General features: G+C 47.1%; 1 protein-coding gene across 1 annotated transcript; it reads left to right on the plus strand.

Moving 5' to 3' along the window:
- Positions 1 to 9,787: 9,787 nt before the first annotated feature.
- On the plus strand, positions 9,788 to 52,640 carry PNPLA4 (patatin like phospholipase domain containing 4). The gene is made up of 7 exons (XM_068962948.1): positions 9,788 to 9,809; positions 12,009 to 12,201; positions 15,289 to 15,383; positions 17,086 to 17,221; positions 36,344 to 36,409; positions 50,183 to 50,335; positions 52,509 to 52,640. The coding sequence occupies exons 2-7, from the start codon at positions 12,022 to 12,024 to the stop codon at positions 52,638 to 52,640; spliced, it is 762 nt and encodes a 253-aa protein (XP_068819049.1). The 5' UTR covers positions 9,788 to 9,809; positions 12,009 to 12,021.
- The last annotated feature ends 19,237 nt before the right edge of the window (positions 52,641 to 71,877 follow it).

The following is a 71,877-nucleotide window of genomic DNA, read 5'->3' on the forward strand; positions in this document are numbered from 1 at the left end:
TGTCTATTGCGATCTAGGACTGTTGATCAGACGTGGGGATTTCTTCTTCCCCCAGGAAAAAATGGAATCCGTCTATAAGACTCAATATGGCTGTATAATGCCGTCACAGTGGCTCTGCTACCAGTCTCCTGAGAATGCAAGTCCTAACAGAAGATTCAGAAATTCTAGCTGCCTTCTCCATGGCAGCCTGGGTCCTTTCAGAATTTCACTTTGACCTGCCTTTCAGGCTTCTGGCCCATTTTGCTTGTTTAATTTGTAGCTTTCCATATAGGGCATGCATCTATATAGTTTTTAATATTATGTCACTTTCCATCTTTCACATTCTGTGCAGATGTTGTAAAAGATGTTTTTGAAAGTTTATGGTTGTTAAGGATTTAAAATAACATATGAAAAACGTTACGGGACACTGACTAAGTGTGGACTATACTCTTTCTCAATTGCTCCAAAGTGAGGGATGACGGGGAGACATTTGGGATCACTTCCCACTCTACATAATGTTCTTGGGAGAAGGGCATTGTCAGTATTTTCACTGATGTGACAAGAAAACAATTATTTAGCATCTACTTCTTTGTCAAAAGCAAACAATTATTTAGCATCTACTTCTTTGCCCCTAAGTACAGGATGAGATGATGGGTAGCACACCTATAGAATCACAGCTTCCTACAGGGAAACTTCACAGGGAAAAATTTGCATCCATGTGAGTCTGAGTGAACTCCGGGAGTTGGTGATGGACAGGGAGGCCTGGCGTGCTGCAACTCATGGGGTCGCAGAGTCGGACACAACTGAGCGACTGAACTGAACTGATACCGATTTCATCAGCAATAGTCTTGCACCATTTCTAATATCCCAAATTGCCCAGATAATGCAAAAAAGAAAAAGAAAACTATTGTTGACTTAATGCTGAACATTTATACCAAATAGCATGCACTGCTCATCTACACATATCTAAAACCGCAACTAACTTTTCAATGCACCAAACATCACTTAAGTCTTGTTTTGAGCAAATACTCACCTGATGAATACGTATTGTGAATCTTTACATATCTAAAGGACTGTCTGCCCGTTTTCCATAGAGATTGCATTCTTGCTCAGTGACTAGGTTGTGTCCGACACTTTTGAAACCCCATGGACTGCAGCCCACCAGGCTCCCCTGTCCATGGGATTTCCCAGACAAGAATACTGAAGTGGGGTACCATTTCCTCTTTCAGGGGATCTTCCTGACCCAGGGATCGAACCCAAGTCTCTTGTGTCTCCTGCACTGGCAGGCAGGTTCTTTACCGCTGAAACACCTGGGAAGTCCATATCAGATGCTAATATCTCAGACTATAATGACAGGGTTGGGCTTTTGTCTTCTGGGTTTTTCGGTCACACCATGTTTCAATTGCCCTTGTCTGCCCTTCACTATTCTGGGTACCTCTGATGAGTGTAAGAATTTTTACTTTCTTGCAGCACAGCGCTGAGTTCATTTCCTCTAATTTAGACCATTCTTTTCTCCAGCTCGATTCTCCATGGAGCTGCTCCATGGAGATGCATGAAGGGCCAATACTGAGTGAGACCGGGGTCAAATGTGTGTTTTATGATTCATGAGCCAACATGTTCACAGGAAAGGAGGTTCCATCTCAGAGATGGCTGCTGTTGCTGTTCAGCTGCTCAGGAGTGTCCAGCTCTCTGTGACCCCATGGACTGCAGCCCACCAGGCTCCTCTGTCCATGGGATTCTCCAGGCAAGAGTACTGGAGTGGGTTGCCATGCCCTCCTCCAGGGGATCTTCCCAACCCAAGCATGGAACCTACGTCTCCCGCATTGCAGGTGGATTCTTTACCACGGCAGCCCCGGGGAAGCTGTTATATAGAGATGACAGCTGCATCTTGGCTTCTTGAACTCAACAAATACTCCTACTGCAGAGGCAATCGTGGCCGAGACTGCCAGACCTCTTCCCCCGGAAGGCCTAACCAACTACGTCCATCTGGACTTGGCAATGCTTTCCCTCACTGCACACCCATCCTCTGGGGTACTCGCTCACCCCATCACGGGCCCATGTCACTGTGTCATGACTGGCTGCTCACACGGACTCTTCAAGGACATGCATGTGAAGGAAACAGAACCAGGAGTTCCCTTCCTGAACCTGAGAGGTGGGCAGTGAAAGAACTTTTCCCCCCGCCGTGCTGAGAGGCAGCCAGCAGCCTCCTGGGGGATGTTCTGACTGCAGGTGGAAACCCGGACGAGAAAAGAAACCAGAAATGGCACAAGGGTGGCTTTGCGGTACCGACTGGAGGCCTGATCCTGCCACCTCTACGCCTGGTCCAACCGCTAAACCTTCTGATACTTTTCTTTCCATTGGAGGAGGATTGCTTTCCAGCATTGTGAGTTACCGCTGTACAACGTGAATCAGCCGTGAGTGACTGCGTGAGACAGTGAAAACGCTCAGTCGTGTCTGACTCTGCGACCCCATGGACTGGAGCCCACCAGGCTCCTCCATCCTTGGGATTTTCCAGGCAAGAGTACTGGAGTGGGGTGCCATTTCCTTCTCCAAAAGTGAAAGTTGCTCAGTCGTGTCCGACTCTTTGCGAACCCCATGGACTATACAACCCATGGGATTCTCCAGGCCAGAATCCTGGAGTTGGGTAGCCTTTTCCCTTCTCCAGGGGACCTTACTAACCCAGGGATCGATCCGAAGTCTCCCGCATTGCAGGAGGATTCTTTACCAGCTGAGCCGCCAAGGAATCAGCCGTATGCATGCACATGACCGCTCCGTTGAGCCTCCGTCCCCTCCCCGCATGCCGCCCCTCCGGGTCATCACAGAGCCCCGAGCTGAGCTCCCCATGCTACCCGGCAGCTCCCCACAAGCTGTCCGTGTCACTCACGTCAGTATAGATAGGTCAGTGCTGATCTCTCAGTGCATTCACCCTCTCCTTCTCCACTGGGTCCACATATCTGTTCCTTGCGTTGGCATCTCTATGTCTACCCTGCAAACAGGTTCATTGGTACCATTTTTCTAGTTAAACTGTCTTGAAGTTTGAAGAAACTTGAAACGTGAAGATACTAGAAGCAGAATTTTCTGTCTCAGCCAGTCAGATATACCAACTAAAGATTGTATCAAACACACAACCTAAAGATTCATAACTCTTCTAAACAGGTATTATGTGTTAACTACCCTCTAGAGGCTGGCAGCAACCAGTCCGGATGAGACAGGCCCTGCTCCCAATCAACTCTGAACACAGAAGGTGGAGGCAAGCACATCTCTAACCAAAATAAGAGGTGATAAATGCTGTCACAATGCCCCAGGCCTGGTAGCAAACAGAAGAGTGGGGTTAATATTGACAGCAGTTGTTTGAACTTAATCCAAAAGGGCACCCTGAGACAGAAGGGTTTGTTTAGGCCTTGAAGGATAAGTAGAACGTAACAGAACAGACAAATGTGAAAGTACATTCCAGCAAGAAAAGACAGCAAGCTAAAAATGGACAGTTTATCCATCTAAATGTTTTCTTAAATTTTCGAATGCCTACTCCAGTCTTTGTCTTATATTAGACACTAAGTAAAGTTTATTTAAAGAGTGATGAAAGGCAAAAAGCCAACGGATTAGATATATGGTATATCTGGAGGTAGGACCTTGGCCAATGACGTGACCTGCTTTTATAACACTGTTCCTAATGCAAATTTTGTTCTCATTACAATCACCAAATTACGACACAACTTCCAAGAAAAGCAGTCATCAGAAAGAGTTGCCGCCGTAACTGATAAATGCAGGAAGGGTTGCTTTAATTAACTGCTACTCTTGCCTATTTTTTCTTTTCCAGAGGCAAGCACGTTTCCTACACGTTATAAATAAATTCACGCATCCCATTTAGTCAACCCTTTTACTATTTGGGGGGGCTTCCCTGATGGCTCAGACAGTAAAGAAATCACTTGTAATGCAGGAGACGGGGTTCGATCCCTGGGTTGGGAAGATCCCCTGGAGCAGGAAACAGCAACCCACTTCAGTATTCTTGCCTGGAGAATCCCATGGACAGAGGAGCCTGGTGGGCTACAGTGCATGGGGTCGCAATGAGTTCAGATGTGACCGAGTGACTAACACTTGGGTTACTTTACCATTTTTTAGTAAAATTATAAATAACTAAATGTGAAGCCCATATACAAATTCTGACCAAGGAAAGGACTGAAGGGATAACAAGGTTGTGATACTCATAATGGCCAAACAGCGCAATCCTGGACACATAATGAGAAACACATACATTTAAATATCTCATTATTGAGATTATTTCTCATTTTTGAGCCAGTGTAGGGAAGTAGGGTCTGTGTACAGGCTTTGGAATTAGGGAGACTGGGGCTGATAATCTCTGCCTGTGTGTGGATGTGGGAAAACCATTTTCACTCTCAATTCTCCTTATCGTCCCACTTGTCATCACTGTTGTGAAAGTTACAAGAGATTTTGGGTACAAAGGACTGACACAGAACGGGCAGTCAACAGGTATAACAATTATTAATAACAGAATTCCAGCAGGAGAAGTACAGGCTAAAACAAAATAGACCAGAATTCTTATTTTCTCCATTTGAAAGGAGGTGATTAGATAAGTGGATGTTTTGGCAATTAATATTTGGTATTTATTTTGATAACAGCATCAGTAATGATCAGACCCTGCAATCCAAAGTAAAACAGAGTGGCATTGTGGTGAATCTGATGAAGCATAAGTCACCAAAGATGACATTCTGTCTGTTACTCAGGAACCTCACTTCCCTGACACTGATAATTTCCCCAATAATTCCCTCCACTGGAAGATCCTCCACATTCAGCATAACAAGAAGGCCTATCTGCAAACATCCGTACAAACTGTGGCTCACAAACAGTCAGGTCAAGGGCAGCGTTGTTTAGCAACAACAACAATAAAAAAAAAAGTTAAAAAAAAAAAACAGGGCAGAGAATACAGAAACCTTGGATGGAGCAAGTCGGCCCCAGGAAGTTGTTACATTCAGGTACGCCTAGTTTTACTGTATTATACAGATACTATGTTTTGTTTATAAATCAAAGCTTTGCAGAAACCTTGGATCCTCCATGTGCAGCATAACAAGAAGGCCTAGGACTCTGTGCTGCATTTGGTATCCCTCTCCCACCATCACCCCCAATCACCAACACCTAGCAACCAAACATCTAAACTCCTTTGATATAAAGACATATGTTTTAAGTATGAAAATTTGGGAAGTTTATCTGGTCCATCTCACACTTATACAGAGTATCAACCGCAAGCAGTATAAACAATAACAGAAACACCTGGGGAAAAACCTCTCCATTTTGATTTCTCAGTTCAGTGTATATTATATTCGGAACCCTTCACCTGTGAAATTAAAACAAAGTTTATACATAAAGGTTACATTTTAAAAATGCTTCTCTAATGGAAAAAAGGTTGATATTTAGTTTCTAGGCCATGTTAGGATCTGTACTATACATTTTCAGATGTATCCAATGACAAGTAATTGACACTTCTTAATGACCCCTAGTTTTAAACTACACACATATATATACACACACACATTAAATACATATATTTGCATATATGCATGCATGCTTGCGTGCTACCGTCGCTCCAGTTGTATCCCACTCGCGACCCTATGGACCTTAGCCCATAAGGCTCCTCTGCATGGAGATTCTCCAGACGAGAATCCTGGAGTGGGATGCCGTGCCCTCCTCCAGGGGATCCTCCTGACCCAGGGATCAAACCTGCATCTTGCATGTCCTGCATCAGCAGGCAAATTCTTTACCATTCTTTACCACTAGCACCACCTGGGAAGCCTACATATGTATCAAAACTATATTACATATGGAATTCATATACAGTTAAAGACAAACACTTCCATTTAGAATAGAGTCACTGAGTTTTGCTTCAAGTGGTCAGTTCTTCTAGCATATGTCTAACAGACAGAAAACAGGTGCAAGGGAAAAGGCACTTATATTATGAAGAACCATTCTGCTTGCAAGATTTAGAAATTCAGTTTCAGCTCATTTAAGAAAACACAAAGAAAAGGGTGGGTGTGGTATGGGAGGATCACAGTTGCCTCCCCAGGCCCAACAAACGCCATCACACCTCCTGGGCCAGCTTTTCTATCTCCGTCTCCCACCGTGGCGCTGTGCTGTGCTTAGTCGCTCAGTCATGCCTGACTCTGTGACCCCATGGACTGTAGCCCGCCAGGTTCCTCTGCCCATGGGATTCTCCAGGCCACAATCCTGGAGCGGGTAGCCTTTCCCTTCTCCAGGGGATCTTCCCCAACCCAGGGATCAAACCCAGGTCTCCCGCACTGAAGGAGGATTCTTTACCAATGAACCACCAGGGAAGCCCTGGCTCTGCGGTAACTCCCTCTGTGAAGTGAAGTCACTCAGTCGTGTCCGACTCTTTGTGACCCCATGGACTGTAGCCTACCAGGCTCCTCCGTCCATGGGATTTTCCAGGCAAGAGTGCTGGAGTGGATTGCCCTTTGCTTCTCCAGGGAAACGTCCCGACCCAGGGATCAAACCCAGGTCTCCCACACTGCAGGCAGACGCTTTACCATCTGAGCCACCAGGGAAGCCGGCCTTTATTCCCTCCCTGTGGCGTCATTCACCCACAGCTGCCTGCCCCTCCTCCTGAGCGACGACAACCCGTGGGAAGGAACGCAGCCTCCTTCTCTGTGGGTGCCCAGCGCCTGCTCTACTCCAGGACTGCAGAAGTGTCTTCCTCAGAACGCTACGGTGGTCTCGACACACGGATGCTTTCACCAGGCCATGGCAACCTGCGGCACCACCTTGATGCCTCTGGGGCAAGGGTGCCGCTGTGTGGGCCAATGCTCTGGCCACAACCCCCTGAAATTGAAGCCTGTGCACTTCTTCTTTTAATTCTATCAGGCTCAGCATGCAGAGTTCTGGGAGGAGGTGACAGGGGTGAGGAGCTGCCACATGGAGGGACCATAAGGGTGTCACACGGAATGATGGCATGCCCCACAGATCTGTTCACCTGTGCTAGGATGCCAAGGCTGAAACACAAATCCCACCATGTGGACAGCAGACTGGAACAGGGGACTCTGGCCCTGTCCTTGGGGCAGAGGGGTGGCAAGCATCCCCTGCCTGCATATTTCTCCTTCTTGATGAAAACACATAATCAAATTTTGTAGAAGGAAGCTGACGACAGGCTTCCCTGCTAGCTCAGTTGGTAAAGAATCCGCCTGCAAAGCGGGAGACCCCAGTTCGATTCCTGGGTGGGGAAGATCCACTGGAGAAGGGATAGGCTACCCACGCCAGTATCCTTGGGCTTCCCTGGTGGCTCAGCTGGTAAAGAATCTGCCTGCAATATGGGAGACCTGGGTTCGATCCCTGGGTGGGGAAGATCCCCTGGAGAAGGGAAAGGCTACCCACTCCAGTATTCTGGCCTGGAGAATCCCATGGACTGTACAGTCCATGGGGTCGCAAAAAGTCGGACACAACTGAGCGACTTTCACTCAAGTTGAGGACTGGGAAAGCCTTGGGCACTTTCCTTCTGTGCCAGCTGCTCCCGTGGGTGCCTCCCAGAGCTAGGGGCCCCAGTTCAGCGTGGACAGGCACAGCATCTTGGTATGCCTGTGTACTAGCACATAATCACGCCTCTACAATTACACATTGACTGTCTGCCTCCCTGCCCACTAGGCTCTAGGTGAGGAAGAATGAATTCCTGTTAACTGGTTGTGCCCAGTACCGGCACTATGTCTGTTAAACAACGGGTCCTTAATAAATGTCTGATACTGCTGCTGCTACTGCTAAGTCGCTTAAGTCGTGTCCGACTCTGTGCGACCCCATAGACGATAAAAGGCTAGCAAATAAGCCAGTTCAAAACTAAGTTACTGGGGAAAACAGAGAGGCAAAAAACAGGCAAAAGATTTACTGAAAAAAAAAAAAGATCTTAAAGGGCAATTAAAGTCTATTTACTCACATCACAAGAGTAATTTACTTAAATCCAACAATCACAACAAATATTTATTAATCATGCACTATGTGACAAGCAGTATGCACGGAGCTGAGATTATGAAAACAAACATGCTTAAATCTGATGTTCTTCCTTAAGGAAAGGTAACTGAACCTTTTAATTAGTTGCATGAAAATGAACCTTTTAATTAGTTGCATGTAGGTATGACAAGGGCTAAAAAGGAGAAGGATGTTTTTTTATTTTTTAGAGTTTAAATTGTTAAGAGTTATATTATGGAGCTTGTGAACACTTTTCCGTGACCCTTAAATGTGGTGGGATCGCACTCACCAGCAGGTGTGGTAATAACCGCTGATCTCATTTTCCCTTTTAACAAAGGATCTCCGAGTCGTGGTGTTCAGCCTTGCTGCCCCAGGGACACATTTCTCATCTGTCTTCTGAATCAACTTGCTTGTTGTTGTGGCTCAGCCGTGTCCGACTCTGTGACGCCGCAGACTGCAGTATGCCAGGCTTCCCTGTCCTTCCCTATCTCCTGGAGCTTGCTCAAACTCATGTCCAGTGCTTTGATGATGTCATCCAACCATCTCGGCGTCTGTCGCCCTCTTCTCAACCTGCTGGCTGTACCCAAATGCACGAAACAGTTAGTTGGCCACCATGACCACCAAATTCTGCCTCTGTGGCACCACAGATTTTGGCTCTGCGGACCTTCTTTCTTCTTACATTTGTGATGCCAGCACATCGCTTTAAGCCAGACCACCCCAGGCGTTAGGCCAGGCCTTTGCCAACTTTACCATTGCAGCGCAACTTCTGGGGATTCTGCTGAAACGCAGACTCTGCTTCAGGAGATGTGAGGCCTGGGTTTCCTCCTCTCCAGTTCCCTGGAGGATGCTCTCTTGGAAAGGCCACACCCTACCAGAGAGTTAGAAGGCAGTGGAAGGATGAAAGATTGAACAGTGCGTCCTTCTACATTTCCTGATATACCCACTCCCCCTTCCAGTCACTAAATCCTAATGGAGTCAAGAATTCAGCATAAGCCAGTTGTGCTACCCATAGTTGTTAGGGTGTCTTCATGATCTGCTGTTCAAAAGAAAGAAAAACAAACTCGCCTCCTTACTCATCACATCCCGCGCTCTTGCCTACAGAAAGTGTCCTGGGGCAGAGTCCAGGGCCCTGGAATCTCAAATGGGGCAGTAAAAAAGTGAGCTCCCGCCCACTCCCTCTCCCGCTTAGAGACACTCTTGGCATTTTTCAGATTCTCTTCTGTAGCTTCGGTGGGAATAAAACTGTCCTCCAACAAGGGGATCTGGGCCACCTTCCACCACAAAGCCCACCAATTCCTCCAGGCTTGACTGTTAGGATTAGACAGGGAAGACATTCTTCAGGGACAGAAGGAGCCGCCGGTCCTTTTGACTGGGTGGAAATGCCAGCCGAGTGCGGGCCGCCACGCTTAGATCTATCGAGGGCCAGTGGCGCCTGCTGACGAAAACAAGAGACTGGTCAGCTGCAGGCCGGCTCTGCAGCACCAACTTCCACGAGTTAACGCCAGCTCGCATTTTGCCACCCCGTTTTGCAGAGAAGTCACCTGGGAAGCTCAGAAAGGTTAACACAACCCGCGTCCACACAGCCTAAGGCGGCCTGAAGAACCGAACGCTGCCCAAAGCCGTAGTTCGGCCTCTCCAATAATGCTGATGGACAACAAATCACAGGCTGGCTTGCAAAAACCGAGGGACGGCCCGCCGCAAGGTGGCCCCTAGAGCCCGCCCTAACACGGACAGCCGGCCCCGCCTCGAGGCGGAGGAGACGGGAAACCACTTCCGGGAAACAGCCGGCCACAGAGCCAAGCACTTCCGGTGCAAGGCACAGGCGGGTCGTTCGGTCAGCGGACTCTCAGGTAAGGGCCGACCCTGGCTATCCGGAGATGGTACGAGCCCAGAATGTCGCCTCCCTTACCCGCGCGAGAGGAAACACCAGGGTGAAGCGGGCCGAGCGCGCGCCGCCATGTTAGGTTCGGCATCTTCAACGGAGCAGGCGGGGCCGAGCGGACGCCGGCGTCAGCGTGATGACGTCGTAGACCGGGCGCCTGCCTTCTATCCGCGGAACCTTCCTGGGCGGGCCCAAGGCGCGCGTCGTCCCGCCCTGATCGGCGGGGCCAAGTTGAATGACGGCCCGGCCCCGCCCCGCCTTCCGGTTCCGGTTGAGGGCGGGAGGATGCGCTCTGCGCGGAAGTGTCTCAGACCTGCGTTGGTAGAGGGGGGGCGGAGCGGCGAGCCGCAGGTTCTGACCAGCCCACCTGTCTCCAGGGGCTAGTGGCACGTGTCTCCAGGGGCTAGTGTGTCTGGGTAAGAGGCGTCATTCCCGCCGCACCCAGACCTCGCGGGTGGGAGGCTGGGCACTGGGCCAGCAACCGCTGGGCTGGATCCTTGGAGGCTGAGCACCCAAACCCTTTTTCCCGCTCCATTCTTAAGAAATTAAACCCAACCAGGGCTCGGCTTCAGTAGCTCAAGACACAAGCATCAGGGCCTTCAGTTCAGTTCAGTCACTCAGTTGTGTCCGACTCTGCGACCCCATGGACTGCAGCATGCCAGGCCACCGTGTCCATCACCAACTCACCAACTCCCGGAGCTTGCTCAAACTCATTCCATCAAGTCAGTGATGCCATCCAACCATCTCATCCTCTGTCGTCCCCTTCTCCTCCTGCCCTCAATGTTTTCCAGCATCAGGGTCTTTTCCAATGTGTCAGTTCTTCACATCAGGTGGCCAAAGTATTGGAGCTTCAGCTTCAGCATCAGTCCTTCCAATGAATATTCAGGACTGATTTCCTTTAGGATGGATCAGGGCCTTAGGTTCCTAAATTCCAGGCCCAGGCCAAGTACCTAATTTGAAGGTACCAAAATCCTGGGTGACCCCCCCTTTCCCCTTCACTCAGAGAGCATCCGAGTGAAGAGCATTGCAAGGGTGAATGTTTTATACACACGGTAAAATCGTGCCCCCAGAGGTTTCGAGGAAAAAAAATATTTTTCAGTTAAATTTGTTGCAAATATCAGGTGGTGCAGGTGATATTTCTTTGGGCCTTCAATTGCCTTTGGCAGTCGCAGTCTCAGTTTGTCTTGAGAAACTTCCCTATGAGATACATTAAATTGTTGAATAATTCAGTATTGCATTATGGAATAATTGTCAGTATCAGTTTGAAAACAAAGGCAAAACAAAAAACAAAGGAATGCTCACAAGGGAACCGGGTAGGGAGCCAAGCTGTCTATTTTTAATTTACTGATGCCATTTGCAAAGAGCAAATGTCTTTAATCTGGAATTTGCTATAGTCTGTAGTGATGTTACTAATGTTAACAGTCACCCAGGCCCCCAAATGTTTCAAAAGGTTAAGAAAAAAGGCCAAATGCCTTGCCAGTTGAAATTAATCCATTTGCTTTTTGCCAAGTAATTAGAAAGTAGGCTGCATAGTCTATGTACTGAACAAATATAAACATGTTAATTTTTTAAATTAACATAAGTATATTGGGTCAAGGTGAACGAGGAAAAAGAAAATGTTTCCTTGAAAGATTTGGTTGTTCAGTTACATTTTGATTGAAAATATGCTTAGACCAGAAAATTATATGTATGTAGACACACATACATTTTCTTTGTGACCCCACGGACTATATATACTGTCCATGTAATTCTCCAGGCTAGAATACTGCAGTGGGTAGCCTTTCCCTTCTTCCAGGAGATCTTCTCAACCCAGGAATCGAACCCAGGTCTCCTGCATTGCGGACTCATTCTTTACTAGCTGAGCTAAAAGGAAGCCCAAGAATACTGGAGTGGGTAGCCTATCCCTTCTCCAGGGGATCTTCCCAACCCAGGAATCAAACTGGGGTTTCCCACATTGCAGGCGGATTCTTTACCAACTGAGCTATCTGTGAAGCCCATTTACATATATATTCGCGCGTGCACGTGTGTGTGTGTGTGTGTGTGTATGTATGTATAATTAAACATGCATAATTGTATTTATATCATCACTTCTAAGAAATGATGACTAGCATCCATGTGGAACAAACTAGACCACCTTACAGGCATTTCTTGGGTTTTGTTTCCCCAGTTTCGCAGCTAGAATGAAGCCCATCAACTTGTCCTTTGCAGCGTGTGGGTTTCTGGGCATTTACCACTTGGGGGCAGCATCGGCACTTTGCAAACACGGCGGAAAGCTGCTGAAGGATGTCAAGGCCTTTGCTGGGGCTTCCGCGGGATCCTTGGTTGCTTCCGTTCTCCTCACAGCGCCGCAGAAAATAGAGGTAATTTAGTAACTAGGCTGTGTTGCTCACCAGTAAATTAAGAACAAACAGGGAAGATGATTGTTTAACTCTATTAAGTTAACTGCATAGAAGTCATCCTTTGCCTGGGAAACAGAAAAGGTTAAGACTTCTTTTAAAATGTCGCCCTTAAAGACCTGTGCTCTCCATTTGGAAAAGAAGATTATTTGGGGGGGTGATAATAAGACAAGGAAATAAAATGCCTTATTTTGCTCATGAGTGTTTCTTTAGTCTTAAGATTCCAGCTTTGTTTCTTTCCAGCAAAGATTTATTTCCCCGTTAACTGATCATGAAAACACAGAGCCTGTTCTCAAGGCCTGGAACATGTAGCTGATAAAAGTCTTTGCTTGCTTCTACTTACAGACAGGCGTGTAAAGTAAAACATGACCCTGTAATTTAAATGGAATGATAATGGAATTTAATGAATGGCTTTTTCATTCCCATAGTAAGAAGCCCTAAATTTCAAGTAGTGTATCTAGAAGTAATAATAATAAGCTTTCATTAAGTATTTCATTTAATGCAGTCTATATTTTTAAGCCCTCCATGGTGGCTCAATAGTAAAGAACCTGCCTGCCATGCAGAAGACTCGGGTCCAATCCCTGGGTCCAGAAGATCCTCTGGAGAAAGAAATGGCAACCCACTCCAGTATTCTTGTCTGGAAAATCCCATGGACAGAAGAGCCTGGCGGGCTATAGTCCATGGGGTCGAAAAAGACTTAGACACAGCTTAGCGACCAAACAACAACAACGACAGTGTATTTTAAAATCTGTCTTCTGCTTCTAGACAGTCGTGATGCTCTCTCTGACTTTGAGAACTGGCCTCAGCGGGTGGAAAATATTCTATTTGTTAATTACGTGCATCCTCTTAACCACTTGGAACAGTCATCATATAATGATTAACGCTTCCATGCCCAGGGATGAATTCAAGGTCACACTTAAGTGTTCAGAACCACAACATTTTAAACACAAGAGACTTTATTGGGAAGAGGCGCCCGGGTGGAGAGCAGGAGGGTGAGGGAACCAGGAGGACTACTCTGCCACGTGGCTCGCAGTCTGGGGTTTTAGGGTGATGGGATTAGTCTCCTGGTTATCTCTGGACCATCAGTCTGACTCACGGCCCTTCCTCTTTGTTTGCTCAGCCAAGGTGGATGCCCGCAAGAAGGATTCTGGGAGGTGGAAGGACACGTGGTGTCCTCCTTTTGACCTTTCCTGAACTCCTCTGGTTGGTGCTGGCTTGTTGGTTGCACGTTCCTCACCAGGAACCTCCCGTCATAAAATAACTCACATAAACAGCTACTCTCGGGCCGAGTTAGGATGGGCAGTTTCGGGCAGTGTCTCCCCTGACTCAGGGGCTCTGTGTATCTCGTGAATCCCAGTGCCTAGCCCAAAGCCTGATGTCAGTAGGTTGCTGGATGGATGAACTAAAAAAATCAAAGATGGGTCTGGGTTCAAATCCTGGCTATGACACGCATTCTTGATGACATAGTAGGAAAGATGCTTAGCCCTACAAACTTCAGTTTTCCTGTCTGTCCTGTCTGGTGATTATATCCACCTTGCATTCTTTGTTTTCTTTAACCTTTACTCATTTTTAATTGAAGGATAATTAGAATATTGTGTTGGTTTCTGCCATACATCCGCATGGATCAGACAGATATACGTATATCCCCTTCCTTTTAAAACTCACTCCTACGTCCCATCCCAAATTCTCTCTTTCTTATTTCTTTTTAGTGAAGTATAGCTGATTTAAAGTTGTTATTCATATCTGATGTGCAACAAAGTGACTTAGTTACATACACACACACACATATATATATACACATTAATTTGTAATATTCTTTTCTGTTTTGGTTTGTCATAGGATATTTTTTTCCATTGGAGTATAGTTGCTTTCCAGGCTTCCGTGTCGGCTCAGATGGTAAAGAACTTGGGAGACCTGGGTTCGATCCCTGGGTCGGGAAGATCCCCTGGAGGAGGGCAGAGCAACCCACTCCAGTATTCTGGCCTAGAGAATCCCGTGGACAGAGGAGCCTGGCGGGCTGCAGTCCACGGGGTCACCAAGAGTCGGACACGACTGAGCGACTAAGCAGAGCACATAGTTGCTTTCCAATGTTCTGTTAGTTTTTGCTTTACAGCATGAATCAGTTATAAGTGTAACATATCCCCTCCCTCCGGAACCCCGCTCCCACCTCCCTCCCCATCCCACCCCTCTAGGTTGTCACAGAGCCCCAGCTGGAGTTCCTTGAGTCACCCAGCGATTCCCGCTGGCTGTCTATTTTACTCATGTTAACCCCCCTTGCATTCTTACGTGAGCATGTGCCAATAGAGGATTCAGCATTGGCTTGCCTCTTAGACCCCACTTAAGGGGCGGGGGGCTTTTATTGGACGCCTTTGCCCCGGACTAACCTCCAGAGACTGTGATCTGCTCTTTGCAGACGAAGGTCATCACACCTCCTTTCTCTGTTGTACGTGTTGGTGTTGATTGGCAGCGCTGTTGCAGAGCTGCAGTTGAAACGTTTCTGAGGCCACAGAATTGTCGTGGGAGAGGAGTTGCCTTAGAGAGGTCTGTAGAAAAAAAGTGCTCAATTAGCATTGGAATCCAGCCTTCAAGGATTTTCCAAAGGTGATTAAAAAAAAAAGATTGTAATTGGGAGAACACATAGCTTGCCTGGAGACTAGGAGTGGCGGGTAAGGGCCAGGCCCAGAAGGGATTCTAGCCTGTGAAGCACCGGACATTTGGGGTTAGCTTTGTAGGGTCCAGGTATTTTGTTTGGCAGCCTTCCCTGGAGGCTCAGATGGTAAAGAATTTGCCTGCAATGCAGGGTTTAATCCCTGGGTTGGGAAGATCTCCTGGAGGAGGGCATGGCTACCCACTCCAGTATTCTTGCCTAGAGAATCCCATGGACAGAGGAGCCTGGAGGGCTACGGTCCATGGAGTTGCAAAGAGTCAGACATGACTCAGCAACTATCACTTACTTAGATAATTACCTTGTGTGGTGGGCACAGAGGTCTGGAACTAGAATTGCTTTTTTTCTGACAAAACATAGAGTCAAGTATTACTTTTCTTTTTCAGGAATGCAACAAGTTTACCTATGATTTTGCTGAAGAAATCCGAAGGCAGTCTTTTGGGGCACTGACACCTGGCTATGATTTCATGGCCCGATTGAGGTGTGTATATATATATCAATCAGTTCAGTTCAGTCGCTCAGTCATGTCTGACTCTCCGACTCCATGGACCACAGCATACCAGGCCTCTCTGTCCATCACCAACTCCCGGAGCTGGCTCAAACTCATTCCATCAAGTCAGTGATGCCATCCAGCCATCTCATCCTCTGTCGTGCCCTTCTCCTCCCACCTTCAATCTTTCCCAGCATCAGGGTCTTTTCCAGTGAGTCAGTTCTTTGCATCAGGTGGCCAGAGTATTGGAGTTTCAGCTTTAGCATCAGTCCTTCCAATGAATATTCAGGAGTGATTTCCTTTAGGATGGACTGGTTGGATCTCCTTGCAGTCCAAAGGACTTTCAAGAGTCTTCTCCAACACCACAGTTCAACACCACCAAAGCATGAATTCTTTGGTGCTCAGCTTTCTTTATAGTCCAACTCTCACATCCAAACATGACTACTGGAAAGAAAAACCATAGCTTTGACTAGAGGGACCTTTGTTGGCAAAGTAATATCTCTGTATTTTAATATGCTGTCTAGATTGGTTATAGCTTTTCTTCCAAGGAGCAAGTTTCTTTTAATTTCATGGCTGCAGTCACCATCTGCAGTGATTTTGGAGCCCCCCAAAATAGTTTGTGACTATTTCCTCACCTATTTGCCGAGAAGCGTTGGGACCAAATGCCATGATCTCAGTTTTGAATGTTGAGTTTTAAGCCAGCTTTTTCACTCTCCTCTTTCACTTTCATCAAGAGGTTCTTTGGTTCTTCACTTTCTGTCATAAGGGTGGTGTCATCTGCGTATCTGAAGTTATTGATATTTCTCTCAGCAATCTTGATTCCAGGTGGGAAAATATATATATATTCCCAGGTGGCACAGTGGCAAAGAATCCATCTGCCAATGCAGGATACACAGGAGACTCGGGTTCAATTCGGAAAGATTCCCCTGGAGAAGGCCATGGCAACCCACTCCAGTATCTGTGCCTGGGGAATCCCATGGACAGAGGAGCCTGGCGGGCTACAGTCCATGGGGTCCCAAAGAGTCGGACATGACTGAGCAACAGAGCATGTATATAGTACGTTTCTCCGCAGAGCGTGTGTAACCAGGATGCTGTGGATGAACCATAGTGAGCTCAGTCAGCGTTGTCGCTCCTCGGATGTTTACGAGGCGACCAGTCATCAAAGAGGAACTGTGCGGTGGGCGTTCAGGCCCCTCGAGATGGAAGTTCTCTTGCTCTCTGTACAGCCCCCGGCTGGACCAGTCCTGGCTACCCGGGCACCCAGTCCCGTCTCCTCGCGTGTCTCTGCCCCCGTGATCCTCCTCATCTTTAGGCCAGAGGGGCTCCACCTGCCAGTTTCATGAAGCAGAATGGCTGTCCTCCATGATGGTCGTTAACCTGCAAGCTTATGAGCTGCTCCCTGCTGTAACCAAGGAGCCCACCTGACCCCAGTGCCCCGCGTAAATGGTGACCTCCTCCTCCCGCCGATCTTGGCTGCCTTGTCCTGTCCACAGCACGCGGGCGGGGCTTTGCTCCACTGCTTGTATTTTATGACTTTTTTTTGGCTTTGGACGTGTGAGATTCTGCAGCTGCTAAGCCTCTGGCGTCCCTCTCACTGTCTGGACTCTCTCATGGGTTTCCTGTGGGGGCAGCTACGAGGCTCGCAGGCCCGAGGGGGTGCAGTCCTGCAGGCCGCTCCCTTTCTCTCCTCCAGGAGCGGAGTGGAGTCAATTCTCCCTGCCAATGCGCACGAGCTGGCCCACGGCCGCCTGCACGTCTCCATCACCAACAGCAGGACCGGGCGGAACTGCCTGGCCTCCAGCTTTTCCTCCAGGGAGGACCTCGTCCAGGTAAAGGCGGCCGTGTCCCACGGTGCAGGAGGCCAGCCAGCGCTGGTGTGCGTGTTGATCACAGTGAGCGTGCGGGGCCTTTAAATCAGGAGTCCCCAACGTTTCGGGTGCCAGGGGTGGGTTTCATGGAACACTTTTTTTTGCTTTCCCTTAAACACTTTTTATTTTATATTGAGGTATACTTAATAAATAAACAATGTTGGGATAGTTGCAGGTAGACGGCAAAGGAACTCAGCCACACATATACATGTATCCTCGTGGCTCAGCTGGTAAAGAATCCACCCGCATTGCTGGAGACCTGGGTTCGATCCCTGGGTTGGGAAGATCCCCTGGTGGAGGGCATGACGACCCACTCCAGTATTGTTGCCTGGAGAATCCCACAGATAGAGGAGCCTGGTGGGCTACAGTCCATGGGGTCACAGAGAGTCACACAGAACTGAGCTACTAAGCACAGCACATTCTCCCCCAAACTCCTCTCCCATCCAGGCTGCCACATGACACTGAGCAGAGTTCCCTGTGCTGGACAGCAGGTCCTTGCTGGTTCTCCATGTTAAATACAGCAGTGTGTCCATGTCCATCCCAGACTCCCTGACTATCCCTTCCTCCATCCTTCCCCGCTGGGAACCATAAGGTTATCACAGAGGATTGAGCAGAGTTCCCTGTGCTGTCCAGCAGGTCCTTGCTGGTTCTCCATGTTAAATACAGCAGTGTGTCCATGTCCATCCCAGACTCCCTGACTGTCCCTTCCCCATCCTTCCCCCCTGGGAACCGTAAGGTTATCACAGAGGATTGAGCACAGTTCCCTGTGCTGTCCAGCAGGTCCTTGCTGGTTCTCCATGTTAAACACAGCGGTGTGTCCATGTCCATCCCAGACTCTGCAACTATCCATCCCCCCATCCCTCCCCCTGGGAACCATAAGGTTATTACAGAGGATTGAGCAGAGTTCCCTGTGCTGGACAGCAGGTCCTTGCTGGTTCTCCATGTTAAATACAGCCGTGTGTCCATGTCCATCCCAGACTCCCTGACTGTCCCTTCCCCATCCTTCCCCCTGGGAACCATAAGGTCATTACAGAGTATTGAGCCGAGTTCCCTGCTGTCCAGCAGGTCCTTGCTGGTTCTCCATGTTAAACACAGCGGTGTGTCCATGTCTATCCCAGACTCTGCAACTATCCATCCCCCCATCCTTCACCCCCACCGCCTTAGCCAACCCTAAGTTTGTCCTCTAGAAGTCTGTGAGTCTCTTTCTGTTCGGTAAGTTCTTTTGTATTACTGAGGACAGTTTTTCCATGGACTGGGGAAAAGTGCGGGAGGATTTTTGGGAATGATTCATTTATTCATTACTCGTTACATTTATCGCCCACTCTATTTCTATTATTATTGCATCAGTTCTGCCTCAGGCCCTCAGGCATTAGACCCCGGAGGTTGCGAACCCCTGCTCTAAATCCAGCTTTGCATCTCGGGCCTCATAGATAATGGGTGCTGCATCAGTCCTGCGTCTGGTGGACGGATATCAGTGTTCCCGAGGCCACAGCACAGCAGGCGGCTCCCAGAGGCCTGGGGACGCGCCCGGTGTCTTCTCTTACGATGTTCACACGTGGTCACATTTACCCTGTGCATGAACTTGAGCACCAATAACTGTTCTTTACACTGTCGTACGTTAATGCTCTGCAGTTCATGTAAGACTTTGTGCGTGGACTACCGTATTCAATCCTTCCACACACCTTCTGTATATCAGGCAGGACAGGCGAGATTTACGCCTCTTCTGTTGCTTTTTTAACAGAAGAAAGGGGCAGAAAGATTTTATGTGACACGCCCCAGGGTGTACCGATTGCCACTGGGAATCCAGGTCTCTTAACATTTTCAACCGAATGTTCCCTTTCGTTTCTTCTGTTTGGCATTGACGCCTTTCTGTCCACACACATGTGGAAGCTGGTTGAGAATTCATGATCTCTGGGAGTTGTTTCAGCTGACTTGCAAAGAGCAATGCATTGGTAAGGGGATACATGAAATATTTTAAATTGGCAAGGACACACTAGGGCTTCCCTAGGAGCTCAGATGGCTCAGTTGGTGAAGAATCCACCTGCCATGCAGGAGACCTGGGTTCAATCCCTGGGTCGGGAAAACCCCCTGGAGAAGGAAATGGCAACCCTCTCCAGTGTTCTTGCCTGGAGGATCTCATGGACAGAGGAGCCTGCTGGACTACAGTCCATGGGGTTGCAGAGTCAGAGTGAACGAGTGACTAACGTGCAAGGATGCACGGCTCTTAGAAACACCAGCTGATTTTTATTTTCCTTCTGTGGGTGTTGTGGGGCTTCCCTCATGGTACACATGGTAAAGAATCTGCCTGCAACGCGGGAGACTTGGGCTTGATCCCTGGGTCAGGTAGATCCCCTCAAGAAGGGCATGGCTACCCACTCCAGTATTCTTGAGTGGAGAATCCCCACGGGCAGAGGAGCCTGGTGGGCTGCAGTCTGTGGGGTTTGCAAAGAGTTGGACGTGACTGAGGGACACACACTTTATCTTTCTGTGGGAAACGTAGCAAGCCTCGGGTAATAGAGAACATGGTGTGCAGACGGCAACAGGTGATGGATTGAGCGTGAGAGCTAAAAGTTCCACCTGAATTTAATGATAAATGCATTGTTGTTTTTTAAACTATCGAATCTCCCTGTTTGAATTTTACATTTGAATGATATGATTTGAAATACCTAATGAAGTGTTGAGCTGACAAGTGAAATTACTCTGCGACTTAAGAGATTAGAATATTTTCACTCTTTGTACCAATTGCTCCTGTCTCATTCATACACTGATATTCAACCTCTCTTAAGAAAATATTTTTCTATAATGTAATTGTTAAGCTTGTGTAGACTTAAAGACTAGAAAGGGGGAAGCTGGTAAATCCATGCCTGAGTTGTCACAAAATGTCAACACCAACACAGAGACATCAGGCTGGCAGTGGGTCAGAACACCTCTTCTTATTCGTAAGGGGACAAGATTGTGAACAAAGGACTGTCATCCCATCATAAAACAGGAGGGGAGGGACTTCCCTGGTGGTCCAGCAGTTAAAACTCTATGTTTGCACTGCAGGGGACCCAGGTTCCATCCCTGGGTGGGGACTAAAGTCCCACATGCTGTGCACTGGGGCCACCAAAATATATATATATATATACTAAAAAAAAAAAAAAAAAAACAAACAGGAATTCTGCTCATAGTTTCTACCTTTTCATTAAGTCTGTGCCTGGCTACTCTATCTACAGAACACCTGATATTTTCTATCAGTTCATCTCGGTTCAGTCGTGTCTAACTCTCCGTGACCCCATGGACTGCAGCATGCCAGGCCTCCCTGTCCATCACCAACTCCCAGACCTTGCTCAAACTCATTCCATCAAGTCAATGATGCCATCCAACCATCTCATCTGTTGTCCCCTTCTCCTCCCACCTTCAGTCTTTCCCAGCATTAGGGTCTTTTCCAGTGAGTCAGTTCTTTGCATCAGGTGGCCAAAGGATTGGAGTTTCAGTTTCAGCATCAGTCCTTCCAATGAACACCCAGGACTGATTTCCTGTAGGATGGACTGGTTGGATCTCCTTGCAGTCCAAGGGACTCTCAAGACTCTTCTCCAGCACCACAGTTCAAAAGCATCAATCCTTCGGCGCTCAGCTTTGTTTGTAGTCCAACTCACCTCCATACATGACCGCTGGAAAAACCATAGCCTTGCCTAGATGGACATTTGTTGGCAAAGTAATTTCTGTGCTTTTTCATATGTTGTCTAGGTTGGTCATAACTTTTCTTCCAAGGAGTAAGTATCTTTTAATTTCATGGCTGCAGTCACCATCTGCAGTGATTTTGGGCCCCCCCACAAAATAAAGTCTGTCACTGTTTCCATTGTTCCCCCATCTATTTGCCATGAATTGATGGGACCGGATGCCATGATCTTAGTTTTCTGAATGTTGAGTTTTAAGCCAACTTTTCACTCTCTTCTTTCACTTTTCACCTTTAGTTCTTCTTCGCTTTCTGCCATAGGGTGGTGTCATCTGCAGATCTGAGGTTATTGATATTTCTCCTGGCAATCCTGATTCCAGCCTGTGCTTCCTCAAGCCCAGCGTTTCTCATGATGTGCTCTGCATATAAGTTAAATAAGCAGGGTGACAATATACAGCCTTGACGGACTCCTTTTCCTATTTGGAACCAGTCTGTTGTTCCATGTCCAGTTCTAACTGTTGCTTCCTGACCTGCAGACAGGTTTTTCCGGAGGCAGGTCAGGTGCTCTGGATGCTTTCTATATCCCACCGTGGCTCGCTGACCACTGTTCAGCACACATTTGTTACTGCTCTGTGTAGCTTAGTTTTTGTCTGTCTTCCCTCACTAGAGTGTAAGCTCCACAGAGGGTCAGGGACTGCTGTCTTCGGTCCCCTACTGAGTGCCCAGCCCTGACACTGTGCCGTCTCCATCAGTGTGCGTTCCGTGAATGAATATGAGTTAATAAGTCAATGAACTGCGGTGGCACCTACTGAAAGCACGAAGAAGCCGCATCCTTCACGTTCAGTGATGTGGACAAAATAAGGGAGCTACGTTAGAGGCCCCACAGGAGTCCAGGTGTGTAACATTCTGCTTGGCCACCATGCTCCCCCTCCACCAACGCTCGATAAAATCACCCTCTTAATTCCTATCGTGTGGGAGTGTGACTAACGTTCCCCCCACCAAAATATCCACACTGTACCCCCCAGGAGCTGTGAACCCAGAATCTCACCTGGCAGAGGGGATTGTGTAGACAGGATGAACGTGAGGGTCTCAGTGGGGAGGGGGAGGTGGTGCTGGGTTAGGTGGGCAGACCCCAGCTAAGCATGTGTGGGTTTAGAAATAAGAGACGCTTGCAGATTCTGAGATGCAGGAGACTTAGCATAAGTAGGTCACAGAGGGTGTGCACCCCTTGGGCCAGGCGGTGATGCTGAGGGACCGCAGTCCTACAGCTGCTGGAACTGCATGCTTTACCAAGATCTGAATGAGCAGGAAACCCCGCCTCCCCAGGCGCCCCCGGGAAGGAAGGCCCTGCCGTCACCTGAATCCTTCCGCTCAGGTGGATCCAGCCTATTTTGAGTCCCACTCTCCATATCCTAGGATCGTCCGTTTGGCTTGCTTTTAGACTTTCGGTTTGCAGTCGCTTGTTAAAGCAGCAGCAGTCTACCGTGGTGGCGGTTTAGTCGCTCAGTCGTGTCCGACTCTTTGCGACCCCACGGACTATACCCTGCCAGGCTCCTCTGTCCGTGGGACTTCCCAAGCCAAGATGCTGGAGTGGGTTGCCATTTCCTTCTCCAGGATAGCAAACTGTGGCAGTCTGTAAACTGGACTTTTTTTTTTTTTTTTCTTCTGATTTGCTTTGTTTTGGATAATAACTACTCAGAGAACTAGTGTAATTACTTGAGTTCATTGAACGGAAGAGAAACAGTTGACACAACTGCATAATACCGTGTAAGGAGAATAATTGAATAATTAACATGTATCCTAGGTTATACGAGACGCATTTTAAATGTTGAGTAGAATGCTCTAACCTTTTGCAGAAACGCAAAAGAAAAAACAGGTGGCTAGTTCCTTGACAGCAGATGGTGGTGATAATCATGTATGAAATATATGCCTGGAATATACATGAGCATGTAGTTCAAAGAGCAAGATTGGTGAAGCGTACAGGAGGGAAGAAGAAAAAAGCATGATAATGGGAAAATAAAATAAACACTCCCCTCTCGGTGGTGACATGCTGTGTCCTGATGAATGAGGCCAGTGGGAACCACTGTCTGAGATAGTTGTTCTCTCTTCCTTTTTTTAATCTAAAGTGAAAAGTGAAACGGAAGGTCGCTCAATTGTGTCTGACTCTTTGCGACCCCATGGACTATACAGTCCTTGGAATTCTCCAGGCCAGAATACTGGAGTGGGTAGCCTTTCCCTTCTCCAGGGGATCTTCCTAACCCAGGGATCGAACCCAGGTCTCCCGCATTGCAGGCGATTCTTTCCCAGCTGAGTCACCAGGGAAGCAAGCCCAAGAATACTGAAGTGGGTGGCCTTTCCCTTCTCTAGTGAATCTTCCCCACCCAGGAATCGAACTGGGGTCTCCTGCTGTGCAGGCAGATTCTTTCCCAGCTGAGCCGCCAGGGAACACCTTTCCAATCTATTTTCATTGAGCCGGCTGTGCCGGGTCCTCGTTGCTATAATCCGGGCTTTCTCTGGTTGCAGTGAGCAGGGCCTTCTCTCACCGTGGTGCCTGGGCTTTCCATTGCGGTGGCTTCTCTGCGTCTGGGGTGCAGGCTCAGACGTTGTGGCGTGTGGGCTGTAGAGGGTGGGCTTCGGGAGTGGTGGCACATGGGCTTCGTGGCACGTGTAGGGTTGTCTGAGACCAGGGACAGAACTTGTGTCCCCTGCAGTGGCAGGCGGACTCTTACCCACTAGACCAGCCGGGAAGTCCTGGGGTGGTGGTTCTGATGCCTCCATCAATGTGGGGGTAAGGGGGAGAGAATAAAGCCTCCTACTGTCCCCCCTACCTCCTTAGGTAGACACTGGAGGGCTCCACTCTCTAGAAGCCAAGAGGAGAGGCAGCCCACACTGTGCAACTGGCGTCAGCTGGGAGCTTTGCACGCCCGGCTCTGAGCCCTCAGCTCTGGGCTTCCTGTCTCTGACCTGGGAAGTCTGCAGGTGTCCGAGAAGAACGAGGATTAAAAACGGAGGCAGGACATGTCAAGGATGGGAATGTGCGGGAGAGTACTGAATATCCGTGGTTTTTATCGGTGGCTTATCTATTCTCTTAATTACTACCAACTTTTTTCTCTTTTAAAAGCCAGGTTCTTCATTACCCAGCATTCAACTGCGGCCTTTCTGTTACAGATAGGGTGTCCGTGTGTGTACTGAGAACCCAAGTAGAAGCCCTGTGTCTCCGAGTGTCTCATTACGCCGTCTTGGATAATCCGCTGTTTTCTGTGCATCTCCCGGTATTCCCGTTTAGATCTGTCATTCCCTGACGGTGGCCTCCGAGGCTCATTCTGTTTGAGCCTCAGTTTTCTCAACTGTGAAATGGGCATAAGCTCATCAGCGTTACCACGCAGCAGCAGTTCCCAAACTTTTTGGCAATGGGGACCGGTTTTCGTGGAAGACGAGGTTTTCACAGACCTGGTTGGGGCGATGGTTTCGGGATGATGTAAATGCATTGATTTATTGTGCACTTTATTTCTAATCTGCCACCACTGCTGATCTGAGGGGAGGTACTGGCCTGCTGCCCGCAGGGTGGGAACCCCTGCCTTGGAGAGGAAATTAAAAAAAATCATGTAGAAGTGTGCTTGAGACAGTCAAGTCCTGTAGGCTTGATGATTACAGTTGGGAAAGTGAAAGTCGGTCACTCGTATCTGACTCTTTGTGACCCCATGGACTGTACAGTCTATGGGATTCTCCAGGCCAGAATACTGGAGTGGGTAGCCTTTCCCTTCTCCAGGGGATCTTCCCAACCCAGGGATCAAACCCAGGTCTCCCGCATTGCAGGCAGATTCTTTACCAGCTGAGCCACAAGGGCAGCCCTAGTTACAGTTAATGTTTAGTAAATAATGAAGAAATAGGATAAGCCATACACATCACTACTCTGCACTCCTGTATGAGTCTGTCATGAAATTAAAGCCCCAGCTTTTATTTTATTTTTGATAGAATTGAAACTCTAATACTTTGGCCACCTCATGCAAAGAGTTGACTCATTGGAAAAGACTCTGATGCTGGGAGGGATTGGGGGCAGGAGGAAAAGGGGACGACAGAGGATGAGATGGCTGGATGTCATCACTGACTCGATGGACGTGAGTCTGAGTGAACTCCGGGAGTTGGTGATGGACAGGGAGGCCTGGCGTGCTGCGATTCATGGGGTTGCAAAGAGTCGGACACGACTGAGCGACTGAACTGAACTGAACTGAGCTGAGACATTCTTTTACCCCTATCTTTGTTCATGAGCAAAGTGCTCACATGCACACCAAGTTGCTTCAGTCGCCCAGCTCTTTGCGTCCCCGTGGACTGTAGCCTTCCAGGCTCCTCCCTCCATGGGATTCTCCAGGCAAGAATACTGGAATGGGTTGCCATTTCCTCCTCCAGGGGATCTTCCCAACCCAGGGATCGAACCTTCATCTCGTGTCTCCTGTATTGGCAGCTGAGCTCTTTACCACTGGTGACACCAGGGTGGCTCACCTCCATCTGTAAAGTCCTGAGACGTGGATGATTACTGCTGGGTTTTGCTGCCTTTAGGCATCTGAATTTTACCCCTCTCACCATTGGCCCGGTGCACATTCACCCACATGCTTTTGTGTGATGACTCACACTTAAATTATATTAGCTTCATTTTTGGTGGCATAGAAATATTTTTCTTTCATCTGAACTGCAACGATAGTTGATTCTTTTCTCAGTTCAGTTCAGTTCAGTTGCTCAGTCGTGTCCGACTCTTTGAGACCCCATGAATCGCAGCACGCCAGGCCTCCCTGTCTCATCACCAACTCCCAGAGTTCACTCAGACTCACGTCCATGGAGTCAGTAATGCCATCCAGCCATCTCATCCTCTGTCGTCCCCTTCTCCTGCCTCCAATGCCTCCCAGCATCAGAGTCTTTTCCAATGAGTCAACTCTTTGCATGAGGTGGCCAAAGTATTGGAGTTTCAGCTTCAGCATCATTCCCTCCAAAGAAATCCCAGGGGTGATCTCCTTCAGAGTGGACTGGTTGGATAAAAAAAAGTATCGGACTGTGTTGGGTTTCAGTTGGGGCACCAGGGATCTTTAGCTGCAGCATGTGGCATCTAGTCCCCTGACCAGGGATCAAACCTGGGCTCCCTGCATTGGGAGCTCAGTGTGTTAGCCACTGGACTACCAGGGAAACCCCCCTCAGAACCTCCTTTGAAAGTTATGTGGTCCAAAGACTCATTTTATCTGGGATTGGATTTCCGTGGTATTTGGCATCGTATGTCCCTGGCGATGGAACTTACTGCCGTGGTCTGAATGTATCCCTCCCAAATTCCCGTGTCAAAGTCTTAACCCCCATTATGATGGTGTCTGGAGGCTGGGGGGTGGGGGGTCTTTGGAAAGTGCTGAGGTCATGAGGATGGAGCTGATGCGAATAGGATGAGTGCACTTATGAAAGAGACCCCCGAGAGCGCCCCTCACCGCTTGCAGCAGTTGAGGACGTAGAAGTGGGCTCCCGGCAGACACGGAGGCTCGTACTGCCGAGATTCTACAGCTGCGCCAGGTAAGCCGTCGTTTCCTAAGCCTCCCCGCCTGTGGGATTTTGCTGTAGCAGCTGAACGGACTAGAGCAGGGGACTGGCATTGAGAGGCGAGAAGGCTCTGTAACAAATAGCTCAAGTGGCTCTGTAACTGAGTTAACGACCAGGAAGGGGCTCAGTGAGTTTAGAGGCACAGGTTAGCAAAAGCCTGCACTGCCGCAGGGGGTTCCGGTGAGGACTCGGAAAGAAAACACGAAACCGGGAGAGAGCCTCCGTCTTCTTAGAGAAAGCTGGGGAGCGCAGGCCGTGTGGATGAGGTCACAGACGGAAGTGAGGAATTTTTGTCGTTGTTAGTTTATTTGGCTGCATCTGATCTTAGTAGCGGCCCTTGGGAACTTTGCGTTGCATCACGTGGGATGTTTCTTCGCAGTCCACGGGCTCCCTCGCTGTGCTGTGTCTGGTCCGGAGCACGTGGTATCAGTAGTCGCGGCGCCTAGCCTTCCCAAACGGGATCCTAATTCCCCTACCAAGGATCGAACCCACGTCCCTGGCATTGCAAGGCGGACCCTTAACCACTGGACCGCCAGCAGAGTCCCTGGAAACCCCGAAATCTTAAGCAGATGGCGGAGGAAAGGTCATCCTTGTCATGAGCTGACCAAGAAGAATCATGTGCATGTCCTCCCGTGTTTTGTGGAGGCTACAGCTCGCTAGTGGTCATGTTGGGTGTTTGGGGGCAGTTTCCAAGCACAGCGTGGAAAGAGCAACCTGGTTTCTCTTGGCTGCTTAGAGTGAGAGACGAGAAGAAGGAAGAGACTTCAAGATGGAATTGTTCCACAAAACGGAAGGAGGACTTAAAGGTTTGGAACGTTCTCAGCCTGGGTGTCCTGGAAAGAAGGAGACTGCCTGTTTAGGATGGAACAGGAAGGGCGTGGCCATCTGGCCGGGGAACCTTCTGATGACAGGGTCAGGTGACGGTCATTCAGCCGTCTAGACTGAAGCCAGGCCCTGTGGTCCCAGAGCACGGGAGAAGGCCTTTCAGACAGCATTGGGGGCTCTGCCATCAGAGGTCTGAGAGTGCCAGGCCCTCGCCAACACAGGGCACAGCAGAGGAGGCGCTCCCAGGAAGGCAGTGCCCTGCAGAGCCCGGGGGTGCAGCTGACCCCCATCCCACCCCACGACCCCAGCCCTGGGGAGACCCTACAAGGAGACCCACTTGTGCTCAGTCGGGTCCGACTCTTTGTGACCCCCCACCCCTATGGACTATAGCCCGCCAGGCTCCTCTGTTCCTGGGATTCTCCAGGCAAGAATACTGGAGCGGGTTGCCATGCCCTTCTCCAGGGGATCTTCCAAAACCAGGGACCGAACCCCGGTCTCCTGCATTGCAGGCGGATGCTTTACCACCTGAGCCGCTAGGGAAACCCTGGGGGACCCAGGCACAGAGGCGAATACTTGTCATGGGTTCTTTGTTTGTTTGCTTGTTCAGTCACCCAGTCGTGTCTGACTCTTGGTGACCCCATGGACGGCAGCACACCAGGCCTCCCTGTCCCTCACTGTCTCCTGGACTTTGCCCACGTTCACGGCCATTGTATCAGGGATGCCGTCCAACCATCTCATTCTCCGATGCCCTCTTCTCCTTCTGCCGTCAATCTTTCCCAGCATCAGGGACTTTTCCAATGAGTCGTCTGTTCACATCAGATGACCAAAATACTGGAGCTTCAGCAAAGTTCCTTCCAGTGAATATGCAGGGTCGATCTCCCTCAAGATTGACTGTTTTGATCTGCCATCATGGGTCCTTGGGAATTCCTTTATCTGTGGGCCCCTTTGTGTAGTGTCCCCCCAAATGTCTGAGTGCGTTCACCTCAGTTCATGCCTTTTATGCTCCAGGTTTTATTCTGGCCTATTTGTCTTCAAAAGGAAACATACAATCAGGAAATCCAAAGGTGTTGTAATATTAGCCTTCAGCAAAGGGTACGCAGAGAAGTAAATCCTTTTTTTAAAACCAAGTCATGTATTTGTTGGCTGTCCATATATCTTTTTTTTATTTTTGGAGAAATGTCTGTTTAGGTCTTCCAAGCATTTTTTGTTTTTTTAATTTTCTTTTATTGAGCTGTATGAGCTGCTTGTACATTTTGGAAATTCCTCCTCTGTTGCAAATATTTTCTCCCATTCAGAGGGCTGTCTTTTCATCTTGTTTATGGTTTCCCAGCACAGGGAGCTCAGCTGTGTGCTCTGTGATGACCTGAAGGGATGGGATGGGGAGATGGGAGGGAGGCTCGAGAGGGGAGGTTATACGTAAGGCTGATTCACCAGCTTTTGTACAGCAGACACTTAACACAACCATGCAAAGCAATTATACTCCAAACAAACCAAAAAAAGCATAGTAAATCAGCTGTATCTCAATAAGAGAAAAAGATTTTAAAAAGTCATGTATCACCCCCGCAGCTGAGCAGAAATGATTTTGAAATTAACCATGCCACAGAGGGATGGGGCTTCCCTGGTGGTTCAGCTGGTAAAGAATCTGCCAATTACAAGAGACACAGGAGAGGAGGGTTTGATCCCTACATTGGGAAGATCCCCCTGGAGAACGAAATGGCAACCCACTGCAGTATTCTTGCCTGGAGAATCCCATGGACAGAGGAGCCTGGCAGGTTACCTACCGTCCATAGGGGTCAGAGAAAGTTGGACATGACTCAGGAGCTAAACAACAGCGACAGCAGAGGGATAGAGCCTTGGCACCTGTCTAAATTGGTACAAACTGTTGAATCTGTGTTTGAAGCTCGCCCACTGTGTGTATGCTCTGACATGGTCCTTCGACATCCACGGAGGCTCTCTGATACACACACACCCAGGAGGGCGTCCATGCAGAATGGTGTCCCTCTCGGAAAGAAGAACCCCATCTCCGTCACTACGATGTCCTCAGTTTCCCTGCACACAGTGAGCGTGTTTTTTCTCAGGGACAGCTCACATTGAGCCTTTCGAAGGTGAAATAAGGACTGAATTTAAGATTGGTCATTACGTTGGAAAGACTGGGGAAGATAAATTTGAGCCTGTCTTTGAATTTCAAGTGCACCAGCAGGCTCTGAATAAACAGCCAGATTCTCATCAAACGCCACAGTCAACTTTAGGCACAAATGAGACTTGTTGAGAATTTATTCTCCAAGGAGGCCGGGCTGCCTCATTTTCTAAACACCTCTTTTCTGTGCAGTGAAAAATGAGAAGAGCTTGTCCTAACGTGTGTGGAATGCGCACTTGGCCGTGGTTTATCCGGTCGTAAAGGAAGTTACTGACGTTTATTCTTAGCATGGTGCACTTCGGGTGCGTGTGTGTGTGCTCATTCGCCCAGTCGTGTGTGGCTGTGTGCGATCCCGAGGACTGTAGCCCACCAGGCCCCTCTGTCTGTGGGAAATGTCCCAGCAAGAATCCTGGAGTGGGTTGCCATGCCCTCCTCCAGGGGATCTTCCCAACCCACGGACTGAACCCGAGTCTCCTGTGTCTCCTTACATCGCAACTGGATTCTTTACCACTGAGGTACCAGGGAACCTCAGAGAAACAAAAGCCGAATTAGTGGTTTAACATCCATGTAATTCTTTCCTTTTTTTTTTTTTTTTTTGACTCTATCAATTCTTACTTGTGGCGCACGGGATCTTTGCTTTTTGCTGCAACACGCAAGCTCTTCAGTTGAGGCCTGTGAGCACTAAGCTGCGGTGTGTGGTGTCTAGTTCCCTGACCAGGGATGGATCCAGGGCTGCCTGTACTGGGAGCGTAAGAGTCTCAGCCGCTGGACCACCAGGGAAGTCCGACACACGCGTTAATTCCTACGGTGCTGGACTAAGTGACGGGGAAGGAACACTAGGTTCCTACCTTCTGTGCCAGTGCTTCCAACCAAAGAGCATCCCCAAGATGTGGCTAAATATCCATTGGAGGGCTCAGACACCCCCACTTGAGGGCCCCCCACCCACCCCCGGCCCTAGACATATCGAGATTTATTAAGAAAAATTTCACTGAGGGCCGGTGAGTTTAAGACAGTAAAAGAGGCCGGCGACGGAATGAAACACCGACACTGCAGAGTGGTTTAAATCTTTATATTTTAACCCTTGCTTCTTACAGCTGCTTTATTTTATATCCCTTGCACAACAACCTACAGGGCAAGCTGCCAAGCACTATGATTCCGAGACTATACAGTGCGCAGGCGCAGGGCAAAATAACCTTTACCTTGACTTACTTACTGCAGCTAAGACTTTGTTTTGGGGAACTTCCTTATCAACTTAGAATCCGTTTTGTCCCAGGGTCTGTTCCTTTTGAGGAATCAGAGAAACATCCTTGTGTGCAAGAAATGTTCTTTTCCCACGGGAACAAACAGGATTCTTAGCTGAACATCTCGTTTGCAAGAATGTTCAGCCCTGGTTGAGAGTCTCGTTTGCAAGCACTTCTCAACCTTCTTAAACCTAGTTCCCTACACTGGGCAGAACATCTCGTTTGCAAGAATCTTCAGCCCTGGTTGAGAGTCTCGTTTGCAAGCACTTCTCAACCTTCTTAAACCTAGTTCCCTACACTGGGCAGAACATCTCGTTTGCAAGAATGTTCAGCCCTGGTTGAGAGTCTCGTTTGCAAGCACTTCTCAACCTTCTTTATACCTTGTTCCCTACAAAAGAGCCCGTTTAGCCATAGTGTTTCATATCTCATTAACTACCTCCCTCCTTAGAAAATCCTATTTGCTTGCAGTCAGGAAGAAAAGCTGCTTAGTTCCTGTCTGTCGAAAGCCAATTTTCCTACTAACTACAGTTTGATACACAAATCAGTAGCCTGAATAAACTGTGACAGAACAAATACATTGATTTGGGGGGAAAATGATGGGTATTTTCCAGTTCACTGCACTCTTCAAACCTGTTCAGAGGATTCTTAACTGTTTCTATCTGTGACAAAGTAATTGGATAGCATTTTTCATCTCAATACCTCCAAAAGAGATCCAGGCATTAACTTGTGAACTTCACTTTATATCTTGTCAGGAGGGATGGGGGAACCCAGATAGTTCAGCTTTTAAAGGTAGTGATGGGTTTGTTTTTTCTTTTCTCTTTGTTTTTGCAAGCCACATGCCTGCATAGCATAGTGAAACGAGCTGTTATAGCGAAGTTAGGGGTTCTCTCCCTGGGTCAGGAAGATCCCCTGGAGGTGGAAATGGCAACCCACTCCAGTATTCTTGCCTGAAGAATCCCACGGACAGAGGGGCCTGATGGGCTACAGTCCGTGGGGTCTCAGAGTCAGACATGACCGAGCGACTGAGCATGCATGCACAGTGAAATAAGTGACTAGAGTTATCGAGTGTCTGTGGTTGTTTAAAGGCCCCTGTGGTGGTGGTTTAGTCGATAAGTCGTGTCTGACTCTTACGACCCCGTGGACAGTAAGAAATGTGTCCCCTGCGTTGGCAGGTGGATTCTTTTTTTTATTTTTTAAATTGGAGGCTAATTACAGTATTGTGGTGGTTTTTGCCATACATTCACATGAATCAGCCATGGGTGTACATGTGTGGCAGGTGGATTCCTAACCACTGGACCACCAGGGAAATTCTGTAATAATTTTTCCCCCACCACTGTATCCATTGTACTTTATCATTTTTTTCACCGCTTCATTTTTTTTTCCTTTAATTACCTTTAATTGGAGGATAACTGAAAGTGAAAGTGAAGTCACTCAGTCATTTCTGACTTCAGGCTCCTCTGTCCATGGGATTCCCCAGGCAAGAATAGTGGAGCGGGTTTGCCATTTCCTCCTCCAGGGGATCTTCCCAACCGAGGGATTGAACCCAGGTCTCCCATAGTGTTAGGCAGATTCTTCACTAACTGAGCTTCGAGGGAAGCCCGAATTCAAGGCCTCTAAGTCCTGTCATTTCCAAGATGGGTGCCGGACGCAGACTGTTTCCGTTACTGCTTTAGTTCGGCCTTGCCTTTTGCTTGCTGGCCACTTCATTAAAGAGCCGCGCTGTGCTTGCGGAGCACACCCAGGGTCCTGTAGTTGTTTTCCGCGCTGCTTTGTTTCTGCACTCGTGGCGATGCTGAGCGCGGCCTTTCTGCAGTCGCGGGCAGCAAGGGCTGCCCTGGAGTCGGAGTCCTCAGGCTTCTTGCAGTGGCTTCTCGTTGCGGGGCACAGGCTCAGTAGCTGTAGTCAGTGGGCCCCGTTGCCTTGTGGGCTGTGGCACCTTCCTTTCCTGACCAGGAGTCGAGCCCGTGTCCCCAGCATTGGCAGGTGGATTCTTAACCACTGGACCGCCAGGGAAGTCCTGGAATAAATTTTTTTTTCCCCCCAGCACTGTATCCATTGTACTTTTTTTTTTTTCACAGCTGCTTTTTTTTAAATTAATTTTAATTGGAGAATAATTGAAAGTGAAGTTGCTCAGTCTTTCCTGACTCTTTGAGAGCCTGTGGAGGATAATGACTTTACAATCTTGTGATGGTTTTTGCATACATCAGCATGAATCAGCTCGAAGTATACATGTGTCCCCCCACCACACCACGTCCTGAATTCCCCTCCCATTTGCCTCCCCACCCTATCCTGCTGGGTGGTCCCAGAGCACCGGCTGGAAAGTGTTTTAAGTCACTCAGTCATGTCCGACTCTCTGCGACCCCACGGACTGTAGCCCGCCAGGCTCCTCTGCCCATGCGGATTCTCCAGGCAAGAATACTGGACTGAGTTGCCATTGCCCTCCTCCAGGAGATCTTCCCGACCTAGGGATCAAACCCACGTCTCCTGCATTGGCGGGCACATTCTTTACCACTGAGCCACCAGGGGAGCCCCTGTAATTACGTGTTTTTAAAGGAGTGGGCAAGTGATGAATTAGGGTGAAGGCAGTGGCCGGAACTGTGTCCAGTCTTGTGCTGAAAGCTGATCAGGGCGACTAGGGGGCTGACAAGATTGGGCCTGAGTTTGCTTGGTTTGCATCCTATCGTCCCCACTGATGGCTGTGATCTTCTGCAAACCACCAGAGAGGCTGCTCACCCCGGCTTGCACCCTTCTGCGAAGGGTGCGGGTAGCGGCAGGCGTGGCACCCTATTCTGTCACGCCCACACGGAAGCTGAGATTTTGGAGATGAATGCCCCAGTGGGCTGGTCTGCACCGACCCTGCTTAGAAGGCTGAGAGCTCCCGTGCAGGGCTGCCGCCATACCTCGGGTCCGTGCTTTGCGCTCAACACCTTACAGCTCTCCCTTTGTTTACTTCTCCATGTTTCACTGGAGGGTCATTGCTTCACAATATTGTGTTGGTCTCTGCCATCCAGTCCACACCTATCAGCCGTAGGTACACACACGTCCTCTCCATCTTAAACCTCCCTCCCGGCTCCCACCCTAATTTCTTCTTTTTTTCTTTTTTATTTCTATTGAAGTATAGTTGATTTACAGTTGTTATTATTTTCTGTTGTACGGCAGTGATTCAGTTATACACACACACATGTATGTGCACATTCTGTTTTTTAATATTTTCTATTATGGTTTATCATAGGTTTTTTTTTAATTGGAGTATAGTTGCTTTACAATGTTGTGCTGGTCTCTGCTCTGCAATGAAATGCATCAGCCATATATGTACATCCATCCAAGCCCGCACATCGCATCCCTCTTGAACGCGCCCCGCCCTATCCCAGCCCTCTAGGTGATCACAGAGCGCCAGGCTGAGCTCCCTGCGCTAATCCAGCAGCTTCCCACTAGCTCTCTGTTTTAGACACGGTCGTGTGTATATGTGTCAGTGCTTGAGTCGGTGAGGCCATCCATCCATCTCGTCCTCTGTCGTCCCCTCCTCCTCCTCCCGCCCTCGATCTTTCCCAGCATCGGGGTCTTTTCTGGTGAGTCGGCCCTTCCCACCAGGCCGTTATGCTGGTGGCTGGGCCTCTCCTTATTTGCCCTTCCGAATAAATCAGCTTGTGAGAGCTGACCTCACACATCACAGGTACAGCATGGTTTCTTTGGGGGAAATGCCCTTCTGGCTTCTAAGTAACTCTTACTGGATGTTGGGTGTGCTCAGCTGCTGAGTTGTATCTGACTCTGCAACCTCGTAGACTGCAGCCTGCCAGGCTCCTCTGTCCGTGGCATTCTCCAGGCAGGAGTCTGGAGCGGGTTGCCGTTTCCTCCTCCAGGGGATCTTCCTGACCCAGGGACTGAACCCGCGTCTCTTCTGTTTCCTGCCGTGGTAAGCGGGCTCTTTACCACTAGTGCCACTGGGAAGCCCTCGTGGATATTGCACAAGTCATTTTTAAGCCTCATAACCCATCTCTGAATAATTCCTGCTGGGAAAAGAAGCTTGATGAAACCTTTCACAGCAAACAGCGATGGAGTCTTCACTTACCAACTGAAGGTTTGGAGCTTAAGCAGTCACTATCTAACGCTGTATCTTTCCTGATAGAACACAGCGGTTTGCAAACTGCATCGCACAATAAAAACTTGTGCGTGTCAGGAAAGCTCCCCAGAACCTGACTTTTCTTGTGGGAGGAGACAGTAATATTTGCACCCGCAGTCTTTTTTCCACTTTTTGAATGGAAGGTAAAGTGTAATTGGTGCGCCTAGCTGGCAGTGTCTCATTACATACCCAGGGCGTGTCCCTGGCATGTAACATGTATTCTTCCCTCAGTGACAGCCTGGTGACATAAACGCAAACATCCCTCAGCTGTGAGCTAATCAATGCCATAACAACCAGAGGGGTTTGTTCCTCTGCAGGACTGAAACGTCCAAATGATCCTCACAGTGTGGCACAGAACATTGTAAATAACTGACTTGCAGCCTGTACGACTGTGGGAATTTAGACACACCTGGACTTTAATCCGTCTAGTCAACAAAGGCTCGTCTGGTCAAGGCTATGGTTTTTCCAGTGGTCTTGTATGGATGTGAGAGTTGGACCATAAAGAAGGCTGAGCGCTGAAGAATCAATGCTTTTGAACCATGGTGTTGGAGAAGACTCTTGAGAGAGTCCCAAGGAGACCCAACCAGTCTAACCTAAAGGAGATCGGTCCTGAGTGTTCATTGGGAGGACTGATGATGAAGCTGAAACTCCAGTACCTTGGCCATCTGATGTGAAGAGCTGACTCATTTGAAAAGACTCTGATGCTGGGAAAGATTGAAGGCGGGAGGGGAAGGGGATGACAGAGGATGAGATGGTTAGATGGCATCACCAACTTGATGGACATGAGTTTGAGTAAACTCCAGGAGGTGGAGATGGGAAGGGAGGCCTGGTGTGCCGTGCTTCTTGGGGTCACAAAGACTCGGACACAACTGAGTGACTGAACTGAACTGGACTCTAATTGTGCAGTGACTCGACCATCTGCCATTAAAGTGCCAGTGTTTCTCAGGTGAAGGCGATGGAATCAGAGGACCACGAATTGTCCAATGTCTTTAATGTCTTTTCCAACATGAAAAATTTTATCTTCTGTTTAAGCATGTTCTCGTGGCTCACTTGATAAAAAATTCTGCCCGCAGTGCAGGAGACCCAGGTTCAATCCCTGGGTTGGGAAGATCCCCTGGAGAAGGGAATGGCAACCCACTCCCATATTCTTGCCTGGAGAATCCCTTGGATAGAGGAGCCTGGGAAGACCCCAGTCCATGAGGTTGTAAAGAGTTGGGCATGACTGAGCTACTAATGCTTTCGGTTTACTCTGTCCATGAAATACATGGACTGTATTTCATTTTTATAGTAGATTTTGGAGAAGGAAACAGCAACCCACTCCAGTATTCTTGCCTGGAAAATCCTATGGACAGAGGAACCTGGTAAGCTACGGTCCATGGGTTTGCAAAGAGTCAGACTCGGCTGAATGACTTCACTTTCACTTCACTTTGTGTTTAAACAATTGTAACCTCCTAGTAGGTGACGTGTGAAATAGATGGTAGGGCGTGTTGCTGTCTCATTTCACAAGCTGTGTCTTAATTTTGTCCACTAGGTCCTGCTGGCCAGCAGCTTCCTGCCCATCTATGCAGGACTGAAACCAGTGGAATACAAAGGCCAGGTAAGCGTCCTAGAGCTGACGTGGGATCCCTGGTTCCTGGGGTCATCCGTTTCCTTTCGGAAGATCCAGGATTGTTGTTATTATCCTGGCGGCTCCAGCTCTGTTCCTCTGAGTTTGGTCTCATAGGTTTGTGTCTGTTTAACAAAAGAAAAAAAGTCCAGTGCAGGGGCCATGGTACCCTAGAGTTGAGATTTCGTGATTGAGAATGACTGACTAGGCCCCTCCGTTTTTCCTCTGGTAAAAAACAAAACAAAACACTTCACCCTTATTTTGAATATCCAAAGAAGCAGCAGAGCTTGTAAACAATTTATTGAAGTACAGCTGCTTTGCAGTGTTATGTGCGCATGCCCAGTCATGTCCGACTCTGTGACCCTCCCCGGCCTCCCCTGTTCATGGGACTCTCCAGGCAAGAGTACTGGAGTGGGCTGCCATCGCCTTCTCCAGGGGATCTTCCCCACCTGGGGGTCGCACCTGTATCTCTTGCATCTCTTGCACTGGCAGGCGGATTCTTTACCCCTGAGCCATCGGGAAGCCCTGTTGTTAGTTCTGCTAAGGTGCTTCAGTCGTGCCCGACTCTGTGCGATCCCGTAGACGGCAGCCCCCCAGGCTCCCCCGTCCATGGGATTTTCCAGGCAAGAGTGCTGGAGTGGGCTGCCATCGCCTTCTCCGGTTCTTAGCTCTGCCGTCCAGCAAAGTGAATCACCCGTGTGTTTCCATATATTCCCTCTTTTTTGAATTTTCTTTCCCGCTAGGTCACCATGGAACGCTGAGTCGAGTTCCCTGCGCTCTACAGCAGTTTCTCGTTGCTTCTCTCCGTTAGACACAGTGTCAGTAGTGTAGATATATCAACCCCAGTCTCTCAGGTCATCCCTCTCCGCCGCCTCTCCTCTTGGTCTGCATACATCTGTTCTCAGTCTGTCTGTCTCCTTCTGCTTTCCCAGATAAGCTCATCCGTACCATTGTTCTAGACTGCACGCGTAAGTGATCTTACAGGATATTTGCTTTTCTCTTCTTGACTTAGTGCACTCTGTATGACGGTCTCTAGGTCCGTCCGCGTCCCGTCAGTGGCACCGTTCCGCTCCTCTTCGTGGCTGAGTAATGTTCCATCGTCTCTGTGTACCACATCTTCATCTGTTCTTCTGTCGATGTTGCATCCACGTCCTGGGTTTGTAAATAGTGCTGCAGTGAGCGTGGGGGTGCGTGTGTCTTTTGGAATTATGGTTTTGTTGGGTTGTATGCCTAGGAGTGCGGTCACTGGGTCATGTGGTGCTTCTATTTTTAGTTTTGTGGAGAACCTCCATACTGTTCTCCATAGTGGCTGCATCAATTTACATGCCCAACAACAGTGTAGGAGGGTTCCCTTTGCTCCACACCCTCTCCAGCATTTACTGTTTGCAGATTTTTTTTTTTTCATATTGAGCTGCATGAGCTGTTTGTGTATTTTAGAGACTAATGCCTTGTCAGTTGCTTCATTTGCAAATATTTTCTCCCGTTTTAAGGCTTGTCGTTTTGTCTTACTTATGAATTCGTTTGCTGTGTGAAAGCTTTTGAGTGTAACTGGGTCCTCCTAGTTTATTTTTGTTTGTATTTTCTATCTTCTAGGAGGTGGGTCAGAAAGATCTTACTGCAATTTATGTTAAATCGTGTTCTGCCTGTGTTTTCCTCTTAAGAGTTTCATAGTGTCCAGCCTTAAATATACGTCTTTGATCCATTTTGAGTTTATTTTTGTGTTTGATGTTAGGAAGTGTTCTAATTTTATTCTTTCACATGTAGCTGTCCAGGTACCACTGACTGAAGACACTGTCTTTTCTCCAGTGTATATTCTTCCCTCCTTTGTCATAGACTCAGTTCAGTTCAGTTCAGTCGCTCAGTCGTTCTTTGCAACCCCATGAACCGCAGCATGCCAGGCCTCCCTGTCCATCACCAACTGTTGGAGTTTACCCAAACTCATGTCCATCAAGTCGGTGATGCCACCCAACCATCTCATCCTCTGTTGTCCCCTTTCCTCCTACCCTCAATCTTTCCCAGCATCAGGGTCTTTTCCAATGAGTCACCTCTTCACATCAGGTGGCCAGAGTATTGGAGTTTCAGCTTCAACACCAGTCCTTCCAATGAAAATTCAGGACTGATATCCTTTAGGAAGGACTGCTTGGTTCTCCTTGCAGTCCAAGGGACTTTCAAGAGTTTTCTCCAACACCACAGCTCAAAAGCATCAATTCTTCGGTGCTCAGCTTTCTTTATAGTCCAACTCTCACATCCATACATGACTACTGGAAAAACCATAGCCTTGACTAGACTGGACATGGAACAACAGACTGGTTCCAAATAGGAAAAGGAGTACATCAAGGCTGTATATTGTCACGCTGCTTATTTAACTTATATGCAGAGACCATCATGAGAAACGCTGGGCTGGAAGAAGCACAAGCTGGAATCAAGATTGCCACGAGAAATATCAATAACCTCAGATATGCAGATGACACCACCCTTATGGCAGAAAGTGAAGAGGAACTAAAAAGCCTCTTGATGAAAGTGAAAGAGGAGAGTGAAAAAGTTGGCCTAAAGATCAACATTCAGAAAACGATGATCATGGCATCTGGTCCCATCACTTCATGGGAAATAGATGGGGAAACAGTGGAAACAGTGTCAGACTTTATTTTGGGGGGCTCCAAAATCACTGTAGATGGTGATTGCAGGCATGAAATTAAAAGATGCTTACTCCTTGGAAGAAAAGTTATGACCAACCTAGATAACATATTGAAAAGCAGAGACATTACTTTGCCAACAAGGTCTGTCTAGTCAAGGCTATGGTTTTTCCTGTGGTCATGTATGGATGTGAGACTTGGACTGTGAAGAAGGCTGAGCGGCACAGAATTGATGCTTTTGAACTGTTGTGTTGGAGAAGACTCTTGAGAGTCCCTTGGACTGCAAGGAGATCCAACCAGTCCATTCTAAAGGAGATCAGCCCTGGGATTTCTTTGGAAGGACTGATGCTAAAGCTGAAACTCCAGTACTTTGGCCACCTGATGGGAAGAGTTGACTCATTGAAAAAGACCCTGATGCTGGGAGGGATTGGGGGCAGGAGGAGAAGGGGACGACCGAGGATGAGATGGCTGGATGGCATCACGGACTCGATGGACGCAAGTCTGAGTGAACTCCGGGAGTTGGTGATGGACAGGGAGGCCTGGCATGCTGCGGTTCATGGGGTCGCAAAGAGTCGGACACGCCTGAGCAACTGAACTGAACTGAAGTGAGCGACTGAACTGAGTGAACTACCGCCTGCTCTCTGCTGTCCACCCTGCCCGAAGTCATTTCTGCCAGCTTCTTTCTGTGTCCTGCAAACATGTTTGTGCTATAAAATTTCACCATCCTGTCTGATCCTGGTCTTCCATAGCCTACACACCAGCGCACACACTGATAACCAGTCACAGTTTCTACTTAATGCACACCAGAGATAAGCGTCTTATGCTCAAACACAGTAGCTATTTATTTGTGTGTGTGCTGAGTCACTCAGTCATGTCTGACTCTGCAACCCTGTGGACCGTAGCCCACCAGGCTCCTCTGTCCATGGGATTCTCCAGGCAAGAATCCTGGAGTGGTTTGCCGTGCCCTCCTCCAATGGATCTTCCCGACCTAGAACTCAAACCTGCACCTCTCGGATTCGCCTGCGTTGGCAGGCAGGCTCTTTACCACTAGTGCCACCGTTTAGTTAAGTATTATTTGGCTGCTCTGTGTCTTAGTTGCAGCATGAAGGATCTTTTAACTACAGCATGAGATGTCTTAGCAGGGCGTTGTGGGATCTAGTTCCCGAGCAGGGACTGAAACCGTGATGGCCCCTGCATTAGCAGCTTGGAGTCTCAGCCACTGGACCACCAGGGAGTCCCCCACACAGCAGCTATGCAACACACCCTGCAGATATATATTTTGTAATCCCATACACTGTGTAACACCTACTCAAATCAGGCACACCTTCATGGATGGTTAATGCCGTTTATTTTATAGACATGTGATATGTATGTAGTCGTTTATAAATGTGAACACGAAAAGCATTTAATAGCTGTCATATAGCTGTCATTGGTTCATTCACTTTGAAGACCCTGCAAAAGGCCTGTGCTCAGTGGATGGTCTCAAAACCAGGGAATTGATTTTTACAAATCTCTAGGCTAATGTGTCTGGGAATCTCTCTATATTTGGACCTTGTGAGGCCTCATGATTTTCTTCCTCTGACTTTTCCTGGCCATTCCAGCCCTTTTCTGTGCTTCTCATAGGATTCCTGGCCAAACCAGTCTGCCCTGGCATGATTGTCTAAAAGGGGCAGATGAGAAAAGTGAGGCTGAGTCACTGGATGAAGCCATGGAGAGGCAGACACGGAGAACCTTAAAGTGGTCTGCCTTGTCCAGGTTGGGCTGTTTTTATTAGCACAAGCATTACTTGCAGGGATGTGCTTCCATGCTATTGGCTAAAACCCTCTCTGTGACCACTCAGAAACATCATATACACTAATTTTTCTTTCTCTTTAAGGCAGCATAAGCAAAAGCTCGCAGAAAGCCATTTTAAATATTCACTTATTTGTCTGTGCCGTGTCTTGATTGTGTCACATGGGATCTCTTAATTGAGGCACGTGGGGTCTAGTTCCCCGACCAGGGATTGAACCAGTGCGCCCTGCATTGGGAACAAGGAGTCTGAGCTACTAGACCACTTGGGAAATCTCAAAACTGGTTTTCTCCCCCCCCCACCCCCAATTCCGAATACTGCCTCTCAGAGGTAGCAGATACTCAGTTACCAAGGAGCACGATTTTTTGTTGTCATTTAAAAATGTGAGAAGTACCCCCACTTGACATAACGACTTTGAAGTAATCTAAGTAGCATTTTTCCGTTAGAGCAGTAAAAGTCAACACTTATTTTTACCTATAAATGTTCAACACATGCTAGCCAAATCAACTTTACATTATGGTTATGAACTGTAATTTGATGGTCTGAAATGTGATGATTTCACTTCAAGTTATTGCTTGATAATATATAATCATGACAGAAATGGCTAAATGGCAGGAAAAAATACATATATGCAAAGCACTCAGGTGTCTTACGAGATTATATATGATCATGAAAAGGGGATTTGGGATCCAGGAGTCATCAGCATCTCTGATGTGATGGGTAGATTAAGAGGGGCTGACGGAGAAGGTGGATGGAGCTAAGGTAGGGAAGAAAGGAAAGGGAGGGTGGAACGAAGGTTAGAGAACAGAGACCCAGAAGGCTAGTACTGAGCTGGCCAGAAGGTCCACTTGGGTTTTCTGTAATATGGGGAAACCTCAGTGATCTTTCTGGCCACCCGAATATGTTGTACGACTATGCTGAACATGTCCTGTGTTTAAGTAGTAATAGCTGTATTATGAATGAGGTGCGGGTGGTGATGGCTCCTAGTTTCTTCCAACATACGATGTCCTCTTCTCCTCCCTCAGTAACGGAACTCCAGTTCTTATGTGGACTTATTGCCGTGTAGCTGAAAGGTCCCGATCACCAGTGTTCCTTGCTGCTAGGTGTGGCCATCCCCTTAAGTGCGGGCAGTGAGAGGTAGGCCAAGTTGCTGTGGGACTTACAGGAAGTGAGGTCGTGTATATTTGTTTCCTCCCTGCTGCCCAGAACTTAGACGTGATGACCAGAGCTCTGGCAGCTATTGTGGATCATGAGGTCACAGATCACTCTGTAGCTAGAGACAGATAGAGTTGGGAAGACTTGGGGCCTGCATGATTTGAGGAGGGGCACCTTACCAATGTACCTTCTATGTTGCTTTCATGGCAAAAAGAAGCAAAACTTCTGTTGTTATTGCTTTCTATCTGATGCATCAGAGGCCACTCCCATGTGCTGTAGTGAATATTACCACTGTATGTTCAGTTCAGTTCAGTCGCTCAGTCATGTCCAACTCTTTGTGGCCCCATGAATCGCAGCACGCCAGGCCTCCCTGTCCATCACCAACTCCCAGAGTTCACTCAAACTCACGTCCATCAAGTCGGTGATGCCATCCAGCCATCTCATCCTCGGTCGTCCCCTTCTCCTCCTACCCCCAGTCCCTCCCAGCATCAGAGTCTTTTCCAATGAGTCAGCTCTTCGCATGAGGTGGCCAAAATATTGGAGTTTCAGCTTTAGCATCATTCTTTTCTAAGAACATCCAGGACTGATCTCCTTCAGAACGGACTGGTTGGATCTCCTTGCAGTCCAAGGGACTCTCAAGAGTCTTCTCCAACACCACAGTTCAAAAGCATCAATTCTTCGGCATTCAGTTTGAGGAAATTGAGATGCAGAAACACTCATTCACTTCACTGAAGACATGTAGCTGAGTTAGGGGGCACCTTTCCCAGGATGATCTCTAATGTTTGCATCAGTCACAGGCCTTTTGCACTACTAAGTCTTGTTCATTTCTTAAAATATACATATATTTATATATATTTAAAGAAATATATATATTTTATATAGAAGAAACCTGTATATTTATCTATGTAAAGAAATCCATATATATTTATATAAAGAACTGTATATATTTATATATATTAAGAAATATATATAATTAAGTAGATATATATATTAAGAAATAGATATATATATTAAGAAGTAGGTATTTCAAGAAATAGATATATTTATATATATTTATATTTATATATAGTGAGAAATATATAAAGAAATAGATATTTATAATTAAGAAATAGATTATTTATATTTATATAGCAAGAGAGATATATATTAATAAATAGATATTTATATATTAAGACAGAGGTATATTAAGAAATAGATATATGTATCTATATTAAGAAATGCATATTTATATTTATATATATTTATATTTCAATATAGTAAATACATATATCTATATTTACATATAGTAAGAAATACATATATTTATATTTCAATATAGTAAGAAATACATATATTTATATTTACATATAGTAAGAAATACATATACTTATATTTACATATAGTAAGAAATACATATATTTATATTTCAATATAGTAAGAAATACATATATTTATATTTCAATGTAGTAAGAAATACATATATCTATATTTACATATAGTAAGAAATACATATATTTATATATATATTTGACCTTGGGAGGTGAGGCACGACTCTCTGATGACTGGCCTCTGGGCACAGGGCAATGTCACGATGCCGTGTTTTTCTGCTTGTTTTTAAACATCGTTTACTAATTCACTTTATTTTGTCGCTGGTTGCACTGAGTCTGTTGCCTCGCCCAGGCTTCCTCTAGTTGCAGTGAGTGGAGGCCACTCTCGAGCTGTGCAAAGGCTTTTCACTGCAGCAGCTTGTCTTCTTCCGGAGCAGACTCGAGGGCATGTCGGCTTCAGTAGCGGTGGTTCAAGGGTTTCGGTAGTTGTGGCTCCCGGGCTGAGTTGCTCCACGGCACGTGGGATCTTCCTGGACCAGGCAACGAACCTGTGTCCCCTGCATTGGCAGGCGGAGTCTGAATCCGAGCACCACCAGGGAAGTCCCTGGTTCCCCCTGGTTGTGCAATAAAGCCCAGGAAGAGGGGACCCCATGTACACGATGACTGACGGGGTGCTCCGTGGGGTGCTTGCTTGTTTCCGCAGCCACATGGTGGCCGTTTGCCACTTGCTAAGGACTCAATCGGGAGGATCCCCTGGAGCAGGGAGTGGCACCCCACTCCAGTATTCCTGGGCTTCCCTGGTGGCTCAGACAGTAAAGAATCCGCCTGCCATGCAGACACCTAGGTTCAATCCCTGGGTCGGGGAGACCCCCTGGAGGAGGGCGTGGCAACCCACTCCGGTGTTCTTGCCTGGAGAGTCTCCATGGACAGAGGAGCCTGGCGGGCCACAGTCCATGGGGTCTCAAAGAGTCAGACACAACTGACCGTACAGTTGGACTATAAGGAAAGCAGTGACAGACTTTTATCTTTCTGTGTTCCAAAATCACTATGGATAGGGACTGCAGCTGTGAAATTAAAAAACACTTGCTCCTTGGAAAAAAAGCTATGCCCAACCCAGACAGCATATTAAAAAGCAGGGACATTACTTTGCCAACAAACGTCCGTCTAGTCAAAGCTGTGATTTTTCCAGTAGTCATGTTTGGATGTGACAGTTGGACTATAAGGAAAGCTGAGCACCGAAGAATAGATGCTTTTGAACTGTGGTGTTGGAGAAGACTCTCGAGAGTCCCTTGGACAGCAAGTAGATCCAACCAGTCCATCCTAAAAGAAACCAGTCCTGAATATTCATTGGAAGGACTGATGCTGAAGCTGAAACTCCAACACTTTGGCCACCTGATGTGAAGAGCCGACTCATTGATAAGTCCCTGATGCTGGGAAAGCCTGAAGGCAGGAGGAGAAGGGGACGACAGAGGCTGAGATGGTTGGATGGCATCACCGACTCAATGGACATGAGTTTGAGCCAGCTCCGGATGATGGACAGGGAAGCCTGGCGTGCTGCAGTCCATGGGGCTGCAAAGAGTCGGACACGTTGAGCGGCTGAACTGAACTGAACTGAATGGTGGATTTACAGTGTTGTGTCCATTTCTGCTGTACAGCACCATGACTCAGGTAGACACATACAGACCTTCTTTTCCATATTCTTTTCCATTATGGTTTATCCCAGGAGACTGGATGCAGCTCCGTGTGCTGTGCAGCAAGACCTTTTGTTTATGCATCCTATGTGTACTCTGCTAACCCCAAGCTTCTAGCCCGTTCCTGCCCCACTCCCTCCCTCTGCCCCTCCCCCTTGACAGTTCTCTGTGGCTCTGTTTCTGCTTTGTTGACAAGTTCATTTGCGTCAGATTTTATGTTCCACATATAAATGTTATCCTATGGTATTTGTCTTTCTCTTTCTGGCAAAACTGTTTGCAGAGCAAGTCCAGCCCTGCCTCGAGGCTCTAGCATGAGCTTCTCACAGTGTGGAACATATGAGCTTCTCGCAGTGTGGAACATATATCCAGGCACGCATGGCGTGTTCTGAAAGGGCTTGCTGCAGGAAGATGTGAGCGCTTTTGGTACTGGGGACAGCCTTAAGCTTTACAGTCTTCGCCTTCAATTATATGACGTGAGCCGCTGGAGGTCACGAGCCTGGTGTGAAGCCTCAAGGCATCACATGTGAGACACGGCTTGGCGTGTGCTGACAGACGACCGCCCCTCCGGGTTTGTTTTTCTCCTGGAATAATTTTCTTTTTAACTTTATTTGGCCTACCATTTCATTTGGTGAATGAAGGTGCTGTAATCTGAAACTAAGAAACTCAGGGCAAAACTCTCCTGGGAAGAGCCATCAGCAAGAGTTTGGAATCTTCGGTGTCACGGCAGCTTATGGAATGCTGCCCACGAAGTGGGAATGATTTTGAGGAATATGTTGCAAACAGCCAGATAATTCATGGCCAGCAGCATAGGGAATGTAGAGTTTTAATTTATCCATCAGTCAGTTCAGTTCAGTTCCGTCGCTCGGTCGTGTCCAGTTCTTTGTGACCCGATGGACTACAGCACGCCAGGCCTCCCTGTCCATCACCAACTCCTGGAGTTTACCCAAACTCATGTCCATTGAGCCAGTGATGCCATCCAACCATCTCATCCTCTGTCATCCCCTTCTCCTCTCACCTTCAATCTTTCCTAGCATCAGAGTCTTTTCAAAAGAGTCAGCTCTTTGCATCAGGTGGCCAAAGTATTGGTTTCAGCTTCAGCCTCAGTCCTTCCAATGAATATTCAGGACTGATTTCCTTTAGGATGGACTGCTTGGAACTCCTTGCTGTCCAAGGGACTCTCAAGAGTCTTCTCCAACAATCACAGTTCAAAAGCATCAATCTATCTATAGCACATGAGATATAAGGTATTTGCATTTAGTAATGTTATTGTTGTTTCCAGAAATTTTGCTTGCATTAGCATGCCTGAGGGTGGGGTGGGCTGTGTGTGTGTGTGTGTGTGTGTGGTTCTGGGAGTGATATAGTTCATGAGAGCATGAATCAGGACAAAGATGGACTGTATTTACAACATCTGAGCTGCTGGGGTTATGGTTAGAGTAGTGAGTAACGCTGAAAATTTAATCAAGCCGCTTGATAAGCTGTTTGTTTCCCTGACTCTTTATCCAATCAGAATAAGCTAACAAGAGTGAACAAAATTTGGAAAAAAGACTTTCAATTCCCTTAAGCGGCACTCATTAGCCCCATGGTAAATTAGAACACTTTGCACATTAACGAGCCAGATTGCCCTTCTTTTCTTTCAGTTGAATAAAACAAGGGAGCTGTCAGTTAAGTTATATGGCACTTGGTGCATATTTTTTTACTTCCCTTGATGAAACCTCTGAATTTTTGTTTCATTGGTGAGATATTCTACTGAGGGTATGAAAGGTAATTTTGGAAGGTGTTCTTTCTCTCTCTCTTTCTAGGTATTATCTTATTCCAGAATTTGGTGTCTAAATCCAAAGCAATGAGGGAAGAGAAGGAAAAAAAAAAAAAAAACCTCCAGGACTGTAAGGCACAGAACCAGATATCTGGGACCTTCTATTTTAAAATAAATTCATTTTTATTGAAGTGTATTTGTTGTTGACGATCATTCGCTCAGTCGTGTCCAACTCTTTTCGACCCCATGCACTGCAGCACGCCAGGTTCTTCTGCCCTCCACTGTCTCCCGGAGGCTGCTCAAATAGACTAGTTCCTTCACAATGTGGGGGCCTTCTTAATACAAATCTGTCTTTTTTAGACAGTATTTGTATAGTCTTGTGTGTGTGTATCCATATTTATACGTACACAAGCATATATAAATGTGCGTATATAATAAATACTTACATAAATGTGTTTTGTTCTTTAAAAAAATAAAGATGGTAAGCAGATTACGCAGGTCGGGTTCCTTTTAATTGAATCCACTTATTTTTTTTTCCTACAACAAAATGCAGTTCCCTCAACCAGAGATTTTCAGCACATTTTCACTTTCTATTTACTTACTTTTATTTCCTCTGAGGGGAGGTGGTTGCTGGCCAAGGCCTTTGTAAACAATACCTATCATTTAGTCACCTGCTCTAGAAATCGAAACAGGTAAGAAAAGCAGTTTGAAAGAAAGAAAGACATCTGAGAAAAGGTGAATGAAGGTCTTTAACTCAGTTAAGGACGCTTTATGCTAACCTGTTTCTCAGTCCTTACCTCCTTGCTTTTTTTCCTCCAAAATAGACTATTTTGTGAGGTTGCTGTTGTTCAGTCGACAAGTTGTGTCCTACTGTTTGTGTCCCCATGGAGTGCAGCGTGCCAGGCTCCTCTGTCCTCCAGTGTCTCCCAGAATTTGCTCAGACTCATGTCCATTGGGTCCATGATGCCATCCACCCATCTCATCCTCTCTCACCCCCTTCTCCTCCCACCCTCAATCTTTCCCAGCATCACGGTCTTTCCCAGTGAGTGGGTTCTTCACATCAGGAGGCCAAAGGATTGAAGCTTCAGCTTCAGCAGTGATTTTGCAGCCCAAGAAAATAAAATCTGTCAGTGCTTTCACTGTTTCCCCATCTCTTTGCCATGAAGTGATGGGACTGGTTGCCATGATCCTAGTTTTCTGAATGTTGAGTTTCATTTCAGCTTTTTCACTCTCCTTTTTCACTTTCATCAAGAGGCTCTTTGGTTCTTCTTCACTTTCTGCCATTAGGGAGGTATCACCTGCATGTTGGAAGTCGTTTATATTTCTTCTGACGGTCTTGATTCCAGCTTGGGATTCATCCAGCCTGGCATTTTGTGTGATACGCTCTGCGTATTGGGTAAATAAGCTAGGTGACAGTTTACAGCCTCCTTTTAGCCTCTTTTTAGCCAGTCAGTTGTTGCATCTGAGTCTAACTGTTGCCTCTTGACTGGCATACAGGTTTCTCCAGAGACAGGTAAAGTGGTCTGGTATTCCCATGTCTTTACGAATTTTCCACAGTTTTTGGAAAGGCTTTGGTCAAAGCCTTTAGTATAAATCAGTGAAGCAGGAAGCGGAAGTAGATATTTTCCAGAATTCCCTTGCTTTCTCCAGGATCCAGTGAATGTTGGCAGTTTGGTTTGCAGTTCCTCTGCCTTTTCTGAATGCAGCTTGCACATCTGGAAGTTCTCGGTGACCCTGAAGCCTAGCATGCAAGATTTTAAGCATGATCCTGCTAGTATGGGAGATGAGTGCAGTTGTCCAGTGGTTAGCACATACTTGAGTACTACCCTTCTTGGGAATTGGGAGGAGGCTGGACCTTTTCTGGTCCTCTGGCCACTGCTGAGTTTTCCAACTCAAATTGGCTGACATATTGAGTGCAGCACTTGAACAGCATCATCTTGTAGGATTTGAAATAGCTCAGCTGAAATTTCGTCACCTCCACCAGCTTTGTTCACAGTGATGCTTCCTAAGGCCCACTTGACTTCACACTCCAGGATGTCTGACTCTGGGTGAGTGACATGGTGTTCTCCACAGTTTTTAGCTTTGTATTCCCACATCCACGGCAGGATATTTCCAATCTGGATATAGCTTGGAGCATTTGAACTCCAGTTTTGTGTGTCTGTGTATTTATTGTTCGAGCTGATTCTGGGGCTCAAGGACAGATTGGAAGTCTTTTTCACTTGAAACACCATGAGGAATTCCGCCTTTGTGCTTCTTCAGCCTTCCCTCAGTGTCCAGGTGTGCAGAAGCCTGTGGACGGTCCTCGGTCCTGCCGTTGTGTCTCTCCCTCTCTTTCCTTTGGGCTGAGGTCTGAAAGCACAGACTCTCTTCTGAACAAGGCTCCTGTTGAACACTTCATACCCCTCTCTCGCCCTTCCACCCCGCCCGGAATTTTCAAGCCTTGAAGCCCTATGTACTCAGGAGTCACTTTGGAGATGAAAGTGTTTCTGATGGTCCTTTATTTATTTACTTTTCACTTGGCTATAGACAATGCCAATTTGCAGTTCTGAAGTTAAAAATGAAGCCTCCCATTATGGGGGATGGTCTGCTCAGTGTCAGAGTCAACTTGGCTTTGCATCCTGATTAGATGACAAATCCCAAGCTCGTTACATGTGGCTTCTTATGCATGTGCCATCATCAGTTAAAAAAATAATAATAAGGTCTTAAGTAATGTACTTAAAGCTTTTAAAACAACTGGAAAGATTTCCTGATTCCGTCCAAACTTCTTGGTTTGGTTTAGTCACTAAGTCGTGTCTGACTCTTGCAATCCCATGGACTGAGAACCTACCGGGCTGCTCTGTCCATGGGGTTCTCCAGGCAAGAATACTGGAGCAGGTTGCCATTCCCTTCTCCAGGGGATCTTCCTGACCCAGGAATCAAACCCAGGTCTCCTGCACTGGCAGGCAGCTGACCACCAGGGAAACCCATGGATTTCTTACTATAATTTCTTACTATAAACCCAAACTTCTTACTATATGCATAAAGCCTGTGTGTGTGTGTTCTGTGCTCAGTCATGTCCGACTCTTTGTGACTCTAGAAATTGTAGCACAGAAGGCTCCTCTGTCCATGGGATTGTCCAGGCAAGAATCCTGGAGTGGGCTTCCATGCCCTTCTCCAGTGGATCTTCCCCACCCAGGGACTGAACACATTGCAGGCAGGTTCTTTACTGTGGAGCCACCGCGGAATCCTGTGGGTTAATGATATGCATACAGAGATTTGTTTCGCTTCAAAAACAAATCCGATCCAGCTGGTCCTCATCAATGGTAACTCAAGGGCGTTCATCCCCAAGGCTCGGATTCTCAGAAGGATGGTGTCATCTCGGGGAAGTCCACGCTCACTGTCTTCACGTGGGAGGGATGCAGTCTCCACGTGCTGACCGGGGCCATTCTCTCCGCAGAAGTGGGTGGACGGAAGCTTCACCAACAGCCTGCCAATCCTGCCGGTCGGCCGCACAGTGACCATCTCCCCGTTCAGTGGGCGACTGGATGTCTCCCCACAGGATAAAGGGCGGCTGCATTTCTACCTTAGCGTCACCAACCAGGAAGTACTGGTGAGTCCTGATGTTCCCCGACCGTCACAGACCCCCTGAAACTCTCCACATGCTTCCCACACTTGGCAGCTCCATCGTATGTACAGATTTGCATGCATATTCTGTTTTAATTTACTTATTTTAATTGGAGGCTAATTACTTTACAATATCGTAGTGGTTTTTGCCATATTTTATATGAGTCACAACATATGTCATGCGTGTGGACCTAGGTACCTATAGACTGTGAGTGTGCAGTCTTTTTTTTTTTTTTTTACTATTGTTGAACTGTCTCTGTGGGACATTTCCCATTTCTTCATTTATTTTTCAGGTCAGCATACTTGGCAAGTTTTCAATGCAGTTTTATTTATTTATTTTTTTTAAAGACTTATTTACTTACTGGTTGTCTGCATTAGATCTTAGTTGTGGTGGGCAGGCTCCTTGTTTCAGCGAGAGGTCGCTAGAGCTCACAGATTCTCTAGTTGTGGCTGGAGAGCCCAATTCCAGAGTGCATGGACTCTGTGGTTGTGGCACTTGGGCTCAGTAGTTGAGGTGCTTGGGCTCAGTAGTTGAGGTGCTTGGGTCCCCTGTGGCATGTGGGACCCTTAGTTCCCCCCATAGAGATTGAAACCTGTGTCCCCTGCACTGGAAGGCAGTGTGAACCACTGGACCACCAGGGAAGTGCAATTTTATTTTTTTTTAAGATTTTTTTTTTTAATGTGGACCATTAATTTTTTTAAGAGTCTTTTTTGAATTTGTTATAATATTGCTCCTGTTGTTTATATTCTGGGTTTTTTTGCCACATGGAATGTGGGATGCTACCTCCCTGGTGGTGGTGGTGGTTTAGTTGCTAAGTCGTGTCCGACTCTTGCGACCCCATGGACTCGACTCTTGCGACACCATGGACTATAGCCCGCCAGGCTCCACGGTCCATGAGATTCTCCAGGCAAGAATTCTGGAGTGGGTTGCCGTTTCCTTCCTGGTAGGGCCCTAAGTTTTCTGCTAATGTTTTTACGTAGTTATCATTGCCACCTTTTAAAACAATTAAATGATCTCATTCACAACTGTACTGAGGGGACTTCCTTGGTAGTCCAGTGGTTAAGACTTCTAAAGCAGGGGGTATGGCTTGGATCCCTGGTCAGGGAGGTAGGTGAGGAAGGAAATGGCAAAAATGTTGATTCCCTCAATCTAGTCAAAAATTAGTTCTCAACAGGGAGTGATATTATATACAGGCGCGTGCGTGCTAAGTCACATCCGACTCTTTGCAACCCCATGGACTGTAGCCCCCGAAAGTGAAAGCGTTAGTTGCTCAGTGGTGTCTGACTCTTGGTGACCCGATGGACTGTAGCCTCTGTCCGCGGAGTTCTCCAGGCAAGAATGCTGGAGTGAGTTGCCATGCCCTCCTCCAGGGCATCTTCCCCACCCAGGGATCGGGCCTGTGGCTCCTGCATTGACAGGAAGATTCTTTACCTTTGGAGCCACCAGGGAAACCCATTATATGCAGGAGACACTGGCTAAGTCGGGAACATGTACTGGCATCTAGGGATAGAGCTCAGGGATGTTGTCAGCATCCTACAGTGCGCAGGACAGACGCCCCCACAGAGAAGCATCTGGCCCCAAACGTCAGTGGTACCCAGGCTGAGAAACCCTCTTGCAGTCTACGTGTGGAGTTCTGTGTTTTGTTTTGTATTGGGGGGTGGGGAGTATGCTGGGGCTTAGTTGCCATGAGGGCTTTTCTCGAGTTGCAGAGAGCAGGCTTCTCACTGCAGCGGCTTCTCGAGTTGCAGAGTACAGGCTCTCGGGCATACGGGCTTCAGTAGTGGTAGCACGTGAACTCAGAAGCTGCAGCTCCCAGGCTCTCAGGCGCAGGTTTAATAATCATGGTGCACAGCCTTAGCTGCCCTGAGATGTGTGGGCTCTTCCGGGACCAGGGATCCAACTTGCATCCACCGCACTGGCAGCCAGATTCTTTACCACCAAGCCATCAGCAAAGCCCGCAGTTCAGATTTTAAGATTATTTTGTTTATACTGACTGGAAAGCCCTGCAGTTCACATTTTAAGATGATTTTCTTCCTACTGATATATATATATTTTTTTGCATTGCTAATAGTATGTATAACAAGCAGGCTTTGCTTACAGAAGGTTGATTGACCAGCCCTGTTGTGTCCTACGGTGCCCGTGTGTCTTTCTGTTCTAGCTGTCGGTGGCAAACTTGGTGAGACTCAACCGGGCCCTCTTCCCACCAAGCAGGAGGACAATGGAATCGCTCTATCAACGGGGCTTCGATGACGCCAGCAGGTTTTTACTTAAAGAAAGTTGGTTTGAGTAGGACGCTTACAACTTGTTAATGGAGAACACAGTTCTTCAGGGAGGTTTCTAATTAAATCCTTTTATAAAAGCCTATCATCACTATCAATTTTATTATGAGTTTTTATAATGCTTGCATCTTTTAAAAATTTTGTTTTGAGGTATAGCCAATTTACAACGTTGTGATGGTTTCAAGTGGACAGCAAAGGGACTCAGCCATACATGGACATGGATCCATTCTCCCCCAAACTCCCCTCCCATCCAGGCTGGCACATGACATTGAGCAGAGTTCCCTGTGCTGGACAGCAGGTCCTTGCTGGTTCTCCATGTTAAATACAGCAGTGTGTCCACGTCCATCCCAAACTCTCTAGCTATCCCTTCCCCATCCTTCCCCCTGGGAACCATAAGGCTATTACAGAGTATTGAGCAGAGTTCTCTGTGCTGGACAGCAGGTCCTTGTTGGTTATTCATTTGAAATATACCAGTGTATATAGGCAATCATAAGTTCATTCACTAAGTCTGTGAGTCTATTTCTGTTTTGTAAATAAGTTCGTTTGTATCATTTCTTTTTAGATTTTGCATGTAAGGGATGCCATACAATATTTCTCATTCTCTGCTTCACTTCACTTGGTGTGACAATCTCTCGGTCCATCCGTGGTGCTACAGATGGCATTAATTTCTTCGTTTTGATGGCTGAGTCATATCCCACTGAATCAACACCCCTGGTGCCTCAGACAGTAAAGAATCTGCCTTCAAAGCAGGAGACCCGGCTTCAGTTTCTGAGTCGGGAAGATCCCCTGGAGGAGGGAATGGCAACCCACTCCAGTATTCTTGCCTGGAGAATCCCATGGACAGAGGAGTCTGGCGGGCTAGTCCATAAGGTCTCAAAGAGGTCAGACACGGCAGTGACTGAGCATGCATGCATACACAGCGTGGACATGTCCATCCCACACTCCCTAACTGTCCCTTCCCCCGTATCATTCCCTCCCGTGCCCCTGCTGGGCAACCGTAGGTTCATCCTCTAAGTCTATGAGTCTCTGTTTTGTAGCTAAGTTCATTTGTACCTTTTCTGTTTCGATGCCACACCTAAGGGATGTCATGCACTATTTCTCCTCCTCTGTCCGACTTAATTCACTCACTGTGACCCTCACTAGGTCCACCCATGCTGGAAGTAGCATTATTTCATTTTTTTTACGGCCGAGGAATATCCCATTGTATGTATGTACAACATCTGTCTGTCTCATCGACAGAGGAAAGGTCAGCATGTTAGACTTTTAAACAGTGTATCGTCCCCACACTGCATGCCTTTGACCTTGTTAGTGGGAGGATCGTGTAAGATGCATGAAAGGTCCGTGGAGCATCAGCTTTCTTACATGTGGGAGCTAAGTAAGTAAGTGTTAGTCACTCAGGCATGCCCGACTCTTTGCAACCCCATGGACTGCAGCCCGCCAGGCTCCTCAGTCCATGGGATTGCGAGGCGAGGTTTCTGGAGTGGGTTGCTATTTCTTTCTCCAGGGGATCTTCTCAACCCAGGGATTGAACCCAGGTCTCCTGCACTGCAGGGAGATGCTTTACGGACTGAGCTACAGGGGAAGCCCCTGTGGCAGCTACAGGGACATAATAGAGCACTTTCACCTGCAGCCCCGGGGTTCTCCCGGTGTGTCCTGACAGCCCCTCACCTGAACCCATCACAGCTGCATGGCGTTCGATGATTACAGCACGTCCTCAGGCGCTGTGCCAACAGAAACAGATGCTGTCGCCAGTGTCTCCACGTTTCTCAGCTCTTCAAAGCACCACCTAGGAAAGGCGTCTGGAAACCCTGGAGAAACTTTCTGACCCAGATCCTGATACGCTGGCACGGCCGTTATCTGTGACCAGCAGCTCAATAAGTTCCCAGTTGCCCGCTGAGGCCGAGTCCTACTGTCTTTGAATCTGTCATGTAAAATTTCATCAGTCATTTCTTCGTTGCCGTAACACTCTTCACTTTGTAACTATGGTAACCCACTGTTTCCACAGACGATTAGAGAATAGAGATTTGAAGTTAAATAATGCACTCAAGGAGCAAGCCATATATTAAAAAAAAAAAAAAAAACTCTTACATTCTGGTTTCCTAATACTGGGCATCATGTGTGCATACGTGAAGCTGGGAAAGAAAGAACCATGAGGCTCTGGGTGTTGAATTAGGATTTTAAACAGACCTGGGCAGTTACAGTGGAGCCTTGTTGTCACAAAAGCGACTTGTGTAACTCAGTGAAGCTATGAAGTGCTTAGTCACTCAGTTGTGTCTGACTCATTGCGACTCTCTGGACTGTAGCTCGCCCAGCTCCTCTGTCCATGGGATTCTTCAGGCAAGTATACTGGAGTGGGTTGTCATTTCCCCGTCCAGGGGATCTTCCTGACCCAGGGATGGAACCCACTTCTTCTGCACTGGAGGCGGATTCTTTACAGGCCATGCCACGCAGGGGCCCACTAGAGGAATGGGTCACGGTGGAGAGTTCCGATACAATGTGGCCCACTGGAGGAGGAAATGGCAGCCGACTCCAGTATTCTTGCTGCACGTACCCCATGAACAGTATGAAAAGGTCTCAGTTATGCTGCCTTTTTTTCCTGATTGAAACAGATACACACAATTACTTATGTATATAAATATTAATCATAGAAATGTTTTTGGTTCTCGGGCACTTCTTTTACAGTTGAGGCACTGATTATTAGGGAAATTCAGGGTTTAGCGTTTTTCTTGCCTAAGTTATGTCTGCACTGTCACAAAATTTTTTGAAGTGATTGCCTACATAACTTGAAGCAGGAAGAAAAGCAATTACTGGAGATTAGGAAAAGTGGATAAGTTTTATTAATGATGATTCTTTGTTGTTGTTCAGTCGCTAAGTTGTGTCCGACTCTTTGCAACCCCAGGGACTGCAGCACACCAGGCTTCCCTGTCCTTTACCGTCTCCTGGAGTTTGCTCACGTTCATTGCGTCAACGATGCCATCCAACCATCTCATCTTCTGTCACCCCCTTCTCCTCGTACGTTCAATCTTTCCCCGCATCAGGGTCTTTTCCGAGTCAGTTCTTCGAATTAGATGGCCAAACTACTGGAGCTTCAGCATCAGTCCTTCCAGTGAACACCCAGGACTGAACTCCTTTAGGATGGACTGGTTGGATCTCCTTGCAGTCCAAGGGACTCCTCAAGAGTCTTCTCCAGCATCACAGTTCAAAAGCATCAATTCTTTGACGCTCAACCTTCTTTTTGGTCCAACTCTCACATCTGTACCTGACTACTGGAAATTATATAAGAGTAGTCGTAATTATTATTTTATTGTCATTTTATAATTCTACTGAAAGAGTTTTTATTACTGTTAAATTATTAATATTTACAGACAGTTTAAGTGGGCTGAATTCACCATGAAATCACTCACCATGTATTTCATTTTGCTTTTGCTGACTCAACTCAAAGCTTTGCCAGCTGCATGCTCATCCATATATCTGTGTGTCCTCAGATATGTCCCCTTGGGATAATTCCTCTGCTGATCTTTTTTTTTTTAATCTCCCTTGCTCTTGATTGACTTCGAAAGAGGCAAGAATACGACTCAGTCTTTTCCTTGCTGTCGAAAACCTTTCGACTGTGAAGTCCTGCACAACTTGGACTAACACATCCAACTTGATCTTGAAATAAAGTAGTTTTTTTCGAAAGAACGGACAAGGGAAGGGATCCGTTTCACAGCCACTTTTCATAGCTTCTAGCACAGGATGCCCAGAATCAATGGTAGGAGATGGGTGATGTCGTCTTCCCTAGAGAGGCATCTCAGTCCATACAGGTTGTCCTAACAACACTACAAACCCTTCTCCCTGTTATAGATGCTAGCAAGTCCAAGATCAAGGCCCTAGAGAGTTCACCTTTCTCCCTGGGCTAGAAGCTAGGAAGTCCAAGATGAAGGCACTAGAGACTTCCCTGGAACTCTGTTGGTTAAGACCTCCCCTTCCAATGTAGGAGGCTGCGAGTTCGATCCCTGGTCGGGGAACTTAAGATCCCACATGCTTCCAGGCCAAAAAAACCAAAATGTAAAACAGCAGCAATGCTGTAAGAAGTTCAATAAAGAGTTTAAAAACGCTCTACATTTTTAAAATGTCTCTTATTGAACAAACAAGCATCAAGATACTGTCTGGTTCAGTGTCTTCACTTGGTGGAAGGGGTGAAGAAGGTTTCTGGGGTCCTTTTGTAAGGACACTAATGCCGTTTATGAGGGCTCAACCCCCACCATCTAACCACCTCCCCAAACCCCCACTTTCTGTTACCATCACATTTTGCATGTTTGAGTGCTGTGTCCTGCTTCTTTCAAGTCCATGGCCTATAACCCACCAGGCTCCTCTCCAGGCACAAATACTGGAGTGGGTTGCCATGCCATTTTCCAGGGGATCTTCCCAACCCGGGATCAAACCTGCATTTCCTATGTTGGGAGGCAGATTCTCTGCCGCTGAGCCAACAGGGACCATCACATTGGGGGTTAAGAGTTCAATATATGCATTTTCGGGACATAGCCTGGTGTGCTGCAGTCCATAGGGTTGCAAAGAGTCGGACACGACTGAGCGACTGAACTGAACCAACTGACACCTGCAGTCTGCAGTTCAAAGGGAGTTAGAGTCACTGCTGTGCAGTGAGGGGAGGGTTAGGGTTAGGGAGGCGTGTGTACACAAAACCCAGCTAATTCCCTTGGTCATCCCCTCTGCTACGGTCACCAGTGGTCTAGTTAGTGGAAGGTTACCGTGACCTTCTATGGCAGAAGCAAGAGTTGAGGTCAGGCAGGACTGAAGATGTAGGTCATGCTGGTGGACAGCGGCTCTGATCCCGTGCGGTGCGGGCGGAAGCTGGGTGGCCATGATGAACAGTGAGCGAGTGGAGTCCGTCTTAGCTGAGAAGCAGCGGCAGCCACGGGGCAGCTGACCTGCGGCCCAAGGCACCAGCAGTGCTCTGGGATGTCAAGTTGATGCAGGACAGTCAAGCCTTAATGCTGCTCAGAATCACGATCCTTCAGGCCTGCCGACTGCAGGAGCTGCCACGTCAAGCCCTTCGAGTCTCTCTTTCTCTGTGACTTACTTGGCCGCATTGCTTGGCTTGTGGAGTCTTAGTTCCCTGACCAGGAATTGAGCCCAGGTTCCAGCAGTGAAAGGACGGAGGCCTGACCACTGTAACGTTAAGATTAGCCAAACCCAGTGTCTGCTATTCATCTTGGCTACCCAAGTGTAGTTGGCAGTTAAAACACATCGATTCCTCCTCAGTCACTAGGGAAAAGCAGACAGCACCTTACAGATTATCTTCTTAATGTCGTGTGTTTAAAAATCCCCTTGAAGAGAAGCACCAAGGCGCCTGTTTTACCATAAGGCACATCTTTCTAAAGCATCAGAAGGTTGTGAGAGTGTCTTTGTGACCCTCGCGGACTGTAGCCCGCCAGGCTCCTCTGTACATGAAATTCTCCAGGTGAGAATACTGGAGTGAGTAGCCACGCCCTTCCCCAGGGGACCTTCCCAACCCAGTAGTCAAACCCCAGGTTTCCTGGATGGCAGGCAGCAGCTTTACCGTCTGAGCCCTATCACAAGGTCGGCAGACGCAAAAGGATCTCACTTAGGTTATCTGTGACAGAGACGGAGACTCGCCACTGGTCTCAGAAGAAAGCATTTGGTGCTTCATCGCAATTTTTTGTGCAGCCTAAGAGGGACAATCAGCATTTGAATTTGATAATTTCAACACCCTGAAGCTGAAGCAAAGTGTAGGAGCTTCTCTGTGATCAATCCTCATGTTGCACGATCAAGTTGTTAGCTAAGGCACCTGTGCAAATCCCTGCCTAGCATGTGGTGAACTGACTGCATAAATGCAGTTGAATGGGTTCTGTGGTTTTACAACCTGACAACTGGTTTCCCAGCAGAGTTAAGATTATTTGCCCACTACAACGAGCTCTACACCATTCTCTTCAGGGATTTCCAAAGTTTCCTGAATGTCACCTTCCTTATTTGGCGAACCAGCTTTTATATGATGGCAACCCATTCCAGTGTTCTTGCCTGGAGAATCCCAGGGACGGGGGAGACTGGTGGGCTGCCGTCTATGGGGTCGCACAGAGTCGGACACGACTGAAGCGACTTAGCAGCAGCAGCAGCAGCAGCAGCAGCAGCAGCTTTTATATAACCAGCGCTGCACCATTCTCTTCAGAAATTTCCAAAGCTCCCTGAATAAGCTTCCTTATTTGGTGACCCAATACCTATGCTAAGTCGCTTCCGTCGTGTCCGACTCTTTCCGAACTCATGGACCACTACCCCACCCCCAGGGCTCCTCTGTCCATGAGATTCTCCAGGCTAGGATACTGAAGTGGGTTGCCATTTCCTTCTCCACCAATACCTATATGTACATTTCTTATGTGCATGTGTATATATAAAATTTTAAAATGTAAAAATTTCATAAAACAGTATTCTCACTATATGTAATTCTTTCTGATATTTTTATTGCATATTATTTTAAAAAAACATTGTGCTGACAGTTAAATGATTTCACAACTGCTAATGAGTCAGGAGCTAGAGTTTGAAAATGTTATTCTAACCCGATATTACAACAGTCACTGAAGTTCTCCATTTGTGTTTAAAGTGCCTTTTTAAAAAATAATCACCCTTCACATACGGCATGGCAGAATACATAATTAATACTGTATTTACAATGCTTATTTCTCCTCTCAGCATAAGTTAGTAAAGATATTTTATTTAACCTTGCACTGAGTCACTCAGTCTTGCCTGACTCTTTGTGGCCCCCATGGACTATAAGTGACCAGGCTCCTCTGTCCATGGGATTTTTCAGGCAAGAAGTAGCAGAGTGGTATATCACTGCCTTCTCCAAATCAACCCTAATGACTACCGAACATCACGCACAACTCATTTCTACTCCAAAACCACAGTAATTTTCTATCAATATATTAATTTTACTCCCCTGCTGTGACAAAGCTATGAATAATAGTCTGTAGTTGATTTCATCTGTTAAAAATCTGCAGCGATGATAGTAATCCCACGATGAAGTCTTTAATCGATTAATTACATAACTCAAAAAGCAACTTTTAATGTTCTGTCGCACTGTGGATTTTCAAATACTGACTTTAGCTTTAACGATGTAAACAGCTGATACTGTCGGTCCTGGTCACCTTTGAAGAGGGATTATATAATCAGTGGGCTACTGTCTCTCTCACTTTGATTTTTTGCTAGAGTAGCATTGTTTTACAGTGTTGAGCTAGTATTGCTGCCGTTCAACAATGTAAATCAGATATATGGGTACACAGACCACTTCCCTCTAGAGCCTCCATCCCACCCCACTCCCACCCCTCGAGGTCATCTCAGAATGCCAAGCTGAGGTCCCTGTGCTACGTTACGGAGCTTCCCACTAGCTGTGGTCGTGAGTGTGTATCACTGCTCCTCTCTCAATCCGCCCCACCCTCTGCCTTCCTCCTCTGTGCCCACGGGACCATTCTCTACCTCTGTGTCTCTACTTCTGCCCTGCAAACAGGTTCATCTGTACCATTTTTTCCTATATGCTCTATATATGCATTAATAAATGGAATTTGTTGTTCTCTTTATGACTTACTTCACTCTGTATGAAAGACTCTAGGTCCATTCACATCTCTACAGACGACTCAGTTCCATCCCTTTTTATGGCTGAGAAATAGCCCATGTCTTTTTCATGCATTCACCTATTAATAGGCATTTATGTTGCTTACTTGTCCTGGCAGTTGTAAATATCGCTGCGGTGAATGTTGAGGTGCACGTGCCTTTCTGAATTATGGTTTTCTCAGGGTATAGACGCTTGCTCCTTGGAAGAGAAGCTATGACAAACCTGGACAGCATATTAAAAAGCAGAGGTGTTGCTTTGCCAACAAAGGTTCGTCTAGTCAAAGCTATGATTCTTCCAGTAGTCCCCAATGGATTTGAGAGTTGGGCCATAAAGAAGGCTGAGCACCAAATAATTGATGCTTTTGAATTGTATTGTTGGAGAAGACTCTTGAGAGTCCCTTGGACTGTAAGGAGATCAAACCAATCCATCCTAAAGGAAAGGAACCCTGAAGATTCATTGGAAGTACTGATGCTGAAGCTGAAGCTCCAATACTTTGGCCACCTGATGCAAACAGCCGACTCACTGGAAAAGACCCTGATGCTGGGAAAAGACCCTGATGCTGGGAAAGACTGAAGGCAGGAGGAGAAGGGGATGACAGAGGATGAGATGGTTGGATGGCATCACCGACTCAATGGACATGAGTCTGAGTAAACTGCAAGAGCTGGTGATGGACAGGGAGGCCTGGCGTGCTACAGCCCGTGGGGTCCCAGAGTCGGACACGACTGAGCAACTGAACAACAGCAGCGTATATGCCCAGCAGTGAGATTGCTGGCTCATGTGGTAGTTCTATTTTTAGTCTTTTGAGGAACTCCATACTGTTCTCCGTAGTGACTGCACCAATTTACATCCCCAGCAACAGTGCCAGAGGGTTCTCTTTTTTCCACACCTTTTGCAGCATTTGTTATTTGTAGATTTTTTTTTTTTTTGATGATGGCCATTCTTACTGGTGAGACATAATCCGTCATTGGGGTTTTGATTTTTCATTTCTCGTACAATGAGTCGTGTTGAGCATCTTTTCATGTGCCTCTTGGCCATCTGTATGTCTGTTTACATTTTCCACCTATTTATTGTTTGGTTTCTGATACTGAGCTGCATGAGCTGTTTGTATGTTTTGACGAATAAGCCCTTGTCAGTTGCTTTGTTTGCAAATATATTTTTCAGCCATTCGGAGTGCTGTCTTTTCCGTTTGTTTATGGTTTCCTTTGCTGTGAAAAGCTTTTAAGTTTCATTAAGTCCCATTTGTTTATTTTTGGTCTTACTTTCACTACTCTAGGAGATGGGCCGAAAGGGATCTTGCTGTGATTTATGTCAAGAGTGTTCTGCCTCTGTTTTCCTCTAAGAGTTGTACAGTGTCTGGTCTTACATTTGGGTCTTTTATCCGTGTTGAGTTTATTTTTGTGCGTGGTGTTAAGGAGTTTTCTGATTTCATCCTTTTACACGTAGCTGTCCACTTTCCTCAGCACCACTTACTAGAGGAGACTGTCTTCTCTCCATTGTATATTCTTGCCTCCTCTGTCATAGATTAGGCTACCATAGGTGCATGGGTTCTGCTCTGGGATAGAACAGGATAGAACCTTTGTATCCCGTTCCATGGATCTGTATTTCTGTTTTTCTACCAGTGCCAGAGATTTTTGTCTTGAACCATTTAGTATTCCAAGCTCATACAATTTTTTGTATTAAAAAGTACAGTTGAGTTCATTGTCATTTCTTATCTAATGCACCAACAATATGCAATGTATTTGTTCTGTTTTACAGTGCCTGTGTTCTCCTTGTCAGTAGCCTATAATCAACTTGCTATTAAAAATCAGTGCATATGGAGTTTGAATCAACCCCCCCATATGCGGTATGGTGACACACTTTGCTTAAAGATCTTTCTGTAATTCAAGTTTTACACTGATCTATCCCATTTGTTCAGAGGCAGTAATTCATTCCTTGACATCCATATTACTTTAGCAGTGTCATTTAAGCACTGGCTATGACCAGGAAGATTGAAACGGGCGCCAGAGTGGTTTTAATGTACATTTCAGAGTACCAGCAATTTGCAAGATGTTTATATTCATTAGAAGGATGGCATAGAAGATATTTCATCTGTTGCTCTTGGCTCTGTGCCATCAGTATTGATTTAGAACTTAGTTTGTGCCAGCATCTGATAGACAGTCAGCCTGTGAAAGTGAACAGAGTAGGTCCCTACTTCCACGGAATGTTTGTTTTACTGAGTAAGACAATAGAGATACTTGTTGTTGGTCTTCTAGTCATGTCTGACTCTTGTGACCCCATGGACTGTAGCCCACCGGCTCCTCTGTCCATGGGATTGCCCAGGAAAGAACACTGGAGTGAGTTGCCATCTCGTCCTTCAGGGGATTTTCCTGACCCAGGGATAGAACTCACGTCTCCTGCATTGGTAGGCAGATTCTTCACCCCTGAGCCACTAGGGAAGCCCAGTAGAAAATAGTATTGTTGTGCAGTCCCTCAGTCATATCTGACTCTCTGTGAAACTTTGAATGGTGACACGCCAGGCCTCCCTGTCCTTCACCATCTCCCTGAGCTTGCTCAAACTCATGTCCATTGAGTCAGTGATGCCATCCAACCATCTCATCCTCTGTTGCCCCCTTCTCTTCCTGCCTTCAATCTTTCCCAGCATCAGGGTTTTTCCAGTGAGTTGGCTCTTCGCATCAGGTGGCCAAAGTATTGGAGTTTCAGCTTCAGCATCAGTCCTTCCAATGAACATGCAGGACTGATTTCCTTTAGGATGGACTGGTTTGATCTCCTGCAGTCCGAGGGACTCTCAAGAGTCTTCTCCAGCACCACCGTTTGAAACCATCAATTTTCTGGCGATCAGCCTTCTTTATATAGAAGATATAGATGAGCAAATAAACAAGGTTTCAAAAATGCTCATAGTATCACATTACCAAAACAGATAGAATGTTGTGCTATAGAGAAACGTCGATGGCCTCAGATAACCCATCACCGGTGCTTCCCTGGGTGCTTTCCTAGGGTTCAGAACATGCGCCCTTTCCTCAAGCTGTCTTATGCCCCTGCGCTGTGAAGTTATTGTATTTTTATCATTGTGCTGCTGATCTTTCATGCTTCTGTTATGCACAACGCCCGCCCAACCATTGTTGTTCAGTCGCTCAGTCCTGTCCGACTCTTTGCGACTCCATGGACTGCAGCACGCCAGGCTCCCGTGTCCTTCACCATCTCCCAGAGCTTGCTCAAACTCATGTCCATTGAGTCGGCAATGCCATCCAACCATCGCATCCTCTGTCGTCCCCTTCTCCTCCCGCCTTCAATCTTTCCCAGCATCAGAGTCTTTTCCAGTGAGTCAGCTCTTCGCATCAGGTGGCCAAAGTATTGGAGCTTCAGCGTTAGTCCTTCCAATGAATATTCCAAGGCTGATTTCCTTTAGGATTGACTGGCTTGATCACCCCTCCCTATGCAAGTGCTGATGTGTAGAGCTTGTTAGAGATGCCGCAGTGCAGGAGTTTAGTTTTGTCTGCTGGTGGGGTGGTGCTATTGTGATGGATCTTCATGGATGCTTTTCCTTTTGGCCTAGCTTGATAAGGTTTTGGCACAGATAATGCAAAATCATGAGTAATAATTATACACTTTTATATTGTGTTGTAAGGGTGCTCAGAAATGTTTTGAGTGCTGTATTTGATGGGCATTCATATCCATCCATCTTTCCTTTGTAACTTTTTATTTTGTAATGGGGTATAGCCAATTAAAAATGTTGTGATAATTTCAGGCGGACAGCAAAGAGACTCAGCCATACATGGACATGGATCCATTCTCCTGCAAACTCCCCTCCCATCCAGGCTGCCACATGACACTGAGCAGAGTTCCCTGTGCTGTCCAGCAGGTCCTTGCTGGTTCTCCATGTTAAATACAGCAGTGAGTCCATGTCCATTCCAGACTCCCTGACTGTCCCTTCCCTCATCCTTCCCCCCTGGGAACCATAAGGTTATTACAGAGGATTGAGCAGAGTTCCCTGTGCTGTCCAGCAGGTCCTTGTTGATTATCTATGTTAAATGCAGCAGTGTGTCCATGTCGACCCCCAACTCCCTACCTGTCCCTTCACCCCATTCTCCCCACTTGGCAACCATAAGTTTTTTCTCTAAGTCTGTGAGTCTGTCTGTGTTCTGTTTGTAAGCTCATTTGTATCATTTCTTTTTGGATCCCACATGTAAGGGACGTCACATGATGGTTCTCCTTCTCTGTCTGACTTGCTTCACTCAGTGTGATCGTCTTTATGCCCATCCATGTTGCTGTAAATGGCATGGTCTCATTCTTCTTGGTGGCTGAGTAATGTTCCATATGTAGCATGTCTTTATCCATTTTTCTGTTGCATACATCTCTCCTTTAATGGCACAACCCTACCTTTTAAAAAAATATATTTTAATCAATTGATTGGTTTACAATCTGGTTTGGTTTCAGTCATACACCAGCTTGAATTAACCACAGGTGTACATACGTCCCCTCCGTCTTGAGTCTCCCTCCCGCTTCCCACCCACTCCCACCCCTCTGGTTATTACAGCGCCCCTGTTTGAGTTCCTGAGTTATACAGCGAGTTCCCGTTGGCTCTCTATTTACACATGTTAGTGCAAATGCTACTCTCTCCAGTTGTCTCACCCTGTCCCGCTTATCCTCTACCCTTGTCCATACGTCTGTTTTCAACAGAGCCTTCCTTGTCTTGTTCCTGATCTTAGCGGGAATGCTTTCAGTTTCTCCCCACTGAAAAAACTGTGTGCTGTGGGTTTGTTCTCTGGGTGTGTGTTAGTCACTTAGTCGTGTCCGACTCTTTGTGACCCCCATGGACTGTAGCCGATTAAAAGTGTTGTGATAATTTCAGGCAGACAGCAAAGGGACTCAGTTACCAGGCTCCTTGGTCCTTGGGATTCTCCAGGCAAGAATACTGGAGTGGGTTGCCATTTCCTTCTCCAGGGGATCTTCCCAACCCAGGAATTAAACCTAGGTCTCCTGCATTGCAGGCAGACACTTTACCGTCTAACCCACCAGGGATGTGGGTTTGTTGTATATGGCCTTTATTATCTTAAGGTAGGTTCCTTCTACGCCCATTTTTTGAAGAGTTTTTTTTTTTTTATCATAAATGAATGCTGAATTTTGTTGAAAGCCTTTTCTGTATCTATTTAAATTATCATATGGTTTTTATCCTTCAGTTTGTTAATATGGTGTATCATATTGTTTAATATGCATGTATTAAAGAATCTTTGGATCCCTGAGAATCCTACCCTTTTTGTTTGCTTTATTTTATCAAAATGGCGTTTCCATTAAGAAAATAACTCTATTTACTTTTACAGTATTTTTCAACACTGGAAAAACAAAAATATGGAAAGCATTAAGAAGGACAGCCTCATGTTTCATGCCTTAATTTAACTGCTGGCAATTAACATACTTGTTCTAGCATTTTACAGTATTGTAAAGTAAAATAAAGTAAAAATTAAAAATGAAATAAAAGCAGTCAAAAATATTAAATTTTAAATCTAAAGCTCCTCTCCTTTTATTCTGTATCTCTTCTGTCTCACAAGGGTACCGGTTTTACCGAAGTAGACCTGTACTAAATACATATTCATCCATATACAAAAACACACATACAGTTATAACACAATCGAGTATTTTTGTGTGCCTGTTAACATTTGCATATTGTCATCACTCAGTGGCTGTCATTTCATTCATTCTTCTCAGTTGACCATTTATCTTCAAGATAGATCCCTGCTATAAATCTAGATCAGGCTCAAACATTTCAACTCTTGTTTCAACCTGTCACAATTTCTTTATCCGTGATTCTTGTCCATGGACATTGCGGTCATCTCGAGTCTTCAGTCCTCACAAACAGTGTCGGTCTGACCTTCATCGGTCATGCGTCCTGTGCGGTTCATGTAAATCCAAGGGCACCCTGTGCACAGGTGGCATTCTGGGTCATCACAGGTTGGCCATCACTGTTTCAACTTAAGCAGAGACCACAAAACTTCTGTCCCATACAGGAGTACCTCTTCCTCATATACAGAACTGAACACGAAGTCCTGTCACTGCTCATTTTTATCTATACCGTTTCCTCCGACTTAACTGATTTTCTTCTGATTAATATTCGAAGACATACTGTTTCTTTTTTGCTTCCATTTCTATTTTTCCTTCAATTTCTATTTCCCTGATTATTAGGTGGATTTTTTTAAATTATTTAAAAAGTTTTTATCTCTTTTTAATAAAAAATGTTATATGTACGCATTTATGGCTGGGTGGGGTCTGAGTTGAGGCCCGTGGGCTCTTTGTTGCAGTGTGTGGGCTTGTCAGTAGTTGTGACACGTCAGCTGCAGAGCATGTGGGCTTATGGTTGTGGCTGTGTGAGTCCCAGAGAGTGTGGGCTCTGTGCATTGTGGCCCCAGGCCTTTCAAAGGCAGTTGCTACGAGCCATGAATGACGCTGGAATTCTTGGCCTCCAGAGGAGAGTGTGGTGAACCAAGTATGGAAGAGCAGATAAAACCAAGGAGGGTTTTGGAATGCAGGAAGGGGAAAGACCAGACCCTTGTCATCCTTCCCTCCGCTGCTGCTGCTGCTGCTGCTGCTGCTGCTAAGTCGCTTCAGTCGTGTCCAACTCTGTGCGACCCCATAGATGGCAGCCCACCAGGCTCCGCTGTCCCTGGGATTCTCCAGGCAAGAACACTGGAGTGGGTTGCCATTTCCTTCTCCATCCCTCCGCTGCATGTTGTAACTATTAATGGAACAGTATAACTCGTCTCCGCTGCTAGCCCACAGGGAGAAGGTATTTGCCCTACTCTTCCCTCTGCTCAGTATACATGCCTCATCTGATCAGCAAATGACCCATGAGACCCCTATCCCACCCCTTTTACCCTGTGTATAAAAGTGGACAAAGGACCCCTGTTCAACATCGGGTCTCCCTTGAGCTGGCCCACTATTCCAACACCGTCTCCCACTCTAATAAATGTTATTTCCCTCTCATTCTGTCTCATGTCTGGAAATTCTTTTCCAACTTGCGCCTGACAGAGAGGAATTCAGTCCAGGGCCAGAGACAAGGCTCGATTGCTCAGAGCTTTCTGTATAATAAAGTTTTATTAGAGTATAGAAGAGAGAGAGAAAGCTTCTGACATAGACATCAGAAGGGGGCAGAAAGAGTGCCCCCTTGCCAGTTTTTAGCAAGAAGTTATATACCTATTAGTGAAAGTTGCTTAGTCGTGTCCGACTCTTTGTGACCCAGGCCAGAATACTGGAGTGGGTAGCCTTTCCCTTCTCCAGGAGATCTTCCTGACCCAGGGATCAAACCCAGGTCTCCCGCATTGCAGGTGGATTCTTTACCAGCTGAGCCACCAGGGAAGCCCAAGAATACTGGAGTGGGTAGCCTGTCCCTTCTCCAGCGGATCTTCCTGACTCAGGAATCAAACCAGGGTCTCCTGCATTGCAGGCAGATTCTTTACCAACTGAGCTATGAGGGAAGCCCTATTTACCTATTGGCAAGCTGCTAATTAAAGGAAGGAAATGCCTCAAAACTCAGAGACTGGCACCAGGCCCCTCATGCAGATGCATTGGTACCAGGTGAGTCGTCCCGGGCCATAAAACAATTGACATGAATCTTGGAGAAAGGCAGGTCTCTGAGCAAATACATGGTTCCATTAACACAGCTTAAGAGAACATTTCCCTGAGTCAAACATACCGCTCTATTGAGCCCTTATGGGTTCTGAGTCTCAGGCGGAACCGACTTGAAGGCAGAGTCTAAGATGAATACAGAGTTCATTAACATAGCTTAAGAAAAGCACTTCCATACGAAAAATGCATTGGTGAGCTCAAGGTCTGAGAAAAGTTCAGTTCAGGTGGAACCAGGTGTCGTCCTGGCAACCCAGAATGTTAAAAGAAATGTCCTTTTTAATTTTGTGCAGAGAAGAGAAAAAAAATTGTCCAACACTTGTAGTGTTTCCTCTTGTCACTTAAGAGAGGGGGGGAAAAAAAACCCATCTGGGACACTTGCAGTCTGTTTGCTTCGCTTGGAGACCCTAGCATTCCTGCCTGTTACCCTCTCACCTTCTAGTTTAGGCAGACAGGCTTCAGTTGCCCTGCATGTGGGATCTTACCTCCCTGGCCAGGGCTCAAGCCCGAGTCCCTTGCATTGGAAGGCAGATTCTTAACCACTGGACCACCAGGGATGCACCGAGGTGGACCTTTTTAAGCAACAGCAACTTCTAAGAGAATCTTAATTATTGGCTCTTGAGTAACACGCATTTTCCCCAGTCACCTGGATCCAGTTTCCTCCACCTGACATCCCACCGACCAGCAAGCACATTCTCCTAGAAAGTGAAGGTGAAAAAGTCACTCAGTTGTGTCCGACTCTTTGCGACCCCATGGACTGTAGAATTCTCCAGGCCAGAATACTGGAGTGGGTAGCCTTTTCCTTCTCCAGGGGGATCTTCCCAACCCAGGGATCGAACCCAGGTCTCCCGCAGTGCAGGAGAATTCTTCTACCAGCTGAGCCACCAGGGAAGTGACTTTCTCCTACCCAAGCACAATGTGAGAATCAAAAAATCGGGTGACTAATATTGCTTGAATGCTCAGAGTCATCTCAAGTTCATCAGTTGTCCCAAGAATGTCTTTCATGACAAAAGAAGTCAGGTAAGAATGACAAGTTCCACTTGGTCTTCAGTTTCCTTCCGTCTAGACCATCTTATATTCCTTTTTTTTTTTTTTTTTCCTGACTTCATGGACCTGGGAGTTTGGAAGATTGTGGGTCATGTTAGTTTCCTAGGGTTGCTGCAATAAGTGCCACAAACTGGGTAGCTTGAAGAAGCGCAGAATGGGTCTTTGACAGTTGAGGAGAACAGAAGAGAGGAAACCTAGGCATTGGCAAGAACTTGGAGAGAACGGAACTCCAGGGTCTTGCCCCCACTGCCTTGTGGCTGCTGGCACTCCTTCGCCTTGTGAAAGCATCACTCTATCTCTGTCTTCATGGGAGCATCTTCCCTCTGTGTTCCCCTGTCCTCTTACGTCCCTGTAGGGACACCAGTCACGGGACTTAGTGTGCGAGCATGCTGTTCTCCAGCCGTGTCTGAGTCTCTGCGACCCCATGGATCATAGCCTGCCAGACTCCCCTGTCCATGGGATTCTCCAGGCAAGAATCCTGGAGTGGGTTGCCATGCCCTTCCTCCAGGGCATCTTCCCGACCCAGGGATCCAACCAGGGTCTCCTGCACTGGCAGGCGGCTTCTTTACCGTCTGAGCCACCAGGGAAGCCCTGATTGGACTTAGGACTCACCCTCAGTGTGGAATGGTCCCATTTGATATATTTTTTTATGACTTGTATCTTCAAAGACTTGGTTCCAAAGAAGATCATGTTCTGAGAGGCTGGGTGGACACAGATACTGGAGGGGTACCAGTCAACCCTCCACAGTTGTTTCATAGGCTTTCCCTCATTTGGCTTTCATCCGCTGTGTTCTCAGGACTGGCAGGGACATTGCAGGTGTCCCGCTAGCTTCTTACTGCTTCTCAGCAGATGAGAACTGACTCATCCTTGGTTGAAAGTGGCGTCTGCCAGGCTTCTTCGGTATGAAGTTACTCTGTTCCCTTGTATAGTAACTACCTTGTGGGCAAGTTATTTGAATCCATTGAACTGAAGAGGAAGCTATGGGTCTGTATGGGTATAAACAAATGAAAATCTTGGTAAAGACCATGAACCATATGGTCAGTGACTCATAAACAAAAGGCCATGTCGATATCATGGTCTCTACCAAGATTTTCATTTGTTTATACCTGTACAGACCCATAGCTTCCTCTTCTGTTTAATGGATTATAATCTGTTACAATGATCATGTATTTGGATGCTTGAATTTTCCTGTTTGGTCAGTGGGAGCCCGTATCAGCTGATTCCTATGTTCTTTTTTTTTTTTTTTTTGTAATTGAAGTATAGTTTACAACATGGGGCCAATCTCTGCTGTAAAGTGACTCACTTACACACATATAGACATTCTCTTTTTTAATATTCCTTTCCATTATGGTTCATCACAGGATATTATATATAGTAGGAGGTTGTTGGCCATCCATCCTATATATAGCCACACACACACACACACACACACACACACACACAAAACTAGCTATAATAGCTTTCATCTGCCAACCCCAAACTCCCAGTCCTCACCCCTGCACATAACCATGAGTCTGTTCTCTGTGAGTCTGTTTCCATTTTGTATATAGATGCGTCCGTGCCAAAGTTTAAATTCCACATGTAAGTGATCCTAAAGGAAATCAACCCTAAATATTCATTGGAAGGACTGATGGTGAAGCTGAAACTCCAATACGCTGGCCACCTGATGCGAAGAACCGATTCATTGGAAAAGACCCTGATGCTGGGGAAGATTGAAGGCAGGAGGAGAAGGGGACGACAGAGGATGAGACGGATGGATGGCATCACCGACTCCATGGACACGAGTTTGAGCAGGCTCTGGGAGTTGGTGATGGACAGGGAGGCCTGGTGTGCTGCAGTCCATGAGGTCGCAAAGAGTCGGACACGACTGAGGGCCTGAACGGAACTGAACTGAACTGAGCGACTGAACGGAACTGAACTGGACTGAGCGACTGAACGGAACTGAACTGCACTGAGCGACTGAACGGAACTGAACTGCACTGAGTGGCTGAACGGAACTGAACTGCACTGAGTGGCTGAACGGAACTGAAGTGGACTGAGCGGCTGAATGGAACTGAACTGCACTGAGCAACTGAACGGAACTGAACTGCACTGAGCGGCTGAACAGAGCTGAACTGGACTGAGCGGCTGAACGGAACGTAACTGGACTGAGTGGGTGAACCGAACTGAAGTGGACTGAGCGACTGAATGGAACTGAACTGCACTGAGCAACTGAACGGAACTGAACTGCACTGAGCAACTGAACGGAACTGAAGTGGACTGAGCGGCTGAACTGAACTGAACTGGACTGAGCGACCAAACCGAACTGAAGTGGACTGCGCGGCCGAACCGAACTGAAGTGGACTGCGCGGCCGAACGGAACGGAACTGGACTGCGCGGCTGAGCGGAACTGAAGTGCTGTAACACGGCATTAGTCGTTCTCTGTCTGAGTCAGTTCAGCTTCCTGCACTCAGGACAGTGATGTCTGGTCGCATCCATGTGGCTGCAGATGGCATTGTTCCATTCTTTTCCAAGGCTGAGTAGTATTCCATTGTATGTCTGTGCCACGTCTTTACCCATTCAGCCAGTTGATGGACATTCAGTTGTTTCTTTGTCTTGGCTGTTCTGATGCTCTCTCCTGTTGACAGAGCCTTGTCACTCTGAGCAATTCCTTGCTTTCTGGGACAGTAATCTTGAGGCTTATCTGGTACCTTCTCTGGAACCAGCTATGTCTCCAAAGCTTGCAGTTGCTTCTAGTAGAAGATGGTATTTATATTCATGATATGGATAAACAAGGGCTTCCCAGGTGGTGCTAGTGGTGAAGAACCCACCTGCCAGTGCAGGAGACATAGGAGTCACAGGTTCGATCCCTGGGCCGGAAAGATCCCGCAGAGGAGGAAATGGCAACCCGCTCCAGTATTCTTGCCCGGGAAATCCCGTGGACAGAGGAGCCTGGCGGGGCACAGTCCATGGGGTCACAGAAG

This window comes from Capricornis sumatraensis, chromosome X (genome assembly GCF_032405125.1).
Source record: "Capricornis sumatraensis isolate serow.1 chromosome X, serow.2, whole genome shotgun sequence".
NCBI lineage: Eukaryota > Metazoa > Chordata > Mammalia > Artiodactyla > Bovidae > Capricornis > Capricornis sumatraensis.

Excerpts from the sequence above, each read along its gene's own strand:
- PNPLA4 (XM_068962948.1), top strand. The coding sequence starts at position 12,022 with ATGAAGCCCATCAACTTGTCCTTTGCAGCGTGTGGGTTTCTGGGCATT. Across the intron at positions 12,202-15,288 it reads CAGCGCCGCAGAAAATAGAG|GAATGCAACAAGTTTACCTA; the intron begins GTAATTTAGTAA and ends TTTCTTTTTCAG. Across the intron at positions 36,410-50,182 it reads CAGTGGAATACAAAGGCCAG|AAGTGGGTGGACGGAAGCTT; the intron begins GTAAGCGTCCTA and ends TTCTCTCCGCAG.